Below are 68,903 nucleotides of genomic sequence, written 5' to 3' on the forward strand. Positions count from 1 at the left end.
AGGTCTTCTGCGTCGGCTGTCGACTACATCTTAGCAAAAAGCATTTCCACTAGGTCTTGCATGGAGAAACTGTATCAGTACAGAAAACATCGCCATTTGTGTTCTAGAGGTTGCACGGTGGTCTGCAGAGTGTTTTGGAAGAAGTAAAAGAAAGTTGTCCAAAACAGCTCCTCTTCCAAGGGAATGTGAAGGGAGAAGGCAGGAGAGTGAAACGCGACTGTTTTCCACAAGTTTGCAAGCTGCGCACACAATCCCAGTGGAGTTGGGCTTCATTCTTCGCCTTTCGGAAGATTCAGCTTTCCCTGGCTCCCGGAGGGGAACAATCGGCTTCTCCGCGCAGAGAGCATTGTGCCGGGGGTGGTGCGTTCCGGAGAGCGGCTTCTGCCGAAAGACGCCCGGGACCGGTGATCTGCTTCGGAGAGCTCCGTATCTAGGTCTTCTGCGTCGGCTGTCGACTACATCTTAGCAAAAAGCATTTCCACTAGGTCTTGCATGGAGAAACTGTGCCAATGCAGAAAACACCCACAATTGTGTTCTAGAGGTTGCACGGTGGTCTGCAGAGTGTTTTGCAAGAAGTAAAAGAACGTTGTCCAAAACAGCTCCTCTTCCAAGGGAATGTGAATGGAGAAGGCAGGAGAGTGGAAGGCGACTGTTTTCCACAAGTTTGCAAGCTGCGCACACAATCCCAGTGGAGTGCGGCTTCGTTCCTCGCCTTTCGGAAGATGCAGCTTTGCCCGGCTCCGGGAGGCGAAGAAGGGGCTTCTTGGCGCACAGAGCATTGTGCCGGTGGTGGTGCGTTCCGGAGAGCGCCTTCTGCCGAAAGACGCCCGGGACCGGTGCTCTGCTTCGGAGAGCTCCGTATCTAGGTCTTCTGCGTCTGCTGTCGACTACATCTTAGCAAAAAGCATTTTCACGAGGTCTCGCAAAAAGAAACTGCGCCAGTGTAGAAAACATCGCCATTTGTGTTCTAGAGGTTGCACGGTGGTCTGCAGAGTGTTTTGGAAGAAGTAAAAGAACGTTGTCCAAAACAGCTCCTCTTGGAAGGGAATGTGAATGGAGAAGGCAGGAGAGTGGAAGGCGACTGTTTTCCACAAGTTTGCAAGGTGCGCACACAATCCCAGTGGAGTGCGGCTTCGTTCCTCGCCTTTCGGAAGATGCAGCTTTGCCCGGCTCCCAGAGGGGAAGAAACGGCTTCTTCACGCTCAGGGTATTGTGGCGGTCGTGGTGCGTTCCAGAGAGCGGCTTCTGCCAAAAGACGCCCGGGACCGGTGCTCTGCTTCGGAGAGCTCCGTATCTAGGTCTTCTGCGTCGGCTGTCGACTACATCTTAGCAAAAAGCATTTCCACTTGGTCTTGCATGGAGAAACTGTGCCAATGCAGAAAACACCCACAATTGTGTTCTAGAGGTTGCACGGAGGTCTGAAGAGTGTTTTGCAAGATGTAAAAGAAAGTTGTCCAAAACAGCTCCGTTAGGAGGGGAATGTGAAGGGAGAAGGCAGGAGAGTGGAAGGCGACTGTTTTCCACAAGTTTGCAAGCTGCGGACACAATCTCAGTGGAGTGCGGCTTCGTTCCTCGCCTTTCGGAAGATGCAGCTTTGCCCGGCTCTCGGAGGCAAAGAAGAGGCTTCTTCGCCATCAGAGCATTTTGACGGTCTGGGTGCGTTCCGGAGAGCGGCTTCTGCCAAAAGACGCCCGGGACCGGTGCTCTGCTTCGGAGAGCTCCGTATCTAGGTCTTCTGCGTCGGCTGTCGACTACATCTTAGCAAAAAGCATTTTCACGAGGTCTCGCAAAACGAAACTGCGCCAGTGTAGAAAACATCGCCATTTGTGTTCTAGAGGTTGCACGGTGGTCTGCAGAGTGTTTTGGAAGAAGTAAAAGAACGTTGTCCAAAACAGCTCCTCTTCCAAGGGAATGTGAAGGGAGAAGGCAGGAGAGTGAAACGCGACTGTTTTCCACAAGTTTGCAAGCTGCGCACACAATCCCAGTGGAGTTGGGCTTCATTCTTCGCCTTTCGGAAGATTCAGCTTTCCCTGGCTCCCGGAGGGGAACAATCGGCTTCTCCGCGCAGAGAGCATTGTGCCGGTGGTGGTGCGTTCCGGAGAGCGGCTTCTGCCGAAAGACGCCCGGGACCGGTGCTCTGCTTCGGAGAGCTCCGTATCTAGGTCTTCTGCGTCGGCTGTCGACTACATCTTAGCAAAAAGCATTTCCACTAGGTCTTGCATGGAGAAACTGTGCCAATGCAGAAAACACCCACAATTGTGTTCTAGAGGTTGCACGGTGGTCTGCAGAGTGTTTTGGAAGAAGTAAAAGAACGTTGTCCAAAACAGCTCCTCTTCCAAGGGAATGTGAATGGAGAAGGCAGGAGAGTGGAAGGCGACTGTTTTCCACAAGTTTGCAAGCTGCGCACACAATCCCAGTGGAGTGCGGCTTCGTTCCTCGCCTTTCGGAAGATGCAGCTTTGCCCGGCTCCGGGAGGCGAAGAAGGGGCTTCTTGGCAAACTGAGCATTGTGCCGGTGGTGGTGCGTTCCGGAGAGCGGCTTCTGCCGAAAGACGCCCGGGACCGGTGCTCTGCTTCGGAGAGCTCCGTATCTAGGTCTTCTGCGTCGGCTGTCGACTACATCTTAGCAAAAAGCATTTTCACGAGGTCTCGCAAAAAGAAACTGCGCCAGTGTAGAAAACATCGCCATTTGTGTTCTAGAGGTTGCACGGTGGTCTGCAGAGTGTTTTGGAAGAAGTAAAAGAACGTTGTCCAAAACAGCTCCTCTTGGAAGGGAATGTGAATGGAGAAGGCAGGAGAGTGGAAGGCGACTGTTTTCCACAAGTTTGCAAGCTGCGCACACAATCCCAGTGGAGTGCGGCTTCGTTCCTCGCCTTTCGGAAGATGCAGCTTTGCCCGGCTCTCGGAGGCAAAGAGGCTTCTTCGCCATCAGAGCATTTTGACGGTCTGGGTTCGTTCCGGAGAGCGGCTTCTGCCAAAAGACGCCCGGGACCGGTGCTCTGCTTCGGAGAGCTCCGTATCTAGGTCTTCTGCGTCTGCTGTCGCCTACATCTTAGCAAAAAGTATTTCCACCAGGTCTTGCATGGAGAAACTGTATCAGTACAGAAAACATCGCCATTTGTGTTCTAGAGGTTGCACGGAGGTCTGCAGAGTGTTTTGCAAGAAGTAAAAGAAAGTTGTCCAAAACAGCTCCTCTTGGAAGTTAATGTGAATGGAGAAAGCAGGAGAGTGGAAGGCGACTGTTTTCCACAAGTTTGCAAGGTGCGCACACAATCCCAGTGGAGTACGGCTTCATTCCTCGCCTTTCGGAAGATGCAGCTTTGCCCGGCTCCCAGAGGGGAAGAAACGGCTTCTTCGCGCTCAGGGTATTGTGGCGGTCGTGGTGCGTTCCAGAGAGCGGCTTCTGCCAAAAGACGCCCGGGACCGGTGCTCTGCTTCGGAGAGCTCCGTATCTAGGTCTTCTGCGTCTGCTGTCGCCTACATCTTAGCAAAAAGCATTTTCACGAGGTCTCGCAAAAAGAAACTGCGCCAGTGTAGAAAACATCGCCATTTGTGTTCTAGAGGTTGCACGGTGGTCTGCAGAGTGTTTTGGAAGAAGTAAAAGAACGTTGTCCAAAACAGCTCCTCTTCCAAGGGAATGTGAATGGAGAAGGCAGGAGAGTGGAAGGCGACTGTTTTCCACAAGTTTGCAAGCTGCGCACACAATCCCAGTGGAGTGCGGCTTCGTTCATCGCCTTTCGGAAGATGCAGCTTTGCCCGGCTCTCGGAGGCAAAGAAGAGGCTTCTTCGCCATCAGAGCATTTTTACGGTCTGGGTGCGTTCCAGAGAGCGCCTTCTGCCAAAAGACGCCCGGGACCGGTGCTCTGCTTCGGAGAGCTCCGTATCTAGGTCTTCTGCGTCTGCTGTCGCCTACATCTTAGCAAAAAGCATTTCCACTAGGTCTTGCATGGAGAAACTGTATCAGTACAGAAAACATCGCCATTTGTGTTCTAGAGGTTGCACGGAGGTCTGCAGAGTGTTTTGCAAGAAGTAAAAGAAAGTTGTCCAAAACAGCTCCTCTTGGAAGTTAATGTGAATGGAGAAAGCAGGAGAGTGGAAGGCGACTGTTTTCCACAAGTTTGCAAGGTGCGCACACAATCCCAGTGGAGTGCGGCTTCGTTCATCGCCTTTCGGAAGATGCAGCTTTGCCCGGCTCTCGGAGGCAAAGAGGCTTCTTCGCCATCAGAGCATTTTGACGGTCTGGGTGCGTTCCGGAGAGCGGCTTCTGCCAAAAGACGCCCGGGACCGGTGCTCTGCTTCGGTGAGCTCCGTATCTAGGTCTTCTGCGTCTGCTGTCGCCTACATCTTAGCAAAAAGTATTTCCACTAGGTCTTGCATGGAGAAACTGTATCAGTACAGAAAACATCGCCATTTGTGTTCTAGAGGTTGCACGGAGGTCTGCAGAGTGTTTTGCAAGATGTAAAAGAAAGTTGTCCAAAACAGCTCCTTTAGGAGGGGAATGTGAAGGGAGAAGGCAGGAGAGTGGAAGGCGACTGTTTTCCACAAGTTTGCAAGCTGCGCACACAATCCCAGTGGAGTGCGGCTTCGTTCCTCGCCTTTCGGAAGATGCAGCTTTGCCCGGCTCTCGGAGGCAAAGAAGAGGCTTCTTCGCCATCAGAGCATTTTGACGGTCTGGGTGCGTTCCGGAGAGCGGCTTCTGCCAAAAGACGCCCGGGACCGGTGCTCTGCTTCGGAGAGCTCCGTATCTAGGTCTTCTGCGTCTGCTGTCGACTACATCTTAGCAGAAAGCATTTCCACTAGGTCTCGAAAAAAGAAACTGAGCCAGTGCAGAAAACACCCACAATAGTGTTCTTTAGTTGCACGGAGGTCTGCAGACTGTTTTGCAAGAAGTAAAAGAACGTTGTCCAAAACAGCTCCTCTTCGAAAGGAATGTGAAGGGAGAAGGCAGGAGAGTGAAAGGCGACTGTTTTCCACAAGTTTGTAAGCTGCGCACACAATCCCAGTGGAGTGCGGCTTCATTCTTCGCCTTTCGGAAGATTCAGCTTTCCCCGGCTCCCGGAAGGGAACAATCGGCTTCTCCGCGCACAGAGCATTGTGCCGGTGGTGGTGCGTTCCGGAGAGCGGCTTCTGGCAAAAGACGCCCGGGACCGGTGCTCTGCTACGGAGAGCTCCGTATCTAGGTCTTCTGCGTCTGCTGTCGCCTACATCTTAGCAAAAAGCATGTCCACTAGGTCTCGCAATAAGAAGCTGTGCTTGTGCAGACAACACCAACAATAGTGTTCTAGAGGTTGCACGGAGGTCTGCAGACTCTTTTGCAAGAAGTAAAAGAACGTTTTCTAAAACAGCTCCTCTTGGAAGGGAATGTGAATGGAGAAGGCAGGAGAGTGAAAGGCGACTGTTTTCCACAAGTTTGCAAGCTGCGCACACAATCCCAGTGTAGTGGGGCTTCGTTCATCGCCTTTCGGAAGATGCAGCTTTCCCCGGCTCCCGGAGGTGAAGACGCGGCTTCTTCGCCATCAGAGCATTTTGACGGTCTGGGTGCGTTCCAGAGAGCGGCTTCTGCCAAAAGACGCCCGGGACCGGTGCTCTGCTTCGGAGAGCTCCGTATCTAGGTCTTCTGTGTCTGCTGTCGCCTACATCTTAGCAAAAAGCATTTCCACTAGGTCTTGCATGGAGAAACTGTATCAGTACAGAAAACATCGCCATTTGTGTTCTAGAGGTTGCACGGAGGTCTGCAGAGTGTTTTGCAAGATGTAAAAGAAAGTTGTCCAAAACAGCTCCTTTAGGAGGGGAATGTGAAGGGAGAAGGCAGGAGAGTGGAAGGCGACTGTTTTCCACAAGTTTGCAAGCTGCGGACACAATCCCAGTGGAGTGCGGCTTCGTTCCTCGCCTTTCGGAAGATGCAGCTTTGCCCGGCTCTCGGAGGCAAAGAGGCTTCTTCGCCATCAGAGCATTTTGACGGTCTGGGTTCGTTCCGGAGAGCGGCTTCTGCCAAAAGACGCCCGGGACCGGTGCTCTGCTTCGGAGAGCTCCGTATCTAGGTCTTCTGCGTCGGCTGTCGACTACATCTTAGCAAAAAGCATTTTCACGAGGTCTCGCAAAAAGAAACTGCGCCAGTGTAGAAAACATCGCCATTTGTGTTCTAGAGGTTGCACGGAGGTCTGCAGAGTGTTTTGCAAGAAGTAAAAGAACGTTGTCCAAAACAGCTCCACTTCCAAGGGAATGTGAACGGAGAAGGCAGGAGAGTGAAAGGCGACTGTTTTCCACAAGTTTGCAAGCTGCGCACACAATCCCAGAGGAGTGCGGCTTCGTTCCTCGCCTTTCGGAAGATGCAGCTTTGCCCGGCTCTCGGAGGCAAAGAAGAGGCTTCTTCGCCATCAGAGCATTTTGACGGTCTGGGTGCGTTCCAGAGAGCGCCTTCTGCCAAAAGACGCCCGGGACCGGTGCTCTGCTTCGGAGAGCTCCGTATCTAGGTCTTCTGCGTCTGCTGTAGCCTACATCTTAGCAAAAAGTATTTCCACTAGGTCTTGCATGGAGAAACTGTATCAGTACAGAAAACATCGCCATTTGTGTTCTAGAGGTTGCACGGAGGTGTGCAGAGTGTTTTGCAAGATGTAAAAGAAAGTTGTCCAAAACAGCTCCTTTAGGAGGGGAATGTGAAGGGAGAAGGCAGGAGAGTGGAAGGCGACTGTTTTCCACAAGTTTGCAAGGTGCGCACACAATCCCAGTGGAGTGCGGCTTCGTTCATCCCCTTTCGGAAGATGCAGCTTTGCCCGGCTCTCGGAGGCAAAGAGGCTTCTTCGCCATCAGAGCATTTTGACGGTCTGGGTGCGTTCCGGAGAGCGGCTTCTGCCAAAAGACGCCCGGGACCGGTGCTCTGCTTCGGAGAGCTCCGTATCTAGGTCTTCTGCGTCTGCTGTCGCCTACATCTTAGCAAAAAGTATTTCCACTAGGTCTTGCATGGAGAAACTGTATCAGTACAGAAAAAATCGCCATTTGTGTTCTAGAGGTTGCACGGAGGTCTGCAGAGTGTTTTGCAAGAAGTAAAAGAACGTTGTCCAAAACACCTCCTCTTCCAAGGGAATGTGAAGGGAGAAGGCAGGAGAGTGAAACGCGACTGTTTTCCACAAGTTTGCAAGCTGCGCACACAATCCCAGTGGAGTGCGGCTTCTTTCCTCGCCTTTCGGAAGATGCAGCTTTGCCCGGCTCTCGGAGGCAAAGAAGAGGCTTCTTCGCCATCAGAGCATTTTGACGGTCTGGGTGCGTTCCAGAGAGCGCCTTCTGCCAAAAGACGCCCGGGACCGGTGCTCTGCTTCGGAGAGCTCCGTATCTAGGTCTTCTGCGTCTGCTGTCGCCTACATCTTAGCAAAAAGCATGTCCACTAGGTCTCGCAATAAGAAGCTGTGCTTGTGCAGACAACACCAACAATAGTGTTCTAGAGGTTGCACCGAGGTCTGCAGACTCTTTTGTAAGAAGTAAAAGAACGTTTTCTAAAACAGCTCCTCTTGGAAGGGAATGTGAATGGAGAAGGCAGGAGAGTGAAACGCGACTGTTTTCCACAAGTTTGCAAGCTGCGCACACAATCCCAGTGCAGTGGGGCTTCGTTCATCGCCTTTCGGAAGATGCAGCTATCCCCGGCTCCCGGAGGTGAAGACGCGGCTTCTTTGCCATCAGAGCATTTTGACGGTCTGGGTGCGTTCCAGAGAGCGCCTTCTGCCAAAAGACGCCCGGGACCGGTGCTCTGCTTCGGAGAGCTCCGTATCTAGGTCTTCTGCGTCTGCTGTCGCCTACATCTTAGCAAAAAGTATTTCCACTAGGTCTTGCATGGAGAAACTGTATCAGTACAGAAAAAATCGCCATTTGTGTTCTAGAGGTTGCACGGAGGTCTGCAGAGTGTTTTGCAAGATGTAAAAGAAAGTTGTCCAAAACAGCTCCGTTAGGAGGGGAATGTGAATGGAGAAGGCAGGAGAGTGGAAGGCGACTGTTTTCCACAAGTTTGCAAGCTGCGGACACAATCCCAGTGTAGTGGGGCTTCGTTCCTCGCCTTTCGGAAGATGCAGCTTTCCCCGGCTCCGGGAGGCGAAGAAGCTGCTTCTTGGCGCACAGAGCATTGTGCCGGTGGTGGTGCGTTCCAGAGAGCGGCTTCTGCCGAAAGACGCCCGGGACCGGTGCTCTGCTTCGGAGAGCTCCGTATCTAGGTCTTCTGCGTCGGCTGTCGACTACATCTTAGCAAAAAGCATTTTCACGAGGTCTCGCAAAAAGAAACTGCGCCAGTGTAGAAAACATCGCCTATTGTGTTCTAGAAGTTGCACGGAGGTCTGCAGAGTGTTTTGCAAGAAGTAAAAGAACGTTGTCCAAAACAGCTCCTCTTCGAAAGGAATGTGAAGGGAGAAGGCAGGAGAGTGAAAGGCGACTGTTTTCCACAAGTTTGCAAGGTGCGCACACAATCCCAGTGGAGTGCGGCTTCATTCTTCGCCTTTCGGAAGATGCAGCTTTCCCCGGCTCCCGGAAGGGAACAATCGGCTTCTCCGCGCACAGAGCATTGTGCCGGGGGTGGTGCGTTCCGGAGAGCGGCTTCTGCCGAAAGACGCCCGGGACCGGTGCTCTGCTTCGGAGAGCTCCGTATCTAGGTCTTCTGCGTCTGCTGTCGCCTACATCTTAGCAAAAAGTATTTCCACTAGGTCTTGCATGGAGAAACTGTATCAGTACACAAAACATCGCCATTTGTGTTCTAGAGGTTGCACGGAGGTCTGCAGAGTGTTTTGCAAGAAGTAAAAGAAAGTTGTCCAAAACAGCTCCTCTTGGAAGTTAATGTGAATGGAGAAAGCAGGAGAGTGGAAGGCGACTGTTTTCCACAAGTTTGCAAGGTGCGCACACAATCCCAGTGGAGTGCGGCTTCGTTCATCGCCTTTCGGAAGATGCAGCTTTGCCCGGCTCTCGGAGGCAAAGAGGCTTCTTCGCCATCAGAGCATTTTGACGGTCTGGGTGCGTTCCGGAGAGCGGCTTCTGCCAAAAGACGCCCGGGACCGGTGCTCTGCTTCGGTGAGCTCCGTATCTAGGTCTTCTGCGTCTGCTGTCGCCTACATCTTTGCAAAAAGTATTTCCACTAGGTCTTGCATGGAGAAACTGTATCAGTACAGAAAACATCGCCATTTGTGTTCTAGAGGTTGCACGGAGGTCTGCAGAGTGTTTTGCAAGATGTAAAAGAAAGTTGTCCAAAACAGCTCCTTTAGGAGGGGAATGTGAAGGGAGAAGGCAGGAGAGTGGAAGGCGACTGTTTTCCACAAGTTTGCAAGCTGCGGACACAATCCCAGTGGAGTGCGGCTTCGTTCCTCGCCTTTCGGAAGATGCAGCTTTGCCCGGCTCCCAGAGGGGAAGAAACGGCTTCTTCGCGCTCAGGGTATTGTGGCGGTCGTGGTGCGTTCCAGAGAGCGGCTTCTGCCAAAAGACGCCCGGGACCGGTGCTCTGCTACGGAGAGCTCCGTATCTAGGTCTTCTGCGTCGGCTGTCGACTACATCTTAGCAAAAAGCATTTTCACGAGGTCTCGCAAAAAGAAACTGCGCCAGTGTAGAAAACATCGCCATTTGTGTTCTAGAGGTTGCACGGTGGTCTGCAGAGTGTTTTGGAAGAAGTAAAAGAACGTTGTCCAAAACAGCTCCTCTTCCAAGGGAATGTGAATCGAGAAGGCAGGAGAGTGAAACGCGACTGTTTTCCACAAGTTTGCAAGGTGCGCACACAATCCCAGTGGAGTGCGGCTTCGTTCCTCGCCTTTCGGAAGATGCAGCTTTGCCCGGCTCTCGGAGGCAAAGAAGAGGCTTCCTCGCCATCAGAGCATTTTGACGGTCTGGGTGCGTTCCAGAGAGCGCCTTCTGCCAAAAGACGCCCGGGACCGGTGCTCTGCTTCGGAGAGCTCCGTATCTAGGTCTTCTGCGTCTGCTGTCGACTACATCTTAGCAGAAAGTATTTCCACTAGGTCTTGCATGGAGAAACTGTATCAGTACAGAAAACATCGCCATTTGTGTTCTAGAGGTTGCACGGAGGTCTGCAGAGTGTTTTGCAAGATGTAAAAGAATGTTGTCCAAAACAGCTCCTTTAGGAGGGGAATGTGAAGGGAGAAGGCAGGAGAGTGGAAGGCGACTGTTTTCCACAAGTTTGCAAGCTGCGGACACAATCCCAGTGGAGTGCGGCTTCGTTCCTCGCCTTTCGGAAGATGCAGCTTTGCCCGGCTCTCGGAGGCAAAGAAGAGGCTTCTTCGCCATCAGAGCATTTTGACGGTCTGGGTGCGTTCCAGAGAGCGCCTTCTGCCAAAAGACGCCCGGGACCGGTGCTCTGCTTCGGAGAGCTCCGTATCTAGGTCTTCTGCGTCTGCTGTAGCCTACATCTTAGCAAAAAGTATTTCCACTAGGTCTTGCATGGAGAAACTGTATCAGTACAGAAAACATCGCCATTTGTGTTCTAGAGGTTGCACGGAGGTGTGCAGAGTGTTTTGCAAGATGTAAAAGAAAGTTGTCCAAAACAGCTCCTTTAGGAGGGGAATGTGAAGGGAGAAGGCAGGAGAGTGGAAGGCGACTGTTTTCCACAAGTTTGCAAGGTGCGCACACAATCCCAGTGGAGTGCGGCTTCGTTCATCCCCTTTCGGAAGATGCAGCTTTGCCCGGCTCTCGGAGGCAAAGAGGCTTCTTCGCCATCAGAGCATTTTGACGGTCTGGGTGCGTTCCGGAGAGCGGCTTCTGCCAAAAGACGCCCGGGACCGGTGCTCTGCTTCGGAGAGCTCCGTATCTAGGTCTTCTGCGTCTGCTGTCGCCTACATCTTAGCAAAAAGTATTTCCACTAGGTCTTGCATGGAGAAACTGTATCAGTACAGAAAAAATCGCCATTTGTGTTCTAGAGGTTGCACGGAGGTCTGCAGAGTGTTTTGCAAGAAGTAAAAGAACGTTGTCCAAAACACCTCCTCTTCCAAGGGAATGTGAAGGGAGAAGGCAGGAGAGTGAAACGCGACTGTTTTCCACAAGTTTGCAAGCTGCGCACACAATCCCAGTGGAGTGCGGCTTCTTTCCTCGCCTTTCGGAAGATGCAGCTTTGCCCGGCTCTCGGAGGCAAAGAAGAGGCTTCTTCGCCATCAGAGCATTTTGACGGTCTGGGTGCGTTCCAGAGAGCGCCTTCTGCCAAAAGACGCCCGGGACCGGTGCTCTGCTTCGGAGAGCTCCGTATCTAGGTCTTCTGCGTCTGCTGTCGCCTACATCTTAGCAAAAAGCATGTCCACTAGGTCTCGCAATAAGAAGCTGTGCTTGTGCAGACAACACCAACAATAGTGTTCTAGAGGTTGCACCGAGGTCTGCAGACTCTTTTGTAAGAAGTAAAAGAACGTTTTCTAAAACAGCTCCTCTTGGAAGGGAATGTGAATGGAGAAGGCAGGAGAGTGAAACGCGACTGTTTTCCACAAGTTTGCAAGCTGCGCACACAATCCCAGTGCAGTGGGGCTTCGTTCATCGCCTTTCGGAAGATGCAGCTATCCCCGGCTCCCGGAGGTGAAGACGCGGCTTCTTTGCCATCAGAGCATTTTGACGGTCTGGGTGCGTTCCAGAGAGCGCCTTCTGCCAAAAGACGCCCGGGACCGGTGCTCTGCTTCGGAGAGCTCCGTATCTAGGTCTTCTGCGTCTGCTGTCGCCTACATCTTAGCAAAAAGTATTTCCACTAGGTCTTGCATGGAGAAACTGTATCAGTACAGAAAAAATCGCCATTTGTGTTCTAGAGGTTGCACGGAGGTCTGCAGAGTGTTTTGCAAGATGTAAAAGAAAGTTGTCCAAAACAGCTCCGTTAGGAGGGGAATGTGAATGGAGAAGGCAGGAGAGTGGAAGGCGACTGTTTTCCACAAGTTTGCAAGCTGCGGACACAATCCCAGTGTAGTGGGGCTTCGTTCCTCGCCTTTCGGAAGATGCAGCTTTCCCCGGCTCCGGGAGGCGAAGAAGCTGCTTCTTGGCGCACAGAGCATTGTGCCGGTGGTGGTGCGTTCCAGAGAGCGGCTTCTGCCGAAAGACGCCCGGGACCGGTGCTCTGCTTCGGAGAGCTCCGTATCTAGGTCTTCTGCGTCGGCTGTCGACTACATCTTAGCAAAAAGCATTTTCACGAGGTCTCGCAAAAAGAAACTGCGCCAGTGTAGAAAACATCGCCTATTGTGTTCTAGAAGTTGCACGGAGGTCTGCAGAGTGTTTTGCAAGAAGTAAAAGAACGTTGTCCAAAACAGCTCCTCTTCGAAAGGAATGTGAAGGGAGAAGGCAGGAGAGTGAAAGGCGACTGTTTTCCACAAGTTTGCAAGGTGCGCACACAATCCCAGTGGAGTGCGGCTTCATTCTTCGCCTTTCGGAAGATGCAGCTTTCCCCGGCTCCCGGAAGGGAACAATCGGCTTCTCCGCGCACAGAGCATTGTGCCGGGGGTGGTGCGTTCCGGAGAGCGGCTTCTGCCGAAAGACGCCCGGGACCGGTGCTCTGCTTCGGAGAGCTCCGTATCTAGGTCTTCTGCGTCTGCTGTCGCCTACATCTTAGCAAAAAGTATTTCCACTAGGTCTTGCATGGAGAAACTGTATCAGTACACAAAACATCGCCATTTGTGTTCTAGAGGTTGCACGGAGGTCTGCAGAGTGTTTTGCAAGAAGTAAAAGAAAGTTGTCCAAAACAGCTCCTCTTGGAAGTTAATGTGAATGGAGAAAGCAGGAGAGTGGAAGGCGACTGTTTTCCACAAGTTTGCAAGGTGCGCACACAATCCCAGTGGAGTGCGGCTTCGTTCATCGCCTTTCGGAAGATGCAGCTTTGCCCGGCTCTCGGAGGCAAAGAGGCTTCTTCGCCATCAGAGCATTTTGACGGTCTGGGTGCGTTCCGGAGAGCGGCTTCTGCCAAAAGACGCCCGGGACCGGTGCTCTGCTTCGGTGAGCTCCGTATCTAGGTCTTCTGCGTCTGCTGTCGCCTACATCTTTGCAAAAAGTATTTCCACTAGGTCTTGCATGGAGAAACTGTATCAGTACAGAAAACATCGCCATTTGTGTTCTAGAGGTTGCACGGAGGTCTGCAGAGTGTTTTGCAAGATGTAAAAGAAAGTTGTCCAAAACAGCTCCTTTAGGAGGGGAATGTGAAGGGAGAAGGCAGGAGAGTGGAAGGCGACTGTTTTCCACAAGTTTGCAAGCTGCGGACACAATCCCAGTGGAGTGCGGCTTCGTTCCTCGCCTTTCGGAAGATGCAGCTTTGCCCGGCTCCCAGAGGGGAAGAAACGGCTTCTTCGCGCTCAGGGTATTGTGGCGGTCGTGGTGCGTTCCAGAGAGCGGCTTCTGCCAAAAGACGCCCGGGACCGGTGCTCTGCTACGGAGAGCTCCGTATCTAGGTCTTCTGCGTCGGCTGTCGACTACATCTTAGCAAAAAGCATTTTCACGAGGTCTCGCAAAAAGAAACTGCGCCAGTGTAGAAAACATCGCCATTTGTGTTCTAGAGGTTGCACGGTGGTCTGCAGAGTGTTTTGGAAGAAGTAAAAGAACGTTGTCCAAAACAGCTCCTCTTCCAAGGGAATGTGAATCGAGAAGGCAGGAGAGTGAAACGCGACTGTTTTCCACAAGTTTGCAAGGTGCGCACACAATCCCAGTGGAGTGCGGCTTCGTTCCTCGCCTTTCGGAAGATGCAGCTTTGCCCGGCTCTCGGAGGCAAAGAAGAGGCTTCCTCGCCATCAGAGCATTTTGACGGTCTGGGTGCGTTCCAGAGAGCGCCTTCTGCCAAAAGACGCCCGGGACCGGTGCTCTGCTTCGGAGAGCTCCGTATCTAGGTCTTCTGCGTCTGCTGTCGACTACATCTTAGCAGAAAGTATTTCCACTAGGTCTTGCATGGAGAAACTGTATCAGTACAGAAAACATCGCCATTTGTGTTCTAGAGGTTGCACGGAGGTCTGCAGAGTGTTTTGCAAGATGTAAAAGAATGTTGTCCAAAACAGCTCCTTTAGGAGGGGAATGTGAAGGGAGAAGGCAGGAGAGTGGAAGGCGACTGTTTTCCACAAGTTTGCAAGCTGCGGACACAATCCCAGTGGAGTGCGGCTTCGTTCCTCGCCTTTCGGAAGATGCAGCTTTGCCCGGCTCTCGGAGGCAAAGAAGAGGCTTCTTCGCCATCAGAGCATTTTGACGGTCTGGGTGCGTTCCGGAGAGCGGCTTCTGCCAAAAGACGCCCGGGACCGGTGCTCTGCTTCGGAGAGCTCCGTATCTAGGTCTTCTGCGTCTGCTGTCGACTACATCTTAGCAAAAAGCATTTCCACTAGGTCTCGAAAAAAGAAACTGCGCCAGTGCAGAAAACACCCACAATAGTGTTCTTTAGTTGCACGGAGGTCTGCAGACTGTTTTGCAAGAAGTAAAAGAAAGTTGTCCAAAACAGCTCCTCTTCGAAAGGAATGTGAAGGGAGAAGGCAGGAGAGTGAAAGGCGACTGTTTTCCACAAGTTTGCAAGGTGCGCACACAATCCCAGTGGAGTGCGGCTTCATTCTTCGCCTTTCGGAAGATTCAGCTTTCCCCGGCTCCCGGAAGGGAACAATCGGCTTCTCCGCGCACAGAGCATTGTGCCGGTGGTGGTGCGTTCCGGAGAGCGGCTTCTGCCGAAAGACGCCCGGGACCGGTGCTCTGCTACGGAGAGCTCCGTATCTAGGTCTTCTGCGTCTGCTGTCGCCTACATCTTAGCAAAAAGCATGTCCACTAGGTCTCGCAATAAGAAGCTGTGCTTGTGCAGACAACACCAACAATAGTGTTCTAGAGGTTGCACGGTGGTCTGCAGAGTGTTTTGGAAGAAGTAAAAGAACGTTGTCCAAAACAGCTCCTCTTGGAAGGGAATGTGAATGGAGAAGGCAGGAGAGTGAAACGCGACTGTTTTCCACAAGTTTGCAAGCTGCGCACACAATCCCAGTGTAGTGGGGCTTCGTTCATCGCCTTTCGGAAGATGCAGCTTTCCCCGGCTCCCGGAGGTGAAGACTCGGCTTCTTCGCCATCAGAGCATTTTGACGGTCTGGGTGCGTTCCGGAGAGCGCCTTCTGCCAAAAGACGCCCGGGACCGGTGCTCTGCTTCGGAGAGCTCCGTATCTAGGTCTTCTGCGTCTGCTGTCGCCTACATCTTAGCAAAAAGCATTTCCACTAGGTCTTGCATGGAGAAACTGTATCAGTACAGAAAACATCGCCATTTGTGTTCTAGAGGTTGCACGGAGGTCTGCAGAGTGTTTTGCAAGATGTAAAAGAACGTTGTCCAAAACAGCTCCTCTTCCAAGGGAATGTGAATGGAGAAGGCAGGAGAGTGAAAGGCGACTGTTTTCCACAAGTTTGCAAGCTGCGCACACAATCCAAGTGGAGTTGGGCTTCGTTCTTCGCCTTTCGGAAGATTCAGCTTTCCCCGGCTCCTGGAGGGGAACAATCGGCTTCTCCGCGCACAGAGCATTGTGCCGGGGGTGGTGCGTTCCGGAGAGCGGCTTCTGCCGAAAGACGCCCGGGACCGGTGCTCTGCTTCGGAGAGCTCCGTATCTAGGTCTTCTGCGTCTGCTGTCGCCTACATCTTAGCAAAAAGTATTTCCACCAGGTCTTGCATGGAGAAACTGTATCAGTACAGAAAACATCGCCATTTGTGTTCTAGAGGTTGCACGGAGGTCTGCAGAGTGTTTTGCAAGATGTAAAAGAAAGTTGTCCAAAACAGCTCCTCTTGGAAGTTAATGTGAATGGAGAAAGCAGGAGAGTGGAAGGCGACTGTTTTCCACAAGTTTGCAAGGTGCGCACACAATCCCAGTGGAGTGCGGCTTCATTCCTCGCCTTTCGGAAGATGCAGCTTTGCCCGGCTCCCAGAGGGGAAGAAACGGCTTCTTCGCGCTCAGGGTATTGTGGCGGTCGTGGTGCGTTCCAGAGAGCGGCTTCTGCCAAAAGACGCCCGGGACCGGTGCTCTGCTTCGGAGAGCTCCGTATCTAGGTCTTCTGCGTCGGCTGTCGACTACATCTTAGCAAAAAGCATTTTCACGAGGTCTCGCAAAAAGAAACTGCGCCAGTGTAGAAAACATCGCCATTTGTGTTCTAGAGGTTGCACGGTGGTCTGCAGAGTGTTTTGGAAGAAGTAAAAGAACGTTGTCCAAAACAGCTCCTCTTCCAAGGGAATGTGAATGGAGAAGGCAGGAGAGTGGAAGGCGACTGTTTTCCACAAGTTTGCAAGCTGCGCACACAATCCCAGTGGAGTGCGGCTTCGTTCATCGCCTTTCGGAAGATGCAGCTTTGCCCGGCTCTCGGAGGCAAAGAAGAGGCTTCTTCGCCATCAGAGCATTTTGACGGTCTGGGTGCGTTCCAGAGAGCGCCTTCTGCCAAAAGACGCCCGGGACCGGTGCTCTGCTTCGGAGAGCTCCGTATCTAGGTCTTCTGCGTCTGCTGTCGCCTACATCTTAGCAAAAAGCATTTCCACTAGGTCTTGCATGGAGAAACTGTATCAGTACAGAAAACATCGCCATTTGTGTTCTAGAGGTTGCACGGAGGTCTGCAGAGTGTTTTGCAAGAAGTAAAAGAAAGTTGTCCAAAACAGCTCCTCTTGGAGGTTAATGTGAATGGAGAAAGCAGGAGAGTGGAAGGCGACTGTTTTCCACAAGTTTGCAAGGTGCGCACACAATCCCAGTGGAGTGCGGCTTCGTTCATCCCCTTTCGGAAGATGCAGCTTTGCCCGGCTCTCGGAGGCAAAGAGGCTTCTTCGCCATCAGAGCATTTTGACGGTCTGGGTGCGTTCCGGAGAGCGGCTTCTGCCAAAAGACGCCCGGGACCGGTGCTCTGCTTCGGTGAGCTCCGTATCTAGGTCTTCTGCGTCTGCTGTCGCCTACATCTTAGCAAAAAGTATTTCCACTAGGTCTTGCATGGAGAAACTGTATCAGTACAGAAAACATCGCCATTTGTGTTCTAGAGGTTGCACGGAGGTCTGCAGAGTGTTTTGCAAGATGTAAAAGAAAGTTGTCCAAAACAGCTCCTTTAGGAGGGGAATGTGAAGGGAGAAGGCAGGAGAGTGGAAGGCGACTGTTTTCCACAAGTTTGCAAGCTGCGCACACAATCCCAGTGGAGTGCGGCTTCGTTCCTCGCCTTTCGGAAGATGCAGCTTTGCCCGGCTCTCGGAGGCAAAGAAGAGGCTTCTTCGCCATCAGAGCATTTTGACGGTCTGGGTGCGTTCCAGAGAGCGGCTTCTGCCAAAAGACGCCCGGGACCGGTGCTCTGCTTCGGAGAGCTCCGTATCTAGGTCTTCTGCGTCTGCTGTCGACTACATCTTAGCAGAAAGCATTTCCACTAGGTCTCGAAAAAAGAAACTGAGCCAGTGCAGAAAACACCCACAATAGTGTTCTTTAGTTGCACGGAGGTCTGCAGACTGTTTTGCAAGAAGTAAAAGAACGTTGTCCAAAACAGCTCCTCTTCGAAAGGAATGTGAAGGGAGAAGGCAGGAGAGTGAAAGGCGACTGTTTTCCACAAGTTTGCAAGCTGCGCACACAATCCCAGTGGAGTGCGGCTTCATTCTTCGCCTTTCGGAAGATTCAGCTTTCCCCGGCTCCCGGAAGGGAACAATCGGCTTCTCCGCGCACAGAGCATTGTGCCGGTGGTGGTGCGTTCCGGAGAGCGGCTTCTGGCAAAAGACGCCCGGGACCGGTGCTCTGCTACGGAGAGCTCCGTATCTAGGTCTTCTGCGTCTGCTGTCGCCTACATCTTAGCAAAAAGCATGTCCACTAGGTCTCGCAATAAGAAGCTGTGCTTGTGCAGACAACACCAACAATAGTGTTCTAGAGGTTGCACGGAGGTCTGCAGACTCTTTTGCAAGAAGTAAAAGAACGTTTTCTAAAACAGCTCCTCTTGGAAGGGAATGTGAATGGAGAAGGCAGGAGAGTGAAAGGCGACTGTTTTCCACAAGTTTGCAAGCTGCGCACACAATCCCAGTGTAGTGGGGCTTCGTTCATCGCCTTTCGGAAGATGCAGCTTTCCCCGGCTCCCGGAGGTGAAGACGCGGCTTCTTCGCCATCAGAGCATTTTGACGGTCTGGGTGCGTTCCAGAGAGCGGCTTCTGCCAAAAGACGCCCGGGACCGGTGCTCTGCTTCGGAGAGCTCCGTATCTAGGTCTTCTGCGTCTGCTGTCGCCTACATCTTAGCAAAAAGCATTTCCACTAGGTCTTGCATGGAGAAACTGTATCAGTACAGAAAACATCGCCATTTGTGTTCTAGAGGTTGCACGGAGGTCTGCAGAGTGTTTTGCAAGATGTAAAAGAAAGTTGTCCAAAACAGCTCCTTTAGGAGGGGAATGTGAAGGGAGAAGGCAGGAGAGTGGAAGGCGACTGTTTTCCACAAGTTTGCAAGCTGCGGACACAATCCCAGTGGAGTGCGGCTTCGTTCCTCGCCTTTCGGAAGATGCAGCTTTGCCCGGCTCTCGGAGGCAAAGAGGCTTCTTCGCCATCAGAGCATTTTGACGGTCTGGGTTCGTTCCGGAGAGCGGCTTCTGCCAAAAGACGCCCGGGACCGGTGCTCTGCTTCGGAGAGCTCCGTATCTAGGTCTTCTGCGTCGGCTGTCGACTACATCTTAGCAAAAAGCATTTTCACGAGGTCTCGCAAAAAGAAACTGCGCCAGTGTAGAAAACATCGCCATTTGTGTTCTAGAGGTTGCACGGAGGTCTGCAGAGTGTTTTGCAAGAAGTAAAAGAACGTTGTCCAAAACAGCTCCACTTCCAAGGGAATGTGAATGGAGAAGGCAGGAGAGTGAAAGGCGACTGTTTTCCACAAGTTTGCAAGCTGCGCACACAATCCCAGAGGAGTGCGGCTTCGTTCCTCGCCTTTCGGAAGATGCAGCTTTGCCCGGCTCTCGGAGGCAAAGAAGAGGCTTCTTCGCCATCAGAGCATTTTGACGGTCTGGGTGCGTTCCAGAGAGCGCCTTCTGCCAAAAGACGCCCGGGACCGGTGCTCTGCTTCGGAGAGCTCCGTATCTAGGTCTTCTGCGTCTGCTGTCGCCTACATCTTAGCAAAAAGTATTTCCACTAGGTCTTGCATGGAGAAACTGTATCAGTACAGAAAACATCGCCATTTGTGTTCTAGAGGTTGCACGGAGGTGTGCAGAGTGTTTTGCAAGATGTAAAAGAAAGTTGTCCAAAACAGCTCCTTTAGGAGGGGAATGTGAAGGGAGAAGGCAGGAGAGTGGAAGGCGACTGTTTTCCACAAGTTTGCAAGGTGCGCACACAATCCCAGTGGAGTGCGGCTTCGTTCCTCGCCTTTCGGAAGATGCAGCTTTGCCCGGCTCTCGGAGGCAAAGAGGCTTCTTCGCCATCAGAGCATTTTGACGGTCTGGGTGCGTTCCGGAGAGCGGCTTCTGCCAAAAGACGCCCGGGACCGGTGCTCTGCTTCGGAGAGCTCCGTATCTAGGTCTTCTGCGTCTGCTGTCGCCTACATCTTAGCAAAAAGTATTTCCACTAGGTCTTGCATGGAGAAACTGTATCAGTACAGAAAAAATCGCCATTTGTGTTCTAGAGGTTGCACGGTGGTCTGCAGAGTGTTTTGCAAGAAGTAAAAGAACGTTGTCCAAAACACCTCCTCTTCCAAGGGAATGTGAAGGGAGAAGGCAGGAGAGTGAAACGCGACTGTTTTCCACAAGTTTGCAAGCTGCGCACACAATCCCAGTGGAGTGCGGCTTCTTTCCTCGCCTTTCGGAAGATGCAGCTTTGCCCGGCTCTCGGAGGCAAAGAAGAGGCTTCTTCGCCATCAGAGCATTTTGACGGTCTGGGTGCGTTCCAGAGAGCGCATTCTGCCAAAAGACGCCCGGGACCGGTGCTCTGCTTCGGAGAGCTCCGTATCTAGGTCTTCTGCGTCTGCTGTCGCCTACATCTTAGCAAAAAGCATGTCCACTAGGTCTCGCAATAAGAAGCTGTGCTTGTGCAGACAACACCAACAATAGTGTTCTAGAGGTTGCACCGAGGTCTGCAGACTCTTTTGTAAGAAGTAAAAGAACGTTTTCTAAAACAGCTCCTCTTGGAAGGGAATGTGAATGGAGAAGGCAGGAGAGTGAAACGCGACTGTTTTCCACAAGTTTGCAAGCTGCGCACACAATCCCAGTGCAGTGGGGCTTCGTTCATCGCCTTTCGGAAGATGCAGCTTTCCCCGGCTCCCGGAGGTGAAGACGCGGCTTCTTTGCCATCAGAGCATTTTGACGGTCTGGGTGCGTTCCAGAGAGCGCCTTCTGCCAAAAGACGCCCGGGACCGGTGCTCTGCTTCGGAGAGCTCCGTATCTAGGTCTTCTGCGTCTGCTGTCGCCTACATCTTAGCAAAAAGTATTTCCACTAGGTCTTGCATGGAGAAACTGTATCAGTACAGAAAAAATCGCCATTTGTGTTCTAGAGGTTGCACGGAGGTCTGCAGAGTGTTTTGCAAGATGTAAAAGAAAGTTGTCCAAAACAGCTCCGTTAGGAGGGGAATGTGAATGGAGAAGGCAGGAGAGTGGAAGGCGACTGTTTTCCACAAGTTTGCAAGCTGCGGACACAATCCCAGTGTAGTGGGGCTTCGTTCCTCGCCTTTCGGAAGATGCAGCTTTCCCCGGCTCCGGGAGGCGAAGAAGCTGCTTCTTGGCGCACAGAGCATTGTGCCGGTGGTGGTGCGTTCCAGAGAGCGGCTTCTGCCGAAAGACGCCCGGGACCGGTGCTCTGCTTCGGAGAGCTCCGTATCTAGGTCTTCTGCGTCGGCTGTCGACTACATCTTAGCAAAAAGCATTTTCACGAGGTCTCGCAAAAAGAAACTGCGCCAGTGTAGAAAACATCGCCTATTGTGTTCTAGAAGTTGCACGGAGGTCTGCAGAGTGTTTTGCAAGAAGTAAAAGAACGTTGTCCAAAACAGCTCCTCTTCGAAAGGAATGTGAAGGGAGAAGGCAGGAGAGTGAAAGGCGACTGTTTTCCACAAGTTTGCAAGGTGCGCACACAATCCCAGTGGAGTGCGGCTTCATTCTTCGCCTTTCGGAAGATTCAGCTTTCCCCGGCTCCCGGAAGGGAACAATCGGCTTCTCCGCGCACAGAGCATTGTGCCGGGGGTGGTGCGTTCCGGAGAGCGGCTTCTGCCGAAAGACGCCCGGGACCGGTGCTCTGCTTCGGAGAGCTCCGTATCTAGGTCTTCTGCGTCTGCTGTCGCCTACATCTTAGCAAAAAGTATTTCCACTAGGTCTTGCATGGAGAAACTGTATCAGTACACAAAACATCGCCATTTGTGTTCTAGAGGTTGCACGGAGGTCTGCAGAGTGTTTTGCAAGAAGTAAAAGAAAGTTGTCCAAAACAGCTCCTCTTGGAAGTTAATGTGAATGGAGAAAGCAGGAGAGTGGAAGGCGACTGTTTTCCACAAGTTTGCAAGGTGCGCACACAATCCCAGTGGAGTGCGGCTTCGTTCCTCGCCTTTCGGAAGATGCAGCTTTGCCCGGCTCTCGGAGGCAAAGAGGCTTCTTCGCCATCAGAGCATTTTGACGGTCTGGGTGCGTTCCGGAGAGCGGCTTCTGCCAAAAGACGCCCGGGACCGGTGCTCTGCTTCGGTGAGCTCCGTATCTAGGTCTTCTGCGTCTGCTGTCGCCTACATCTTTGCAAAAAGTATTTCCACTAGGTCTTGCATGGAGAAACTGTATCAGTACAGAAAACATCGCCATTTGTGTTCTAGAGGTTGCACGGAGGTCTGCAGAGTGTTTTGCAAGATGTAAAAGAAAGTTGTCCAAAACAGCTCCTTTAGGAGGGGAATGTGAAGGGAGAAGGCAGGAGAGTGGAAGGCGACTGTTTTCCACAAGTTTGCAAGCTGCGGACACAATCCCAGTGGAGTGCGGCTTCGTTCCTCGCCTTTCGGAAGATGCAGCTTTGCCCGGCTCCCAGAGGGGAAGAAACGGCTTCTTCGCGCTCAGGGTATTGTGGCGGTCGTGGTGCGTTCCAGAGAGCGGCTTCTGCCAAAAGACGCCCGGGACCGGTGCTCTGCTACGGAGAGCTCCGTATCTAGGTCTTCTGCGTCGGCTGTCGACTACATCTTAGCAAAAAGCATTTTCACGAGGTCTCGCAAAAAGAAACTGCGCCAGTGTAGAAAACATCGCCATTTGTGTTCTAGAGGTTGCACGGTGGTCTGCAGAGTGTTTTGGAAGAAGTAAAAGAACGTTGTCCAAAACAGCTCCTCTTCCAAGGGAATGTGAATCGAGAAGGCAGGAGAGTGAAACGCGACTGTTTTCCACAAGTTTGCAAGCTGCGCACACAATCCCAGTGGAGTGCGGCTTCGTTCCTCGCCTTTCGGAAGATGCAGCTTTGCCCGGCTCTCGGAGGCAAAGAAGAGGCTTCCTCGCCATCAGAGCATTTTGACGGTCTGGGTGCGTTCCAGAGAGCGCCTTCTGCCAAAAGACGCCCGGGACCGGTGCTCTGCTTCGGAGAGCTCCGTATCTAGGTCTTCTGCGTCTGCTGTAGCCTACATCTTAGCAGAAAGTATTTCCACTAGGTCTTGCATGGAGAAACTGTATCAGTACAGAAAACATCGCCATTTGTGTTCTAGAGGTTGCACGGAGGTCTGCAGAGTGTTTTGCAAGATGTAAAAGAATGTTGTCCAAAACAGCTCCTTTAGGAGGGGAATGTGAAGGGAGAAGGCAGGAGAGTGGAAGGCGACTGTTTTCCACAAGTTTGCAAGCTGCGGACACAATCCCAGTGGAGTGCGGCTTCGTTCATCGCCTTTCGGAAGATGCAGCTTTGCCCGGCTCTCGGAGGCAAAGAAGAGGCTTCTTCGCCATCAGAGCATTTTGACGGTCTGGGTGCGTTCCGGAGAGCGGCTTCTGCCAAAAGACGCCCGGGACCGGTGCTCTGCTTCGGAGAGCTCCGTATCTAGGTCTTCTGCGTCTGCTGTCGACTACATCTTAGCAAAAAGCATTTCCACTAGGTCTCGAAAAAAGAAACTGCGCCAGTGCAGAAAACACCCACAATAGTGTTCTTTAGTTGCACGGAGGTCTGCAGACTGTTTTGCAAGAAGTAAAAGAACGTTGTCCAAAACAGCTCCTCTTCAAAGGGAATGTGAAGGGAGAAGGCAGGAGAGTGAAAGGCGACTGTTTTCCACAAGTTTGCAAGGTGCGCACACAATTCCAGTGGAGTGCGGCTTCATTCTTCGCCTTTCGGAAGATTCAGCTTTCCCTGGCTCCCGGAGGGGAACTATCGGCCTCTCCGCCCACAGAGCATTGTGCCGGGGGTGGTGCGTTCCGGAGAGCGGCTTCTGCCGAAAGACGCCCGGGACCGGTGCTCTGCTTCGGAGAGCTCCGTATCTAGGTCTTCTGCGTCGGCTGTCGACTACATCTTAGCAAAAAGCATTTCCACTAGGTCTTGCATGGAGAAACTGTGCCAATGCAGAAAACACCCACAATTGTGTTCTAGAGGTTGCACGGAGGTCTGCAGAGTGTTTTGCAAGGAGGAAAAGAAAGTTGTCCAAAACAGCTCCTCTTCGAAAGGAATGTGAAGGGAGAAGGCAGGAGAGTGAAAGGCGACTGTTTTCCACAAGTTTGCAAGCTGCGCACACAATCCCAGTGGAGTGCGGCTTCGTTCATCGCCTTTCGGAAGATGCAGCTTTGCCCGGCTCTCGGAGGCAAAGAGGCTTCTTCGCCATCAGAGCATTTTGACGGTCTGGGTGCGTTCCGGAGAGCGGCTTCTGCCAAAAGACGCCCGGGACCGGTGCTCTGCTTCGGAGAGCTCCGTATCTAGGTCTTCTGCGTCTGCTGTCGCCTACATCTTAGCAAAAAGCATGTCCACTAGGTCTCGCAATAAGAAGCTGTGCTTGTGCAGACAACACCAACAATAGTGTTCTAGAGGTTGCACGGTGGTCTGCAGAGTGTTTCGGAAGAAGTAAAAGAACGTTGTCCAAAACAGCTCCTCTTCCAAGGGAATGTGAATCGAGAAGGCAGGAGAGTGAAACGCGACTGTTTTCCACAAGTTTGCAAGCTGCGCACACAATCCCAGTGCAATGGGGCTTCGTTCATCGCCTTTCGGAAGATGCAGCTTTCCCCGGCTCCCGGAGGTGAAGACGCGGCTTCTTCGCCATCAGAGCATTTTGACGGTCTGGGTGCGTTCCAGAGAGCGCCTTCTGCCAAAAGACGCCCGGGACCGGTGCTCTGCTTCGGAGAGCTCCGTATCTAGGTCTTCTGCGTCTGCTGTCGACTACATCTTAGCAAAAAGCATTTCCACTAGGTCTTGCATGGAGAAACTGTATCAGTACAGAAAACATCGCCATTTGTGTTCTAGAGGTTGCACGGAGGTCTGCAGAGTGTTTTGCAAGATGTAAAAGAAAGTTGTCCAAAACAGCTCCGTTAGGAGGGGAATGTGAATGGAGAAGGCAGGAGAGTGGAAGGCGACTGTTTTCCACAAGTTTGCAAGCTGCGCACACAATCCCAGTGGAGTGCGGCTTCGTTCCTCGCCTTTCGGAAGATGCAGCTTTCCCCGGCTCCGGGAGGCGAAGAAGCTGCTTCTTGGCGCACAGAGCATTGTGCCGGTGGTGGTGCGTTCCAGAGAGCGGCTTCTGCCGAAAGACGCCCGGGACCGGTGCTCTGCTTCGGAGAGCTCCGTATCTAGGTCTTCTGCGTCGGCTGTCGACTACATCTTAGCAAAAAGCATTTTCACGAGGTCTCGCAAAAAGAAACTGCGCCTGTGTAGAAAACATCGCCTATTGTGTTCTAGAAGTTGCACGGAGGTCTGCAGAGTGTTTTGCAAGAAGTAAAAGAACGTTGTCCAAAACAGCTCCTCTTCGAAAGGAATGTGAAGGGAGAAGGCAGGAGAGTGAAAGGCGACTGTTTTCCACAAGTTTGCAAGGTGCGCACACAATCCCAGTGGAGTGCGGCTTCATTCTTCGCCTTTCGGAAGATTCAGCTTTCCCCGGCTCCCGGAAGGGAACAATCGGCTTCTCCGCGCACAGAGCATTGTGCCGGTGGTGGTGCGTTCCGGAGAGCGGCTTCTGCCGAAAGACGCCCGGGACCGGTGCTCTGCTACGGAGAGCTCCGTATCTAGGTCTTCTGCGTCTGCTGTCGCCTACATCTTAGCAAAAAGCATGTCCACTAGGTCTCGCAATAAGAAGCTGTGCTTGTGCAGACAACACCAACAATAGTGTTCTAGAGGTTGCACGGAGGTCTGCAGACTCTTTTGCAAGAAGTAAAAGAACGTTTTCTAAAACAGCTCCTCTTGGAAGGGAATGTGAATGGAGAAGGCAGGAGAGTGAAACGCGACTGTTTTCCACAAGTTTGCAAGCTGCGCACACAATCCCAGTGTAGTGGGGCTTCGTTCATCGCCTTTCGGAAGATGCAGCTTTCCCCGGCTCCCGGAGGTGAAGACGCGGCTTCTTCGCCATCAGAGCATTTTGACGGTCTGGGTGCGTTCCGGAGAGCGCCTTCTGCCAAAAGACGCCCGGGACCGGTGCTCTGCTTCGGAGAGCTCCGTATCTAGGTCTTCTGCGTCTGCTGTCGACTACATCTTAGCAAAAAGCATTTCCACTAGGTCTTGCATGGAGAAACTGTATCAGTACAGAAAACATCGCCATTTGTGTTCTAGAGGTTGCACGGAGGTCTGCAGAGTGTTTTGCAAGATGTAAAAGAACGTTGTCCAAAACAGCTCCTCTTCCAAGGGAATGTGAATGGAGAAGGCAGGAGAGTGAAAGGCGACTGTTTTCCACAAGTTTGCAAGCTGCGCACACAATCCAAGTGGAGTTGGGCTTCGTTCTTCGCCTTTCGGAAGATTCAGCTTTCCCCGGCTCCCGGAAGGGAACAATCGGCTTCTCCGCGCACAGAGCATTGTGCCGGGGGTGGTGCGTTCCGGAGAGCGGCTTCTGCCGAAAGACGCCCGGGACCGGTGCTCTGCTTCGGAGAGCTCCGTATCTAGGTCTTCTGCGTCTGCTGTCGCCTACATCTTAGCAAAAAGTATTTCCACCAGGTCTTGCATGGAGAAACTGTATCAGTACAGAAAACATCGCCATTTGTGTTCTAGAGGTTGCACGGTGGTCTGCAGAGTGTTTTGCAAGAAGTAAAAGAAAGTTGTCCAAAACAGCTCCTTTAGGAGGGGAATGTGAATGGAGAAGGCAGGAGAGTGAAAGGCGACTGTTTTCCACAAGTTTGCAAGCTGCGCACACAATCCCAGAGGAGTGCGGCTTCGTTCATCGCCTTTCGGAAGATTCAGCTTTCCCCGGCTCCGGGAGGCGAAGAAGCGGCTTCTTGGTGCACAGAGAATTGTGACGGTCGTGGTGCGTTCCAGAGAGCGGCTTCTGCCGAAAGACGCCCGGGACCGGTGCTCTGCTTCGGAGAGCTCCGTATCTAGGTCTTCTGCGTCGGCTGTCGACTACATCTTAGCAAAAAGTATTTCCACTAGGTCTTGCATGGAGAAACTGTATCAGTACAGAAAACATCGCCATTTGTGTTCTAGAGGTTGCACGGAGGTCTGCAGAGTGTTTTGCAAGAAGTAAAAGAAAGTTGTCCAAAACAGCTCCTCTTGGAAGTTAATGTGAATGGAGAAAGCAGGAGAGTGGAAGGCGACTGTTTTCCACAAGTTTGCAAGGTGCGCACACAATCCCAGTGGAGTGCGGCTTCGTTCATCGCCTTTCGGAAGATGCAGCTTTGCCCGGCTCCCAGAGGGGAAGAAACGGCTTCTTCGCGCTCAGGGTATTGTGGCGGTCGTGGTGCGTTCCAGAGAGCGGCTTCTGCCAAAAGACGCCCGGGACCGGTGCTCTGCTTCGGAGAGCTCCGTATCTATGTCTTCTGCGTTGGCTGTCGACTACATCTTAGCAAAAAGTATTTTCACGAGGTCTCGCAAAAAGAAACTGCGCCAGTGTAGAAAACATCGCCATTTGTGTTCTAGAGGTTGCACGGAGGTCTGCAGAGTGTTTTGCAAGAAGTAAAAGAACGTTGTCCAAAACAGCTCCTCTTCCAAGGGAATGTGAACGGAGAAGGCAGGAGAGTGGAAGGCGACTGTTTTCCACAAGTTTGCAAGGTGCGCACACAATCCCAGTGGAGTGCGGCTTCGTTCATCGCCTTTCGGAAGATGCAGCTTTGCCCGGCTCTCGGAGGCAAAGAAGAGGCTTCTTCGCCATCAGAGCATTTTGACGGTCTGGGTGCGTTCCGGAGAGCGGCTTCTGCCAAAAGACGCCCGGGACCGGTGCTCTGCTTCGGAGAGCTCCGTATCTAGGTCTTCTGCGTCTGCTGTCGCCTACATCTTAGCAAAAAGTATTTCCACTAGGTCTTGCATGGAGAAACTGTATCAGTACAGAAAACATCGCCATTTGTGTTCTAGAGGTTGCACGGAGGTCTGCAGAGTGTTTTGCAAGATGTAAAAGAAAGTTGTCCAAAACAGCTCCTTTAGGAGTAAAATGTGAAGGGAGAAGGCAGGAGAGTGGAAGGCGACTGTTTTCCACAAGTTTGCAAGCTGCGCACACAATCCCAGTGGAGTGCGGCTTCGTTCCTCGCCTTTCGGAAGATGCAGCTTTCCCCGGCTCCGGGAGGCGAAGAAGCTGCTTCTTGGCGCACAGAGCATTTTGCCGGTGGTGGTGCGTTCCAGAGAGCGGCTTCTGCCGAAAGACGCCCGGGACCGGTGCTCTGCTTCGGAGAGCTCCGTATCTAGGTCTTCTGCGTCGGCTGTCGACTACATCTTAGCAAAAAGCATTTCCACTAGGTCTTGCATGGAGAAACTGTATCAGTACAGAAAACATCGCCATTTGTGTTCTAGAGGTTGCACGGTGGTCTGCAGAGTGTTTTGGAAGAAGTAAAAGAACGTTGTCCAAAACAGCTCCTCTTCCAAGGGAATGTGAAGGGAGAAGGCAGGAGAGTGAAAGGCGACTCTTTTCCACAAGTTTGCAAGCTGCGCACACAATCCCAGTGGAGTTGGGCTTCATTCTTCGCCTTTCGGAAGATTCAGCTTTCCCTGGCTCCCGGAGGGGAACAATCGGCTTCTCCGCGCAGAGAGCATTGTGCCGGGGGTGGTGCGTTCCGGAGAGCGGCTTCTGCCGAAAGACGCCCGGGACCGGTGCTCTGCTTCGGAGAGCTCCGTATCTAGGTCTTCTGCGTCGGCTGTCGACTACATCTTAGCAAAAAGCATTTCCACTAGGTCTTGCATGGAGAAACTGTGCCAATGCAGAAAACACCCACAATTGTGTTCTAGAGGTTGCACGGTGGTCTGCAGAGTGTTTTGGAAGAAGTAAAAGAACGTTGTCCAAAACAGCTCCTCTTCCAAGGGAATGTGAATGGAGAAGGCAGGAGAGTGGAAGGCGACTGTTTTCCACAAGTTTGCAAGCTGCGCACACAATCCCAGTGGAGTGCGGCTTCGTTCCTCGCCTTTCGGAAGATGCAGCTTTGCCCGGCTCCGGGAGGCGAAGAAGGGGCTTCTTGGCGCACAGAGCATTGTGCCGGTGGTGGTGCGTTCCGGAGAGCGCCTTCTGCCGAAAGACGCCCGGGACCGGTGCTCTGCTTCGGAGAGCTCCGTATCTAGGTCTTCTGCGTCTGCTGTCGACTACATCTTAGCAAAAAGCATTTTCACGAGGTCTCGCAAAAAGAAACTGCGCCAGTGTAGAAAACATCGCCATTTGTGTTCTAGAGGTTGCACGGAGGTCTGCAGAGTGTTTTGCAAGATGTAAAAGAAAGTTGTCCAAAACAGCTCCTCTTGGAAGTTAATGTGAATGGAGAAAGCAGGAGAGTGGAAGGCGACTGTTTTCCACAAGTTTGCAAGGTGCGCACACAATCCCAGTGGAGTGCGGCTTCATTCCTCGCCTTTCGGAAGATGCAGCTTTGCCCGGCTCCCAGAGGGGAAGAAACGGCTTCTTCGCGCTCAGGGTATTGTGGCGGTCGTGGTGCGTTCCAGAGAGCGGCTTCTGCCAAAAGACGCCCGGGACCGGTGCTCTGCTTCGGAGAGCTCCGTATCTAGGTCTTCTGCGTCGGCTGTCGACTACATCTTAGCAAAAAGCATTTTCACGAGGTCTCGCAAAAAGAAACTGCGCCAGTGTAGAAAACATCGCCATTTGTGTTCTAGAGGTTGCACGGTGGTCTGCAGAGTGTTTTGGAAGAAGTAAAAGAACGTTGTCCAAAACAGCTCCTCTTCCAAGGGAATGTGAATGGAGAAGGCAGGAGAGTGGAAGGCGACTGTTTTCCACAAGTTTGCAAGCTGCGCACACAATCCCAGTGGAGTGCGGCTTCGTTCCTCGCCTTTCGGAAGATGCAGCTTTGCCCGGCTCTCGGAGGCAAAGAAGAGGCTTCTTCGCCATCAGAGCATTTTGACCGTCTGGGTGCGTTCCAGAGAGCGCCTTCTGCCAAAAGACGCCCGGGACCGGTGCTCTGCTTCGGAGAGCTCCGTATCTAGGTCTTCTGCGTCTGCTGTCGCCTACATCTTAGCAAAAAGCATTTCCACTAGGTCTTGCATGGAGAAACTGTATCAGTACAGAAAACATCGCCATTTGTGTTCTAGAGGTTGCACGGAGGTCTGCAGAGTGTTTTGCAAGATGTAAAAGAACGTTGTCCAAAACAGCTCCTCTTCCAAGGGAATGTGAATGGAGAAGGCAGGAGAGTGAAAGGCGACTGTTTTCCACAAGTTTGCAAGCTGCGCACACAATCCAAGTGGAGTTGGGCTTCGTTCTTCGCCTTTCGGAAGATTCAGCTTTCCCCGGCTCCCGGAGGGGAACAATCGGCTTCTCCGCGCAGAGAGCATTGTGCCGGTGGTGGTGCGTTCCGGAGAGCGGCTTCTGCCGAAAGACGCCCGGGACCGGTGCTCTGCTTCGGAGAGCTCCGTATCTAGGTCTTCTGCGTCGGCTGTCGCCTACATCTTAGCAAAAAGTATTTCCACTAGGTCTTGCATGGAGAAACTGTATCAGTACAGAAAACATCGCCATTTGTGTTCTAGAGGTTGCACGGAGGTCTGCAGAGTGTTTTGCAAGAAGTAAAAGAAAGTTGTCCAAAACAGCTCCTCTTGGAAGTTAATGTGAATGGAGAAAGCAGGAGAGTGGAAGGCGACTGTTTTCCACAAGTTTGCAAGGTGCGCACACAATCCCAGTGGAGTGCGGCTTCGTTCATCGCCTTTCGGAAGATGCAGCTTTGCCCGGCTCTCGGAGGCAAAGAGGCTTCTTCGCCATCAGAGCATTTTGACGGTCTGGGTGCGTTCCGGAGAGCGGCTTCTGCCAAAAGACGCCCGGGACCGGTGCTCTGCTTCGGAGAGCTCCGTATCTAGGTCTTCTGCGTCTGCTGTCGCCTACATCTTAGCAAAAAGTATTTCCACCAGGTCTTGCATGGAGAAACTGTATCAGTACAGAAAACATCGCCATTTGTGTTCTAGAGGTTGCACGGAGGTCTGCAGAGTGTTTTGCAAGATGTAAAAGAAAGTTGTCCAAAACAGCTCCTTTAGGAGGGGAATGTGAAGGGAGAAGGCAGGAGAGTGGAAGGCGACTGTTTTCTACAAGTTTGCAAGCTGCGCACACAATCCCAGTGGAGTGCGGCTTCGTTCCTCGCCTTTCGGAAGATGCAGCTTTGCCCGGCTCTCGGAGGCAAAGAAGAGGCTTCTTCGCCATCAGAGCATTTTGACGGTCTGGGTGCGTTCCAGAGAGCGGCTTCTGCCAAAAGACGCCCGGGACCGGTGCTCTGCTTCGGAGAGCTCCGTATCTAGGTCTTCTGCGTCTGCTGTCGACTACATCTTAGCAAAAAGCATTTCCACTAGGTCTCGAAAAAAGAAACTGAGCCAGTGCAGAAAACACCCACAATAGTGTTCTTTAGTTGCACGGAGGTCTGCAGACTGTTTTGCAAGAAGTAAAAGAACGTTGTCCAAAACAGCTCCTCTTCCAAGGGAATGTGAAGGGAGAAGGCAGGAGAGTGAAAGGCGACTGTTTTCCACAAGTTTGCAAGCTGCGCACACAATCCCAGTGGAGTTGGGCTTCATTCATCGCCTTTCGGAAGATTCAGCTTTCCCTGGCTCCCGGAGGGGAACTATCGGCTTCTCCGCGCACAGAGCATTGTGCCGGGGGTGGTGCGTTCCGGAGAGCGGCTTCTGCCGAAAGACGCCCGGGACCGGTGCTCTGCTTCGGAGAGCTCCGTATCTAGGTCTTCTGCGTCGGCTGTCGACTACATCTTAGCAAAAAGCATTTCCACTAGGTCTTGCATGGAGAAACTGTGCCAATGCAGAAAACACCCACAATTGTGTTCTAGAGGTTGCACGGAGGTCTGCAGAGTGTTTTGCAAGAAGTAAAAGAAAGTTGTCCAAAACAGCTCCTTTAGGAGGGGAATGTGAATGGAGAAGGCAGGAGAGTGAAAGGCGACTGTTTTCCACAAGTTTGCAAGCTGCGCACACAATCCCAGAGGAGTGCGGCTTCGTTCATCGCCTTTCGGAAGATTCAGCTTTCCCCGGCTCCGGGAGGCGAAGAAGCGGCTTCTTGGTGCACAGAGAATTGTGACGGTCGTGGTGCGTTCCAGAGAGCGGCTTCTGCCGAAAGACGCCCGGGACCGGTGCTCTGCTTCGGAGAGCTCCGTATCTAGGTCTTCTGCGTCGGCTGTCGACTACATCTTAGCAAAAAGTATTTCCACTAGGTCTTGCATGGAGAAACTGTATCAGTACAGAAAACATCGCCATTTGTGTTCTAGAGGTTGCACGGAGGTCTGCAGAGTGTTTTGCAAGAAGTAAAAGAAAGTTGTCCAAAACAGCTCCTCTTGGAAGTTAATGTGAATGGAGAAAGCAGGAGAGTGGAAGGCGACTGTTTTCCACAAGTTTGCAAGGTGCGCACACAATCCCAGTGGAGTGCGGCTTCGTTCATCGCCTTTCGGAAGATGCAGCTTTGCCCGGCTCCCAGAGGGGAAGAAACGGCTTCTTCGCGCTCAGGGTATTGTGGCGGTCGTGGTGCGTTCCAGAGAGCGGCTTCTGCCAAAAGACGCCCGGGACCGGTGCTCTGCTTCGGAGAGCTCCGTATCTATGTCTTCTGCGTTGGCTGTCGACTACATCTTAGCAAAAAGTATTTTCACGAGGTCTCGCAAAAAGAAACTGCGCCAGTGTAGAAAACATCGCCATTTGTGTTCTAGAGGTTGCACGGAGGTCTGCAGAGTGTTTTGCAAGAAGTAAAAGAACGTTGTCCAAAACAGCTCCTCTTCCAAGGGAATGTGAATGGAGAAGGCAGGAGAGTGGAAGGCGACTGTTTTCCACAAGTTTGCAAGGTGCGCACACAATCCCAGTGGAGTGCGGCTTCGTTCATCGCCTTTCGGAAGATGCAGCTTTGCCCGGCTCTCGGAGGCAAAGAAGAGGCTTCTTCGCCATCAGAGCATTTTGACGGTCTGGGTGCGTTCCGGAGAGCGGCTTCTGCCAAAAGACGCCCGGGACCGGTGCTCTGCTTCGGAGAGCTCCGTATCTAGGTCTTCTGCGTCTGCTGTCGCCTACATCTTAGCAAAAAGTATTTCCACTAGGTCTTGCATGGAGAAACTGTATCAGTACAGAAAACATCGCCATTTGTCTTCTAGAGGTTGCACGGAGGTCTGCAGAGTGTTTTGCAAGATGTAAAAGAAAGTTGTCCAAAACAGCTCCTTTAGGAGTAAAATGTGAAGGGAGAAGGCAGGAGAGTGGAAGGCGACTGTTTTCCACAAGTTTGCAAGCTGCGCACACAATCCCAGTGGAGTGCGGCTTCGTTCCTCGCCTTTCGGAAGATGCAGCTTTCCCCGGCTCCGGGAGGCGAAGAAGCTGCTTCTTGGCGCACAGAGCATTTTGCCGGTGGTGGTGCGTTCCAGAGAGCGGCTTCTGCCGAAAGACGCCCGGGACCGGTGCTCTGCTTCGGAGAGCTCCGTATCTAGGTCTTCTGCGTCGGCTGTCGACTACATCTTAGCAAAAAGCATTTCCACTAGGTCTTGCATGGAGAAACTGTATCAGTACAGAAAACATCGCCATTTGTGTTCTAGAGGTTGCACGGTGGTCTGCAGAGTGTTTTGGAAGAAGTAAAAGAAAGTTGTCCAAAACAGCTCCTCTTCCAAGGGAATGTGAAGGGAGAAGGCAGGAGAGTGAAACGCGACTGTTTTCCACAAGTTTGCAAGCTGCGCACACAATCCCAGTGGAGTTGGGCTTCATTCTTCGCCTTTCGGAAGATTCAGCTTTCCCTGGCTCCCGGAGGGGAACAATCGGCTTCTCCGCGCAGAGAGCATTGTGCCGGGGGTGGTGCGTTCCGGAGAGCGGCTTCTGCCGAAAGACGCCCGGGACCGGTGCTCTGCTTCGGAGAGCTCCGTATCTAGGTCTTCTGCGTCGGCTGTCGACTACATCTTAGCAAAAAGCATTTCCACTAGGTCTTGCATGGAGAAACTGTGCCAATGCAGAAAACACCCACAATTGTGTTCTAGAGGTTGCACGGTGGTCTGCAGAGTGTTTTGCAAGAAGTAAAAGAACGTTGTCCAAAACAGCTCCTCTTCCAAGGGAATGTGAATGGAGAAGGCAGGAGAGTGGAAGGCGACTGTTTTCCACAAGTTTGCAAGCTGCGCACACAATCCCAGTGGAGTGCGGCTTCGTTCCTCGCCTTTCGGAAGATGCAGCTTTGCCCGGCTCCGGGAGGCGAAGAAGGGGCTTCTTGGCGCACAGAGCATTGTGCCGGTGGTGGTGCGTTCCGGAGAGCGCCTTCTGCCGAAAGACGCCCGGGACCGGTGCTCTGCTTCGGAGAGCTCCGTATCTAGGTCTTCTGCGTCTGCTGTCGACTACATCTTAGCAAAAAGCATTTTCACGAGGTCTCGCAAAAAGAAACTGCGCCAGTGTAGAAAACATCGCCATTTGTGTTCTAGAGGTTGCACGGTGGTCTGCAGAGTGTTTTGGAAGAAGTAAAAGAACGTTGTCCAAAACAGCTCCTCTTGGAAGGGAATGTGAATGGAGAAGGCAGGAGAGTGGAAGGCGACTGTTTTCCACAAGTTTGCAAGGTGCGCACACAATCCCAGTGGAGTGCGGCTTCGTTCCTCGCCTTTCGGAAGATGCAGCTTTGCCCGGCTCTCGGAGGCAAAGAGGCTTCTTCGCCATCAGAGCATTTTGACGGTCTGGGTGCGTTCCGGAGAGCGGCTTCTGCCAAAAGACGCCCGGGACCGGTGCTCTGCTTCGGAGAGCTCCGTATCTAGGTCTTCTGCGTCTGCTGTCGCCTACATCTTAGCAAAAAGTATTTCCACTAGGTCTTGCATGGAGAAACTGTATCAGTACAGAAAACATCGCCATTTGTGTTCTAGAGGTTGCACGGAGGTCTGCAGAGTGTTTTGCAAGATGTAAAAGAAAGTTGTCCAAAACAGCTCCTTTAGGAGGGGAATGTGAAGGGAGAAGGCAGGAGAGTGGAAGGCGACTGTTTTCCACAAGTTTGCAAGCTGCGCACACAATCCCAGTGGAGTGCGGCTTCGTTCCTCGCCTTTCGGAAGATGCAGCTTTGCCCGGCTCCCAGAGGGGAAGAAACGGCTTCTTCACGCTCAGGGTATTGTGGCGGTCGTGGTGCGTTCCAGAGAGCGGCTTCTGCCAAAAGACGCCCGGGACCGGTGCTCTGCTTCGGAGAGCTCCGTATCTAGGTCTTCTGCGTCGGCTGTCGACTACATCTTAGCAAAAAGTATTTCCACTAGGTCTTGCATGGAGAAACTGTATCAGTACAGAAAACATCGCCATTTGTGTTCTAGAGGTTGCACGGAGGTCTGCAGAGTGTTTTGCAAGAAGTAAAAGAAAGTTGTCCAAAACAGCTCCTCTTGGAAGTTAATGTGAATGGAGAAAGCAGGAGAGTGGAAGGCGACTGTTTTCCACAAGTTTGCAAGGTGCGCACACAATCCCAGTGGAGTGCGGCTTCGTTCATCGCCTTTCGGAAGATGCAGCTTTGCCCGGCTCCCAGAGGGGAAGAAACGGCTTCTTCGCGCTCAGGGTATTGTGGCGGTCGTGGTGCGTTCCAGAGAGCGGCTTCTGCCAAAAGACGCCCGGGACCGGTGCTCTGCTTCGGAGAGCTCCGTATCTATGTCTTCTGCGTTGGCTGTCGACTACATCTTAGCAAAAAGTATTTTCACGAGGTCTCGCAAAAAGAAACTGCGCCAGTGTAGAAAACATCGCCATTTGTGTTCTAGAGGTTGCACGGAGGTCTGCAGAGTGTTTTGCAAGAAGTAAAAGAACGTTGTCCAAAACAGCTCCTCTTCCAAGGGAATGTGAATGGAGAAGGCAGGAGAGTGGAAGGCGACTGTTTTCCACAAGTTTGCAAGGTGCGCACACAATCCCAGTGGAGTGCGGCTTCGTTCATCGCCTTTCGGAAGATGCAGCTTTGCCCGGCTCTCGGAGGCAAAGAAGAGGCTTCTTCGCCATCAGAGCATTTTGACGGTCTGGGTGCGTTCCGGAGAGCGGCTTCTGCCAAAAGACGCCCGGGACCGGTGCTCTGCTTCGGAGAGCTCCGTATCTAGGTCTTCTGCGTCTGCTGTCGCCTACATCTTAGCAAAAAGTATTTCCACTAGGTCTTGCATGGAGAAACTGTATCAGTACAGAAAACATCGCCATTTGTGTTCTAGAGGTTGCACGGAGGTCTGCAGAGTGTTTTGCAAGATGTAAAAGAAAGTTGTCCAAAACAGCTCCTTTAGGAGTAAAATGTGAAGGGAGAAGGCAGGAGAGTGGAAGGCGACTGTTTTCCACAAGTTTGCAAGCTGCGCACACAATCCCAGTGGAGTGCGGCTTCGTTCCTCGCCTTTCGGAAGATGCAGCTTTCCCCGGCTCCGGGAGGCGAAGAAGCTGCTTCTTGGCGCACAGAGCATTTTGCCGGTGGTGGTGCGTTCCAGAGAGCGGCTTCTGCCGAAAGACGCCCGGGACCGGTGCTCTGCTTCGGAGAGCTCCGTATCTAGGTCTTCTGCGTCGGCTGTCGACTACATCTTAGCAAAAAGCATTTCCACTAGGTCTTGCATGGAGAAACTGTATCAGTACAGAAAACATCGCCATTTGTGTTCTAGAGGTTGCACGGTGGTCTGCAGAGTGTTTTGGAAGAAGTAAAAGAAAGTTGTCCAAAACAGCTCCTCTTCCAAGGGAATGTGAAGGGAGAAGGCAGGAGAGTGAAACGCGACTGTTTTCCACAAGTTTGCAAGCTGCGCACACAATCCCAGTGGAGTTGGGCTTCATTCTTCGCCTTTCGGAAGATTCAGCTTTCCCTGGCTCCCGGAGGGGAACAATCGGCTTCTCCGCGCAGAGAGCATTGTGCCGGGGGTGGTGCGTTCCGGAGAGCGGCTTCTGCCGAAAGACGCCCGGGACCGGTGCTCTGCTTCGGAGAGCTCCGTATCTAGGTCTTCTGCGTCGGCTGTCGACTACATCTTAGCAAAAAGCATTTCCACTAGGTCTTGCATGGAGAAACTGTGCCAATGCAGAAAACACCCACAATTGTGTTCTAGAGGTTGCACGGTGGTCTGCAGAGTGTTTTGCAAGAAGTAAAAGAACGTTGTCCAAAACAGCTCCTCTTCCAAGGGAATGTGAATGGAGAAGGCAGGAGAGTGGAAGGCGACTGTTTTCCACAAGTTTGCAAGCTGCGCACACAATCCCAGTGGAGTGCGGCTTCGTTCCTCGCCTTTCGGAAGATGCAGCTTTGCCCGGCTCCGGGAGGCGAAGAAGGGGCTTCTTGGCGCACAGAGCATTGTGCCGGTGGTGGTGCGTTCCGGAGAGCGCCTTCTGCCGAAAGACGCCCGGGACCGGTGCTCTGCTTCGGAGAGCTCCGTATCTAGGTCTTCTGCGTCTGCTGTCGACTACATCTTAGCAAAAAGCATTTTCACGAGGTCTCGCAAAAAGAAACTGCGCCAGTGTAGAAAACATCGCCATTTGTGTTCTAGAGGTTGCACGGTGGTCTGCAGAGTGTTTTGCAAGATGTAAAAGAACGTTGTCCAAAACAGCTCCTCTTGGAAGGGAATGTGAATGGAGAAGGCAGGAGAGTGGAAGGCGACTGTTTTCCACAAGTTTGCAAGGTGCGCACACAATCCCAGTGGAGTGCGGCTTCGTTCCTCGCCTTTCGGAAGATGCAGCTTTGCCCGGCTCCCAGAGGGGAAGAAACGGCTTCTTCACGCTCAGGGTATTGTGGCGGTCGTGGTGCGTTCCAGAGAGCGGCTTCTGCCAAAAGACGCCCGGGACCGGTGCTCTGCTTCGGAGAGCTCCGTATCTAGGTCTTCTGCGTCGGCTGTCGACTACATCTTAGCAAAAAGTATTTCCACTAGGTCTTGCATGGAGAAACTGTATCAGTACAGAAAACATCGCCATTTGTGTTCTAGAGGTTGCACGGAGGTCTGCAGAGTGTTTTGCAAGATGTAAAAGAAAGTTGTCCAAAACAGCTCCTTTAGGAGGGGAATGTGAAGGGAGAAGGCAGGAGAGTGGAAGGCGACTGTTTTCCACAAGTTTGCAAGGTGCGCACACAATCCCAGTGGAGTGCGGCTTCGTTCCTCGCCTTTCGGAAGATGCAGCTTTGCCCGGCTCCCAGAGGGGAAGAAACGGCTTCTTCACGCTCAGGGTATTGTGGCGGTCGTGGTGCGTTCCAGAGAGCGGCTTCTGCCAAAAGACGCCCGGGACCGGTGCTCTGCTTCGGAGAGCTCCGTATCTAGGTCTTCTGCGTCGGCTGTCGACTACATCTTAGCAAAAAGCATTTCCACTTGGTCTTGCATGGAGAAACTGTGCCAATGCAGAAAACACCCACAATTGTGTTCTAGAGGTTGCACGGAGGTCTGAAGAGTGTTTTGCAAGATGTAAAAGAAAGTTGTCCAAAACAGCTCCGTTAGGAGGGGAATGTGAAGGGAGAAGGCAGGAGAGTGGAAGGCGACTGTTTTCCACAAGTTTGCAAGCTGCGGACACAATCTCAGTGGAGTGCGGCTTCGTTCCTCGCCTTTCGGAAGATGCAGCTTTGCCCGGCTCTCGGAGGCAAAGAAGAGGCTTCTTCGGCATCAGAGCATTTTGACGGTCTGGGTGCGTTCCGGAGAGCGGCTTCTGCCAAAAGACGCCCGGGACCGGTGCTCTGCTTCGGAGAGCTCCGTATCTAGGTCTTCTGCGTCGGCTGTCGACTACATCTTAGCAAAAAGCATTTTCACGAGGTCTCGCAAAACGAAACTGCGCCAGTGTAGAAAACATCGCCATTTGTGTTCTAGAGGTTGCACGGTGGTCTGCAGAGTGTTTTGGAAGAAGTAAAAGAACGTTGTCCAAAACAGCTCCTCTTCCAAGGGAATGTGAAGGGAGAAGGCAGGAGAGTGAAACGCGACTGTTTTCCACAAGTTTGCAAGCTGCGCACACAATCCCAGTGGAGTTGGGCTTCATTCTTCGCCTTTCGGAAGATTCAGCTTTCCCTGGCTCCCGGAGGGGAACAATCGGCTTCTCCGCGCAGAGAGCATTGTGCCGGTGGTGGTGCGTTCCGGAGAGCGGCTTCTGCCGAAAGACGCCCGGGACCGGTGCTCTGCTTCGGAGAGCTCCGTATCTAGGTCTTCTGCGTCGGCTGTCGACTACATCTTAGCAAAAAGCATTTCCACTAGGTCTTGCATGGAGAAACTGTGCCAATGCAGAAAACACCCACAATTGTGTTCTAGAGGTTGCACGGTGGTCTGCAGAGTGTTTTGGAAGAAGTAAAAGAACGTTGTCCAAAACAGCTCCTCTTGGAAGGGAATGTGAATGGAGAAGGCAGGAGAGTGGAAGGCGACTGTTTTCCACAAGTTTGCAAGCTGCGCACACAATCCCAGTGGAGTGCGGCTTCGTTCCTCGCCTTTCGGAAGATGCAGCTTTGCCCGGCTCCGGGAGGCGAAGAAGGGGCTTCTTGGCAAACTGAGCATTGTGCCGGTGGTGGTGCGTTCCGGAGATCGGCTTCTGCCGAAAGACGCCCGGGACCGGTGCTCTGCTTCGGAGAGCTCCGTATCTAGGTCTTCTGCGTCGGCTGTCGACTACATCTTAGCAAAAAGCATTTTCACGAGGTCTCGCAAAAAGAAACTGCGCCAGTGTAGAAAACATCGCCATTTGTGTTCTAGAGGTTGCACGGTGGTCTGCAGAGTGTTTTGGAAGAAGTAAAAGAACGTTGTCCAAAACAGCTTTTCTTGGAAGGGAATGTGAATGGAGAAGGCAGGAGAGTGGAAGGCGACTGTTTTCCACAAGTTTGCAAGCTGCGCACACAATCCCAGTGGAGTGCGGCTTCGTTCCTCGCCTTTCGGAAGATGCAGCTTTGCCCGGCTCTCGGAGGCAAAGAGGCTTCTTCGCCATCAGAGCATTTTGACGGTCTGGGTTCGTTCCGGAGAGCGGCTTCTGCCAAAAGACGCCCGGGACCGGTGCTCTGCTTCGGAGAGCTCCGTATCTAGGTCTTCTGCGTCGGCTGTCGACTACATCTTAGCAAAAAGTATTTCCACTAGGTCTTGCATGGAGAAACTGTATCAGTACAGAAAACATCGCCATTTGTGTTCTAGAGGTTGCACGGAGGTCTGCAGAGTGTTTTGCAAGATGTAAAAGAAAGTTGTCCAAAACAGCTCCTTTAGGAGGGGAATGTGAAGGGAGAAGGCAGTAGAGTGGAAGGCGACTGTTTTCCACAAGTTTGCAAGGTGCGCACACAATCCCAGTGGAGTGCGGCTTCGTTCCTCGCCTTTCGGAAGATGCAGCTTTGCCCGGCTCCCAGAGGGGAAGAAACGGCTTCTTCACGCTCAGGGTATTGTGGCGGTCGTGGTGCGTTCCAGAGAGCGGCTTCTGCCAAAAGACGCCCGGGACCGGTGCTCTGCTTCGGAGAGCTCCGTATCTAGGTCTTCTGCGTCGGCTGTCGACTACATCTTAGCAAAAAGTATTTCCACTAGGTCTTGCATGGAGAAACTGTATCAGTACAGAAAACATCGCCATTTGTGTTCTAGAGGTTGCACGGAGGTCTGCAGAGTGTTTTGCAAGATGTAAAAGAAAGTTGTCCAAAACAGCTCCTTTAGGAGGGGAATGTGAAGGGAGAAGGCAGGAGAGTGGAAGGCGACTGTTTTCCACAAGTTTGCAAGGTGCGCACACAATCCCAGTGGAGTGCGGCTTCGTTCCTCGCCTTTCGGAAGATGCAGCTTTGCCCGGCTCCCAGAGGGGAAGAAACGGCTTCTTCACGCTCAGGGTATTGTGGCGGTCGTGGTGCGTTCCAGAGAGCGGCTTCTGCCAAAAGACGCCCGGGACCGGTGCTCTGCTTCGGAGAGCTCCGTATCTAGGTCTTCTGCGTCGGCTGTCGACTACATCTTAGCAAAAAGCATTTCCACTTGGTCTTGCATGGAGAAACTGTGCCAATGCAGAAAACACCCACAATTGTGTTCTAGAGGTTGCACGGAGGTCTGAAGAGTGTTTTGCAAGATGTAAAAGAAAGTTGTCCAAAACAGCTCCGTTAGGAGGGGAATGTGAAGGGAGAAGGCAGGAGAGTGGAAGGCGACTGTTTTCCACAAGTTTGCAAGCTGCGCACACAATCCCAGTGGAGTGCGGCTTCGTTCCTCGCCTTTCGGAAGATGCAGCTTTGCCCGGCTCTCGGAGGCAAAGAAGAGGCTTCTTCGGCATCAGAGCATTTTGACGGTCTGGGTGCGTTCCGGAGAGCGGCTTCTGCCAAAAGACGCCCGGGACCGGTGCTCTGCTTCGGAGAGCTCCGTATCTAGGTCTTCTGCGTCGGCTGTCGACTACATCTTAGCAAAAAGCATTTTCACGAGGTCTCGCAAAAAGAAACTGCGCCAGTGTAGAAAACATCGCCATTTGTGTTCTAGAGGTTGCACGGTGGTCTGCAGAGTGTTTTGGAAGAAGTAAAAGAACGTTGTCCAAAACAGCTCCTCTTCCAAGGGAATGTGAATGGAGAAGGCAGGAGAGTGAAAGGCGACTGTTTTCCACAAGTTTGCAAGCTGCGCACACAATCCCAGTGGAGTGCGGCTTCGTTCCTCGCCTTTCGGAAGATGCAGCTTTGCCCGGCTCTCGGAGGCAAAGAAGAGGCTTCTTCGGCATCAGAGCATTTTGACGGTCTGGGTGCGTTCCAGAGAGCGGCTTCTGCCAAAAGACGCCCGGGACCGGTGCTCTGCTTCGGAGAGCTCCGTATCTAGGTCTTCTGCGTCTGCTGTCGCCTACATCTTAGCAAAAAGTATTTCCACTAGGTCTTGCATGGAGAAACTGTATCAGTACAGAAAACATCGCCATTTGTGTTCTAGAGGTTGCACGGAGGTCTGCAGAGTGTTTTGCAAGATGTAAAAGAAAGTTGTCCAAAACAGCTCCTCTTGGAAGTTAATGTGAATGGAGAAAGCAGGAGAGTGGAAGGCGACTGTTTTCCACAAGTTTGCAAGCTGCGGACACAATCCCAGTGGAGTGCGGCTTCGTTCCTCGCCTTTCGGAAGATGCAGCTTTCCCCGGCTCCGGGAGGCGAAGAAGCTGCTTCTTGGCGCACAGAGCATTTTGCCGGTGGTGGTGCGTTCCAGAGAGCGGCTTCTGCCGAAAGACGCCCGGGACCGGTGCTCTGCTTCGGAGAGCTCCGTATCTAGGTCTTCTGCGTCTGCTGTCGACTACATCTTAGCAAAAAGCATTTCCACTAGGTCTTGCATGGAGAAACTGTATCAGTACAGAAAACATCGCCATTTGTGTTCTAGAGGTAGCACGGTGGTCTGCAGATTGTTTTGGAAGAAGTAAAAGAACGTTGTCCAAAACAGCTCCTCTTCAAAGGGAATGTGAAGGGAGAAGGCAGGAGAGTGAAACGCGACTGTTTTCCACAAGTTTGCAAGCTGCGCACACAATCCCAGTGGAGTGCGGCTTCGTTCTTCGCCTTTCGGAAGATTCAGCTTTCCCTGGCTCCCGGAGGGGAACAATCGGCTTCTCCGCGCATAGAGCATTGTGCCGGGGGTGGTGCGTTCCGGAGAGCGGCTTCTGCCGAAAGACGCCCGGGACCGGTGCTCTGCTTCGGAGAGCTCCGTATCTAGGTCTTCTGCGTCGGCTGTCGACTACATCTTAGCAAAAAGCATTTCCACTAGGTCTTGCATGGAGAAACTGTGCCAATGCAGAAAACACCCACAATTGTGTTCTAGAGGTTGCACGGTGGTCTGCAGAGTGTTTTGGAAGAAGTAAAAGAACGTTGTCCAAAACAGCTCCTCTTGGAAGGGAATGTGAATGGAGAAGGCAGGAGAGTGAAAGGCGACTGTTTTCCAAAAATTTGCAAGCTGCGCACACAATCCCAGAGGAGTGGGGCTTCGTTCATCGCCTTTCGGAAGATGCAGCTTTCCCCGGCTCCGGGAGGCGAAGAAGCGGCTTCTTGGTGCGCAGAGAATTGTGACGGTCGTGGTGCGTTCCAGAGAGCGGCTTCTGCTGAAAGACGCCCGGCACCGGTGCTCTGCTTCGGAGAGCTCCGTATCTTGGTCTTCTGCGTCTGCTGTAGCCTACATCTTAGCAAAAAGCATGTCCACTAGGTCTCGCAAAAAGAAACTGAGCCAGTGCAGAAAACACCAACAATAGTGTTCTTTTGTTGCACGGAGGTCTGCAGAGTGTTTTGCAAGAAGTAAAAGAACGTTGTCCAAAACAGCTCCTCTTGGAAGTTAATGTGAATGGAGAAGGCAGGAGAGTGGAAGGCGACTGTTTTCCACAAGTTTGCAAGCTGCGGACACAATCCCAGTGGAGTGCGGCTTCGTTCCTCGCCTTTCGGAAGATGCAGCTTTCCCCGGCTCTCGGAGGCAAAGAAGAGGCTTCTTCGCCATCAGAGAATTTTGACGGTCTGGGTGCGTTCCGGAGAGCGGCTTCTGCCAAAAGACGCCCGGGACCGGTGCTCTGCTTCGGAGAGCTCCGTATCTAGGTCTTCTGCGTCTGCTGTCGCCTACATCTTAGCAAAAAGTATTTCCACTAGGTCTTGCATGGAGAAACTGTATCAGTACAGAAAACATCGCCATTTGTCTTCTAGAGGTTGCACGGAGGTCTGCAGAGTGTTTTGCAAGATGTAAAAGAAAGTCGTCCAAAACAGCTCCGTTAGGAGGGGAATGTGAAGGGAGAAGGCAGGAGAGTGGAAGGCGACTGTTTTCCACAAGTTTGCAAGGTGCGCACACAATCCCAGTGGAGTGGGGCTTCGTTCCTCGCCTTTCGGAAGATGCAGCATTCCCCGGCTCCGGGAGGGGAAGAAGCTGCTTCTTGGCGCACAGAGCATTGTGCCGGTGGTGGTGCGTTCCAGAGAGCGGCTTCTGCCGAAAGACGCCCGGGACCGGTGCTCTGCTTCGGAGAGCTCCGTATCTAGGTCTTCTGCGTCGGCTGTCGACTACATCTTAGCAAAAAGCATTTTCACGAGGTCTCGCAAAAAGAAACTGCGCCAGTGTAGAAAACATCGCCATTTGTGTTCTAGAAGTTGCACGGAGGTCTGCAGAGTGTTTTGCAAGAAGTAAAAGAACGTTGTCCAAAACAGCTCCTCTTCGAAAGGAATGTGAAGGGAGAAGGCAGGAGAGTGAAAGGCGACTGTTTTCCACAAGTTTGCAAGCTGCGCACACAATCCCAGTGGAGTGCGGCTTCATTCTTCGCCTTTCGGAAGATTCAGCTTTCCCCGGCTCCCGGAAGGGAACAATCGGCTTCTCCGCGCACAGAGCATTGTGCCGGTGGTGGTGCGTTCCGGAGAGCGGCTTCTGGCAAAAGACTCCCGGGACCGGTGCTCTGCTACGGAGAGCTCCGTATCTAGGTCTTCTGCGTCTGCTGTCGACTACATCTTAGCAAAAAGCATGTCCACTAGGTCTCGCAATAAGAAGCTGTGCTTGTGCAGACAACACCAACAATAGTGTTCTAGAGGTTGCACGGAGGTCTGCAGACTCTTTTGCAAGAAGTAAAAGAACGTTTTCTAAAACAGCTCCTCTTGGAAGGGAATGTGAATGGAGAAGGCAGGAGAGTGAAACGCGACTGTTTTCCACAAGTTTGCAAGCTGCGGACACAATCCCAGTGTAGTGGGGCTTCGTTCATCGCCTTTCGGAAGATGCAGCTTTCCCCGGCTCCCGGAGGTTGAAGACGCGGCTTCTTCGCCATCAGAGCATTTTGACGGTCTGGGTGCGTTCCGGAGAGCGGCTTCTGCCAAAAGACGCCCGGGACCGGTGCTCTGCTTCGGAGAGCTCCGTATCTAGGTCTTCTGCGTCTGCTGTCAACTACATCTTAGCAAAAAGCATTTCCACTAGGTCTTGCATGGAGAAACTGTATCAGTACAGAAAACATCGCCATTTGTGTTCTAGAGGTTGCACGGAGGTCTGCAGAGTGTTTTGCAAGATGTAAAAGAAAGTTGTCCAAAACAGCTCCTTTAGGAGGGGAATGTGAAGGGAGAAGGCAGGAGAGTGGAAGGCGACTGTTTTCCAAAAGTTTGCAAGCTGCGCACACAATCCCAGTGGAGTGGGGCTTCGTTCTTCGCCTTTCGGAAGATGCAGCTTTGCCCGGCTCTCGGAGGCAAAGAAGAGGCTTCTTCGCCATCAGAGCATTTTGACGGTCTGGGTGCGTTCCGGAGAGCGGCTTCTGCCAAAAGACGCCCGGGACAGCCTCTCTGATTCGGAGAGCTCCGTATCTAGGTCTTCTGCGTCGGCTGTCGACTACATCTTAGCAAAAAGCATTTTCACGAGGTCTCGCAGAAAGAAACTGCGCCAGTGTAGAAAACATCGCCATTTGTGTTCTAGAGGTTGCACGGTGGTCTGCAGAGTGTTTTGGAAGAAGTAAAAGAACGTTGTCCAAAACAGCTCCTCTTCCAAGGGAATGTGAATGGAGAAGGCAGGAGAGTGAAAGGCGACTGTTTTCCACAAGTTTGCAAGGTGCGCACACAATCCCAGTGGAGTGCGGATTCATTCTTCGCCTTTCGGAAGATGCAGCTTTCCCCGGCTCCCGGAAGGGAACAATCGGCTTCTCCGCGCACAGAGCATTGTGCCGGTGGTGGTGCGTTCCGGAGAGCGGCTTCTGGTAAAAGACGCCCGGGACCGGTGCTCTGCTACGGAGAGCTCCGTATCTAGGTCTTTTGCGTCTGCTGTCGCCTACATCTTAGCAAAAAGCATGTCCACTAGGTCTCGCAATAAGAAGCTGTGCCAGTGCAGACAACACCAACAATAGTGTTCTAGAGGTTGCACGGAGGTCTGCAGACTCTTTTGCAAGAAGTAAAAGAACGTTTTCTAAAACAGCTCCTCTTGGAAGGGAATGTGAATGGAGAAGGCAGGAGAGTGAAACGCGACTGTTTTCCACAAGTTTGCAAGCTGCGCACACAATCCCAGTGTAGTGGGGCTTCGTTCCTCGCCTTTCGGAAGATGCAGCTTTCCCCGGCTCCCGGAGGTGAAGACGCGGCTTCTTCGCCATCAGAGCATTTTGACGGTCTGGGTGCGTTCCGGAGAGCGGCTTCTGCCAAAAGACGCCCGGGACCGGTGCTCTGCTTCGGAGAGCTCCGTATCTAGGTCTTCTGCGTCGGCTGTCGACTACATCTTAGCAAAAAGCATTTTCACGAGGTCTCGCAAAAAGAAACTGCGCCAGTGTAGAAAACATCGCCATTTGTGTTCTAGAGGTTGCACGGAGGTCTGCAGAGTGTTTCGGAAGAAGTAAAAGAAAGTTGTCCAAAACAGCTCCTCTTGGAAGTTAATGTGAATGGAGAAAGCAGGAGAGTGGAAGGCGACTGTTTTCCACAAGTTTGCAAGGTGCGCACACAATCCCAGTGGAGTGCGGCTTCGTTCCTCGCCTTTCGGAAGATGCAGCTTTGCCCGGCTCTCGGAGGCAAAGAAGAGGCTTCTTCGCCATCAGAGCATTTTGACGGTCTGGGTGCGTTCCGGAGAGCGGCTTCTGCCAAAAGACGCCCGGGACCGGTGCTCTGCTTCGGAGAGCTCCGTATCTAGGTCTTCTGCGTCTGCTGTAGCCTATATCTTAGCAAAAAGTATTTCCACTAGGTCTTGCATGGAGAAACTGTATCAGTACAGAAAACATCGCCATTTGTGTTCTAGAGGTTGCACGGAGGTCTGCAGAGTGTTTTGCAAGATGTAAAAGAAAGTTGTCCAAAACAGCTCCTTTAGGAGGGGAATGTGAAGGGAGAAGGCAGGAGAGTGGAAGGCGACTGTTTTCCACAAGTTTGCAAGGTGCGCACACAATCCCAGTGGAGTGGGGCTTCGTTCCTCGCCTTTCGGAAGATGCAGCTTTGCCCGGCTCCCAGAGGGGAAGAAACGGCTTCTTCGCGCTCAGGGTATTGTGGCGGTTGTGGTGCGTTCCAGAGAGCGGCTTCTGCCAAAAGACGCCCGGGACCGGTACTCTGCTTCGGAGAGCTCCGTATCTAGGTCTTCTGCGTCTGCTGTCGCCTACATCTTAGCAAAAAGCATTTCCACTAGGTCTTGCATGGAAAAACTGTGCCAATGCAGAAAACACCCACAATTGTGTTCTAGAGGTTGCACGGAGGTCTGCAGAGTGTTTTGCAAGATGTAAAAGAAAGTTGTCCAAAACAGCTCCTCTTCCAAGGGAATGTGAAGGGAGAAGGCAGGAGAGTGAAACGCGACTGTTTTCCACAAGTTTGCAAGGTGCGCACACAATCCCAGTGTAGTGGGGCTTCGTTCCTCGCCTTTCGGAAGATGCAGCTTTCCCCGGCTCCGGGAGGCGAAGAAGCTGCTTCTTGGCGCACAGAGCATTGTGCAGGTGGTGGTGCGTTCCAGACAGCGGCTTCTGCCGAAAGACGCCCGGGACCGGTGCTCTGCTTCGGCGAGCTCCGTATCTAGGTCTTCTGCGTCGGCTGTCGACTACATCTTAGCAAAAAGCATTTTCACGAGGTCTCGCAAAAAGAAACTGCGCCAGTGCAGAAAACATCGCCTATTGTGTTCTAGAAGTTGCACGGAGGTCTGCAGAGTGTTTTGGAAGAAGTAAAAGAACGTTTTCTAAAACAGCTCCTCTTGGAAGGGAATGTGAATGGAGAAGGCAGGAGAGTGAAAGGCGACTTTTTTCCACAAGTTTGCAAGGTGCGCACACAATCCCAGTGGAGTGGGGCTTCGTTCCTCGCCTTTCGGAAGATGCAGCTTTGCCCGGCTCTCGGAGGCAAAGAAGAGGCTTCTTCGCCATCAGAGCATTTTGACGGTCTGGGTGCGTTCCGGAGAGCGGCTTCTGCCAAAAGACGCCCGGGACCGGTGCTCTGCTTCGGAGAGCTCCGTATCTAGGTCTTCTGCGTCTGCTGTCGCCTACATCTTAGCAAAAAGTATTTCCACTAGGTCTTGCATGGAGAAACTGTATCAGTACAGAAAACATCGCCATTTGTGTTCTAGAGGTTGCACGGAGGTCTGCAGAGTGTTTTGCAAGATGTAAAAGAAAGTTGTCCAAAACAGCTCCTTTAGGAGGGGAATGTGAAGGGAGAAGGCAGGAGAGTGAAAGGCGACTGTTTTCCACAAGTTTGCAAGCTGCGCACACAATCCCAGTGGAGTGCGGCTTCGTTCCTCGCCTTTCGGAAGATGCAGCTTTGCCCGGCTCCCAGAGGGGAAGAAACGGCTTCTTCGCGCTCAGGGTATTGTGGCGGTCGTGGTGCGTTCCAGAGAGTGGCTTCTGCCAAAAGACGCCCGGGACCGGTGCTCTGCTTCGGAGAGCTCCGTATCTAGGTCTTCTGCGTCTGCTGTCGACTACATCTTAGCAAAAAGCATTTCCACTAGGTCTTGCATGGAGAAACTGTGCCAATGCAGAAAACACCCACAATTGTGTTCTAGAGGTTGCACGGAGGTCTGCAGAGTGTTTTGCAAGAAGTAAAAGAACGTTGTCCAAAACAGCTCCTCTTGGAAGTTAATGTGAAGGGAGAAAGCAGGAGAGTGGAAGGCGACTGTTTTCCACAAGTTTGCAAGCTGCGCACACAATCCCAGTGGAGTGCGGCTTCGTTCCTCGCCTTTCGGAAGATGCAGCTTTGCCCGGCTCTCGGAGGCAAAGAGGCTTCTTCGCCATCAGAGCATTTTGACGGTCTGGGTGCGTTCCGGAGAGCGGCTTCTGCCAAAAGACGCCCGGGACCGGTGCTCTGCTTCGGAGAGCTCCGTATCTAGGTCTTCTGCGTCTGCTGTCGCCTACATCTTAGCAAAAAGTATTTCCACTAGGTCTTGCATGGAGAAACTGTATCAGTACAGAAAACATCGCCATTTGTCTTCTAGAGGTTGCACGGAGGTCTGCAGAGTGTTTTGCAAGAAGTAAAAGAAAGTTGTCCAAAACAGCTCCGTTAGGAGGGGAATGTGAAGGGAGAAGGCAGGAGAGTGGAAGGCGACTGTTTTCCACAAGTTTGCAAGCTGCGCACACAATCCCAGTGGAGTGCGGCTTCGTTCCTCGCCTTTCGGAAGATGCAGCTTTCCCCGGCTCTCGGAGGCAAAGAAGAGGCTTCTTCGCGCTCAGGGTATTGTGGCGGTCGTGGTGCGTTCCAGAGAGCGGCTTCTGCCAAAAGACGCCCGGGACCGGTGCTCTGCTTCGGAGAGCTCCGTATCTAGGTCTTCTGCGTCGGCTGTCGACTACATCTTAGCAAAAAGCATTTCCACTCGGTCTTGCATGGAGAAACTGTATCAGTACAGAAAACATCGCCATTTGTGTTCTAGAGGTTGCACGGAGGTGTGCAGAGTGTTTTGCAAGATGTAAAAGAAAGTTGTCCAAAACAGCTCCTCTTCGAAAGGAATGTGAATGGAGAAGGCAGGAGAGTGAAAGGCGACTGTTTTCCACAAGTTTGCAAGCTGCGCACACAATCCCAGTGGAGTGCGGCTTCGTTCTTCGGCTTTCGGAAAATTCAGCTTTCCCTGGCTCCCGGAGGGGAGCAATCGGTTCTCCGCGCACAGAGCATTGTGACGGTCGTGGTGCATTGAGGCGAGCGGCTTCTGTCGAAAGACGCCCGGGACCGGTGCTCTGCTTCGGAGAGCTCCGTATCTAGGTCTTCTGCGTCTGCTGTCGCCTTCATCTTAGCAAAAAGCATTTCCACTAGGTCTTGCATGGAGAAACTGTATCAGTACAGAAAACACCCACCATTGTGTTCTAGAGGTTGCACGGAAGTCTGCAGAGTGTGTTGAAAGAAGTAAAAGAACGTTGTCCAAAACAGCTCCTCTTGGAAGTTAATGTGAATGGAGAAGGCAGGAGAGTGAAAGGCGATTGTTTTCCAAAAATTTGCAAGCTGCGCACACAATCCCAGTGGAGTGCGGCTTCGTTCCTCGCCTTTCGGAAGATTCAGCTTTCCCTGGCTCCCAGAGGCGAAGAACGGGCTTCTTGGCGCACAGAGCATTGTGACGGTCTGGGTGCGTTCCAGAGAGCGGCTTCTGCCGAAAGACGCCCAGGACAGCCTCTCTGATTCGGAGAGCTCCGTATCTAGGTCTTCTGCGTCTCCTGTCGCCTACATCTTAGCAAAAAGCATTTCCACTAGGTCTTGCATGGAGAAACTCTGCCAATGCAGAAAACACCCACAATTGTGCTCTAGAGGTTGCACGGAGGTCTGTAGAGCCGTTTGCAAGAAGTAAAACAACGTTTTCCAAAACAGCTCCTCTTCGAAAGGAATGTGAATGGAGAAGGCAGGAGAGTGGAAGGCGACTGTTTTCCACAAGTTTGCAAGCTGCGCACACAATGCCAGTGTAGTGCGTCTTCGTTCGTCGCCTTTCGGAAGATGCAGCTTTCCCCGGCTCCGGGAGGCGAAGAAGCGGCTTCTCCGCGCAAAGAGCATTGTGGCGGTCGTGGTGCGTTCCAGAGAGCGGCTTCTGCCAAAAGACGCCCGGGACCGGTGCTCTGCTTCGGAGAGCTCGGTATCTAGGTCTTCTGCGTCTGCTGTCGACTACATCTTAGCAAAAAGCATGTGCACTAGGTCTTGCTTGGAGGAAACTGTATCAGTACAGAAAACATCGCCATTTGTGTTCTATTCTGCAGACTGTTTTGGAAGAAGTAAAAGAACGTTTTCCAAAACAGCTCCTCTTCGAAATGAATGTGAAGGGAGAAAGCAGGAGAGTGGAAGGCGACTGTTTTCCACAAGTTTGCAAGCTGCGCACACAAACCCAGTGTGCGCAGGGTTCCTTCCCCCTTTCGGAAGATGCAGCTTTCTCCCGCTCCCTCAGGCGAAGAAGCGGCTTCATCGCGCACAGAGGATTGTGACGGTCTGGGTGCGTTCCAGAGAGCGGCTTCTGCCAAAAGACGCCCGGGACAGCCTCTCTGATTCGGAGAGCTCCGTATCTTGGTCTTCTGCGTCGGCTGTCGACTACATCTTAGCAAAAAGCATTTTCACTAGGTCTCGCAAAAAGAAACTGCGCCAGTGCAGAAAACATCGCCTATTGTGTTCTAGAGGTTGCACGGTGGTCTGCAGAGTGTTTTGGAAGAAGTAAAAGAACGTTGTCCAAAAAGCTCCTCTTCGAAAGGAATGTGATGGGAGAAGGCAGGAGAGTGGAAGGCGACTCTTTTCCACAAGTTTGCAAGCTGCGCCCACAAACCCAGTGGAGTGCGGCTTCGTTCGTCGCCTTTCGGAAGATGCAGCTTTGCCCGGCTCTCGGAGGCAAAGAAGAGGCTTCTTCGCCATCAGAGCATTATGACGGTCTGGGTGCGTTCTGGTGAGCGGCTTCTGCCAAAAGACGCCCGGGACCGGTGCTCTGCTACGGAGAGCTCCGTATCTTGGTCTTCTGCGTCTGCTGTCGACTATATCTTAGCAAAAAGCATTTACACTAGGTCTCGCAAAAAGAAACTGCGCCAGTGCAGAAAACATCGCCTATTGTGTTCTAGAGGTTGCACGGAGGTCTGCAGATTCTTTTGCAAGAAGTAAAAGAAAGTTGTCCAAAACAGCTCCTTTAGGAGGGGAATGTGAATGGAGAAGGCAGGAGAGTGAAAGGCGACTCTTTTCCACAAGTTTGCAAGCTGCGCACACAATCCCAGTGGAGTGCGGCTTCGTTCGTTGCCTTTCGGAAGATGCAGCTTTCCCTGGCTCCCAGAGGCGAAGAAAAGGCTCCTTTGCGCACCGAGCATTGTGACGGTCTGGGTGCGTTCCGGAGAGCGGCTTCTGCCAAAAGACGCCCGGGACCGGTGCTCTGCTTCGGAGAGCTCCGTATCTAGGTCTTCTGCGTCTGCTGTCGCCTACATCTTAGCAAAAAGCATGTCCACTAGGTCTCGCCAAAAGAAACTGTGCTTGTGCAGACAACACCAACAATAGTGTTCTTTAGTTGCACGGAGGTCTGCAGACTGTTTTGGAAGAAGTAAAAGAACGTTGTCCAAAACAGCTCCTCTTCGAAAGGAATGTGAAGGGAGAAGGCAGGGGAGTGAAAGGCGACTCTTTTCCACAAGTTTGCAAGCTGCGGACACAATCCCAGTGGAGTGCGGCTTCGTTCGTCGCCTTTCGGAAGATGCAGCTTTCCCCGGCTCCCAGAGGCGAAGAAGCGGCTTCTTGGCGCACAGAGCATTGTGACGGTCGTGGTGCGTTCCAGAGAGCGGCTTCTGCTGAAAGACGCCCGGGACCGGTGCTCTGCTTCGGAGAGCTCCGTATCTTGGTCTTCTGCGTCGGCTGTCGACTACATCTTAGCAAAGAGCATTTTCACTAGGTCTCGCAAAAAGAAACTGCGCCAGTGCAGAAAACATCCACAATAGTGTTCTAGAGGTTGCACGGTGGTCTGTAGACTGTTTTGCAAGAAGTAAAAGAATGTTGTCCAAAATAGCTCCTTTTCGAGGGGAATGTGAATGGAGAAGGCAGGAGAGTGGAAGGCGACTGTTTTCCAAGAGTTTGCAAGCTGCGCACACAATCCCCGTGGAGTGCGGCTTCGTTCTTCGCCTTTCGGAAGATGCAGCTTTCCCTGGCTCCCGGAGGCGAAGAAAAGGCTCCTTCGCCCACAGAGCATTGTGACGGTCTGGGTGCGTTCCAGAGAGCGGCTTCTGCCAAAAGACGCCCGGGACCGGTGCTCTGCGACGGAGAGCTCCGTATCTTGGTCTTCTGCGTCGGCTGTCGACTACATCTTAGCAAAAAGCATTTACACTAGGTCTCGCAAAAAGAAACTGCGCCAGTGCAGAAAACATCGCTTATTGTGTTCTCGAGGTTGCACGGTGGTCTGCAGAGTGTTTTGGAAGAAGTAAAAGAACGTTGTCCAAAACAGCTCCTCTTCGAAAGGAATGTGAAGGGAGAAGGCAGGAGAGTGGAAGGCGACTGTTTTCCACAAGTTTGCAAGCTGCGCACACAATCCCAGTGTAGTGCGGCGTCGTTCTTCGCCTTTCGGAAGATGCAGCTTTCTCTGGCTCCCAGAGGGGAAGAAAAGGCTCCTTCGCGCACAGAGCATTGTGACGGTCTGGGTGCGTTCTGGAGAGCGGCTTCTGCCGAAAGACGCCCGGGACCGGTGCTCTGCTACGGAGAGCTCCGTATCTAGGTCTTCTGCGTCTGCTGTCGACTACATCTTAGCAAAAAGCATGTCCACTACGTCTCGCAATAAGAAACTGTGCCAGTGCAGAAAACACCAACAATAGTGTTCTTTAGTTGCACGGAGGTCTGCAGAGTGTTTTGCAAGATGTAAAAGAAAGTTGTCCAAAACAGCTTCTTTAGGAGGGGAATGTGAATGGAGAAGGCAGGAGAGTGAAAGGCGACTGTTTTCCACAAGTTTGCATGCTGCGCACACAAACCCAGTGTGCGCAGGGTTCCTTCACCCTTTCGGAAGATGCAGCTTTCTCCGGCTCCGGGAGGCGAAGAAGCGGCTTCTCCGCGCACAGAGCATTGTGCCGGTGGTGGTGCGTTCCGGAGAGCGGCTTCTGCCAAAAGACGCCCGGCACCAGTGCTCTGCTTCGGAGAGCTCCGTATCTTGGTCTTCTGCGTCTGCTGTCGACTACATCTTAGCAAAAAGCATTTACACTAGGTCTCGCAAAAAGAAACTGCGCCAGTGCAGAAAACATCGCCTATTGTGTTCTAGAGGTTGCACGGAGGTCTGCAGAGTCTTTTGCAAGAAGTAAAAGAAAGTTGTCCAAAATAGCTCCTTTTCGAGGGGAATGTGAATGGAGAAGGCAGGAGAGTGGAAGGCGACTGTTTTCCACAAGTTTCAAGCTGCGCACACAATGCCAGTGGAGTGCTGCTTCGTTCGTCGCCTTTCGGAAGATGCAGCTTTCCCCGGCTCCCAGAGGCGAAGAAAAGGCTCCTTCGCGCACAGAGCATTGTGACGGTCTGGGTGCGTTCCAGAGAGCGGCTTCTGCCAAAAGACGCCCGGGACCGGTGCTCTGCTTCGGAGAGCTCCGTATCTTGGTCTTCTGCGTCAGCTGTCGACTACATCTTAGCAAAGAGCATTTACACTAGGTCTCGCAAAAAGAAACTGCGCCAGTGCAGAAAACATCCACAATAGTGTTCTAGAGGTTGCACGGTGGTCTGTAGACTGTTTTGCAAGAAGTAAAAGAATGTTGTCCAAAATAGCTCCTTTTCGAGGGGAATGTGAATGGAGAAGGCAGGAGAGTGGAAGGCGACTGTTTTCCACAAGTTTCAAGATGCGCACACAATCCCAGTGGAGTGCGGCGTCGTTCTTCGCCTTTCGGAAGATGCAGCTTTCCCTGGCTCCCGGAGGCGAAGAAAAGGCTCCTTCGCCCACAGAGCATTGTGACGGTCTGGGTGCGTTCCTGAGAGCGGCTTCTGCCAAAAGACGCCCGGGACCGGTGCTCTGCGACGGAGAGCTCCGTATCTTGGTCTTCTGCGTCGGCTGTCGACTATATCTTAGCAAAAAGCATTTACACTAGGTCTCGCAAAAAGAAACTGCGCCAGTGCAGAAAACATCGCTTATTGTGTTCTCGAGGTTGCACGGTGGTCTGCAGAGTGTTTTGGAAGAAGTAAAAGAACGTTGTCCAAAAGAGCTCCTCTTCGAAAGGAATGTGAAGGGAGAAGGCAGGAGAGTGGAAGGCGACTGTTTTCCACAAGTTTGCAAGCTGCGCACACAATCCCAGTGGAGTGCGGCGTCGTTCTTCGCCTTTCGGAAGATGCAGCTTTCTCTGGCTCCCAGAGGGGAAGAAAAGGCTCCTTCGCGCACAGAGCATTGTGACGGTCTGGGTGCGTTCCGGAGAGCGGCTTCTGCCGAAAGACGCCCGGGACCGGTGCTCTGCTTCGGAGAGCTCCGTATCTAGGTCTTCTGCGTCTGCTGTCGACTACATCTTAGCAAAAAGCATGTGCACTAGGTCTTGCTTGGAGGAAACTGTATCAGTACAGAAAACATCGCCATTTGTGTTCTATTCTGCAGACTGTTTTGGAAGAAGTAAAAGAACGTTTTCCAAAACAGCTCCTCTTCGAAATGAATGTGAAGGGAGAAAGCAGGAGAGTGGAAGGCGACTGTTTTCCACAAGTTTGCAAGCTGCGCACACAAACCCAGTGTGCGCAGGGTTCCTTCCCCCTTTCGGAAGATGCAGCTTTCTCCCGCTCCCTCAGGCGAAGAAGCGGCTTCATCGCGCACAGAGGATTGTGACGGTCTGGGTGCGTTCCAGAGAGCGGCTTCTGCCAAAAGACGCCCGGGACAGCCTCTCTGATTCGGAGAGCTCCGTATCTTGGTCTTCTGCGTCGGCTGTCGACTACATCTTAGCAAAAAGCATTTTCACTAGGTCTCGCAAAAAGAAACTGCGCCAGTGCAGAAAACATCGCCTATTGTGTTCTAGAGGTTGCACGGTGGTCTGCAGAGTGTTTTGGAAGAAGTAAAAGAACGTTGTCCAAAAAGCTCCTCTTCGAAAGGAATGTGATGGGAGAAGGCAGGAGAGTGGAAGGCGACTCTTTTCCACAAGTTTGCAAGCTGCGCCCACAAACCCAGTGGAGTGCGGCTTCGTTCGTCGCCTTTCGGAAGATGGAGCTTTCCCTGGCTCCCAGAGGCGAAGAAGCGGCTTCTTGGCGCACAGAGGATTGTGACGGTCTGGGTGCGTTCTGGTGAGCGGCTTCTGCCGAAAGACGCCCGGGACCGGTGCTCTGCTTCGGAGAGCTCCGTATCTTGGTCTTCTGCGTCTGCTGTCGACTATATCTTAGCAAAAAGCATTTACACTAGGTCTCGCAAAAAGAAACTGCGCCAGTGCAGAAAACATCGCTTATTGTGTTCTCGAGGTTGCACGGTGGTCTGCAGAGTGTTTTGGAAGAAGTAAAAGAACGTTGTCCAAAACAGCTCCTCTTCGAAAGGAATGTGAAGGGAGAAGGCAGGAGAGTGGAAGGCGACTGTTTTCCACAAGTTTGCAAGCTGCGCACACAATCCCAGTGGAGTGCGGCGTCGTTCTTCGCCTTTCGGAAGATGCAGCTTTCTCTGGCTCCCAGAGGCGAAGAAAAGGCTCCTTCGCGCACAGAGCATTGTGACGGTCTGGGTGCGTTCCGGAGAGCGGCTTCTGCCGAAAGACGCCCGGGACCGGTGCTCTGCTTCGGAGAGCTCGGTATCTAGGTCTTCTGCGTCTGCTGTCGACTACATCTTAGCAAAAAACATGTGCACTAGGTCTTGCTTGGAGGAAACTGTATCAGTACAGAAAACATCGCCATTTGTGTTCTATTCTGCAGACTGTTTTGGAAGAAGTAAAAGAACGTTTTCCAAAACAGCTCCTCTTCGAAATGAATGTGAAGGGAGAAAGCAGGAGAGTGGAAGGCGACTGTTTTCCACAAGTTTGCAAGCTGCGCACACAAACCCAGTGTGCGCAGGGTTCCTTCCCCCTTTCGGAAGATGCAGCTTTCTCCCGCTCCCTCAGGCGAAGAAGCGGCTTCATCGCGCACAGAGGATTGTGACGGTCTGGGTGCGTTCCAGAGAGCGGCTTCTGCCAAAAGACGCCCGGGACAGCCTCTCTGATTCGGAGAGCTCCGTATCTTGGTCTTCTGCGTCGGCTGTCGACTAAATCTTAGCAAAAAGCATTTACACTAGGTCTCGCAAAAAGAAACTGCGCCAGTGCAGAAAACATCGCCTATTGTGTTCTAGAGGTTGCACGGAGGTCTGCAGAGTCTTTTGCAAGAAGTAAAAGAAAGTTGTCCAAAATAGCTCCTTTTCGAGGGGAATGTGAATGGAGAAGGCAGGAGAGTGGAAGGCGAATGTTTTCCACAAGTTTGCATGCTGCGCACACAATGCCAGTGGAGTGCTGCTTCGTTCCTCGCCTTTCGGAAGATGCAGCTTTCCCTGGCTCCCAGAGGCGAAGAAAAGGCTCCTTCGCGCACAGAGCATTGTGACGGTCTGGGTGCGTTCCAGAGAGCGGCTTCTGCCAAAAGACGCCCGGGACCGGTGCTCTGCTTCGGAGAGCTCCGTATCTTGGTCTTCTGCGTCGGCTGTCGACTATATCTTAGCAAAGAGCATTTTCACTAGGTCTCGCAAAAAGAAACTGCGCCAGTGCAGAAAACATCGCCTATTGTGTTCTCGAGGTTGCACGGTGGTCTGCAGAGTGTTTGGGAAGAAGTAAAAGAACGTTGTCCAAAACAGCTCCTCTTCGAAAGGAATGTGAAGGGAGAAGGCAGGAGAGTGAAAGGCGACTCTTTTCCACAAGTTTGCAAGCTGCGGACACAATCCCAGTGGAGTGCGGCTTCGTTCGTCTCCTTTCGGAAGATGCAGCTTTCCCCGGCTCCCAGAGGCGAAGAAGCGGCTTCTTGGCGCACAGAGCATTGTGACGGTCGTGGTGCGTTCCAGAGAGCGGCTTCTGCTGAAAGACGCCCGGGACCGGTGCTCTGCTTCGGAGAGCTCCGTATCTTGGTCTTCTGCGTCGGCTGTCGACTACATCTTAGTAAAAAACATGTGCACTAGGTCTTGCTTGGAGGAAACTGTATCAGTACAGAAAACATCGCCATTTGTGTTCTATTCTGCAGACTGTTTTGGAAGAAGTAAAAGAACGTTTTCCAAAACAGCTCCTCTTCGAAATGAATGTGAAGGGAGAAAGCAGGAGAGTGGAAGGCGACTGTTTTCCACAAGTTTGCAAGCTGCGCACACAAACCCAGTGTGCGCAGGGTTCCTTCCCCCTTTCGGAAGATGCAGCTTTCTCCCGCTCCCTCAGGCGAAGAAGCGGCTTCATCGCGCACAGAGGATTGTGACGGTCTGGGTGCGTTCCAGAGAGCGGCTTCTGCCAAAAGACGCCCGGGACAGCCTCTCTGATTCGGAGAGCTCCGTATCTTGGTCTTCTGCGTCGGCTGTCGACTACATCTTAGCAAAAAGCATTTACACTAGGTCTCGCAAAAAGAAACTGCGCCAGTGCAGAAAACATCGCCTATTGTGTTCTAGAGGTTGCACGGAGGTCTGCAGAGTCTTTTGCAAGAAGTAAAAGAAAGTTGTCCAAAATAGCTCCTTTTCGAGGGGAATGTGAATGGAGAAGGCAGGAGAGTGGAAGGCGACTGTTTTCCACAAGTTTGCATGCTGCGCACACAATGCCAGTGGAGTGCTGCTTCGTTCCTCGCCTTTCGGAAGATGCAGCTTTCCCTGGCTCCCAGAGGCGAAGAAAAGGCTCCTTCGCGCACAGAGCATTGTGACGGTCTGGGTGCGTTCCGGAGAGCGGCTTCTGCCGAAAGACGCCCGGGACCGGTGCTCTGCTTCGGAGAGCTCCGTATCTAGGTCTTCTGCGTCTGCTGTCGACTACATCTTAGCAAAAAACATGTGCACTAGGTCTTGCTTGGAGGAAACTGTATCAGTACAGAAAATATCGCCATTTGTGTTCTATTCTGCAGACTGTTTTGGAAGAAGTAAAAGAACGTTTTCCAAAACAGCTCCTCTTCGAAATGAATGTGAAGGGAGAAAGCAGGAGAGTGGAAGGCGACTGTTTTCCACAAGTTTGCAAGCTGCGCACACAAACCCAGTGTGCGCAGGGTTCCTTCCCCCTTTCGGAAGATGCAGCTTTCTCCCGCTCCCTCAGGCGAAGAAGCGGCTTCATCGCGCACAGAGGATTGTGACGGTCTGGGTGCGTTCCAGAGAGCGGCTTCTGCCAAAAGACGCCCGGGACAGCCTCTCTGATTCGGAGAGCTCCGTATCTTGGTCTTCTGCGTCGGCTGTCGACTACATCTTAGCAAAAAGCATTTACACTAGGTCTCGCAAAAAGAAACTGCGCCAGTGCAGAAAACATCGCCTATTGTGTTCTAGAGGTTGCACGGAGGTCTGCAGAGTCTTTTGCAAGAAGTAAAAGAAAGTTGTCCAAAATAGCTCCTTTTCGAGGGGAATGTGAATGGAGAAGGCAGGAGAGTGGAAGGCGACTGTTTTCCACAAGTTTGCATGCTGCGCACACAATGCCAGTGGAGTGCTGCTTCGTTCCTCGCCTTTCGGAAGATGCAGCTTTCCCTGGCTCCCAGAGGCGAAGAAAAGGCTCCTTCGCGCACAGAGCATTGTGACGGTCTGGGTGCGTTCCAGAGAGCGGCTTCTGCCAAAAGACGCCCGGGACCGGTGCTCTGCTTCGGAGAGCTCCGTATCTTGGTCTTCTGCGTCGGCTGTCGACTACATCTTAGCAAAAAGCATTTACACTAGGTCTCGCAAAAAGAAACTGCGCCAGTGCAGAAAACATCGCCTATTGTGTTCTCGAGGTTGCACGGTGGTCTGCAGAGTGTTTGGGAAGAAGTAAAAGAACGTTGTCCAAAACAGCTCCTCTTCGAAAGGAATGTGAAGGGAGAAGGCAGGGGAGTGAAAGGCGACTCTTTTCCACAAGTTTGCAAGCTGCGGACACAATCCCAGTGGAGTGCGGCTTCGTTCGTCGCCTTTCGGAAGATGCAGCTTTCCCCGGCTCCCAGAGGCGAAGAAGCGGCTTCTTGGCGCACAGAGCATTGTGACGGTCGTGGTGCGTTCCAGAGAGCGGCTTCTGCTGAAAGACGCCCGGGACCGGTGCTCTGCTTCGGAGAGCTCCGTATCTTGGTCTTCTGCGTCGGCTGTCGACTACATCTTAGCAAAGAGCATTTTCACTAGGTCTCGCAAAAAGAAACTGCGCCAGTGCAGAAAACATCCACAATAGTGTTCTAGAGGTTGCACGGTGGTCTGTAGACTGTTTTGCAAGAAGTAAAAGAATGTTGTCCAAAATAGCTCCTTTTCGAGGGGAATGTGAATGGAGAAGGCAGGAGAGTGGAAGGCGACTGTTTTCCACAAGTTTGCAAGCTGCGCACACAATGCCAGTGTAGTGCGGCTTCGTTCGTCGCCTTTCGGAAGATGCAGCTTTCCCTGGCTCCCGGAGGCGAAGAAAAGGCTCCTTCGCGCACAGAGCATTGTGACTGTCTGGGTGCGTTCTGGTGAGCGGCTTCTGCCAAAAGACGCCCGGGACCGGTGCTCTGCTACGGAGAGCTCCGTATCTAGGTCTTCTGCGTCGGCTGTCGACTACATCTTAGCAAAAAGCATTTACACTAGGTCTCGCAAAAAGAAACTGCGCCACTGCAGAAAACATCGCCTATTGTGTTCTAGAGTTTGCACGGTGGTCTGCACAGTGTTTTGGAAGAAGTAAAAGAACGTTGTCCAAAACAGCTCCTCTTCGAAAGGAATGTGAAGGGAGAAGGCAGGAGAGTGGAAGGCGACTCTTTTCCACAAGTTTGCAAGCTGCTCACACAATCCCAGTGTAGTGCGGCGTCGTTCTTCGCCTTTCGGAAGATGCAGCTTTCTCTGGCTCCCAGAGGCGAAGAAAAGGCTCCTTCGCGCACAGAGCATTGTGACGGTCTGGGTGCGTTCCGGAGAGCGGCTTCTGCCGAAAGACGCCCGGGACCGGTGCTCTGCTTCGGAGAGCTCCGTATCTAGGTCTTCTGCGTCTGCTGTCGACTACATCTTAGCAAAAAGTATTTCCACTAGGTCTTGCATGGAGAAACTGTATCAGTACAGAAAACATCGCCATTTGTCTTCTAGAGGTTGCACGGAGGTCTGCAGAGTGTTTTGCAAGGAGGAAAAGAAAGTTGTCCAAAACAGCTCCTTTAGGAGGGGAATGTGAATGGAGAAGGCAGGAGAGTGAAAGGCGACTCTTTTCCACAAGTTTGCAAGCTGCGCCCACAAACCCAGTGGAGTGCGGCTTCGTTCGTCGCCTTTCGGACGATGCAGCTTTCCCTGGCTCCCAGAGGCGAAGAAAAGGCTCCTTCGCGCACAGAGCATTGTGACGGTGGTGGTGCGTTCTGGAGAGCGGCTTCTGCCGAAAGACACCCGGGACCGGTGCTCTGCTACGGAGAGCTCCGTATCTAGGTCTTCTGCGTCTGCTGTCGACTACATCTTAGCAAAAACCATGTCCACCCGGTCTCGCAAAAAGAAACTGAGCCAGTGCAGAAAACACCAACAATAGTGTTCTTTAGTTGCACGGAGGTCTGCAGACTGTTTTGCAAGATGTAAAAGAAAGTTGTCCAAAACAGCTTCTTTAGGAGGGGAATGTGAATGGAGAAGGCAGGAGAGTGAAAGGCGACTGTTTTCCACAAGTTTGCAAGCTGCGCACACAAACCCAGTGTGCGCAGGGTTCCTTCACCCTTTCGGAAGATGCAGCTTTCTCCGGCTCCGGGAAGCGGAGAAGCGGCTTCTCCGCGCACAGAGCATTGTGCCGGTGGTGGTGCGTTCCGGAGAGCGGCTTCTGCCAAAAGACGCCCGGGACCGGTGCTCTGCTTCGGAGAGCTCCGTATCTTGGTCTTCTGCGTCTGCTGTCGACTACATCTTAGCAAAAAGCATTTACACTAGGTCTCGCAAAAAGAAACTGCGCCAGTGCAGAAAACATCGCCTATTGTGTTCTAGAGGTTGCACGGAGGTCTGCAGAGTCTTTTGCAAGAAGTAAAAGAAAGTTGTCCAAAACAGCTCCTTTAGGAGGGGAATGTGAATGGAGAAGGCAGGAGAGTGAAAGGCGACTCTTTTCCACAAGTTTGCAAGCTGCGCACACAATCCCAGTGGAGTGCGGCTTCGTTCGTCGCCTTTCGGAAGATGCAGCTTTCCCCGGCTCCCAGAGGCGAAGAAGCGGCTTCTTGGCGCACAGAGCATTGTGACGGTCGTGGTGCGTTCCAGAGAGCGGCTTCTGCTGAAAGACGCCCGGCACCGGTGCTCTGCTTCGGAGAGCTCCGTATCTTGGTCTTCTGCGTCGGCTGTCGACTACATCTTAGCAAAGAGCATTTACACTAGGTCTCGCAAAAAGAAACTACGCCAGTGCAGAAAACATCCACAATAGTGTTCTAGAGGTTGCACGGAGGTCTGCAGAGTGTTTTGCAAGGAGGAAAAGAAAGTTGTCCAAAACAGCTCCTTTAGGAGGGGAATGTGAATGGAGAAGGCAGGAGAGTGAAAGGCGACTCTTTTCCACAAGTTTGCAAGCTGCGCCCACAAACCCAGTGGAGTGCGGCTTCGTTCGTCGCCTTTCGGACGATGCAGCTTTCCCTGGCTCCCAGAGGCGAAGAAAAGGCTCCTTCGCGCACAGAGCATTGTGACGGTGGTGGTGCGTTCTGGAGAGCGGCTTCTGCCGAAAGACACCCGGGACCGGTGCTCTGCTACGGAGAGCTCCGTATCTAGGTCTTCTGCGTCTGCTGTCGACTACATCTTAGCAAAAAGCATGTCCACCAGGTCTCGCAATAAGAAACTGAGCCAGTGCAGAAAACACCAACAATAGTGTTCTTTAGTTGCACGGAGGTCTGCAGACTGTTTTGCAAGATGTAAAAGAAAGTTGTCCAAAACAGCTTCTTTAGGAGGGGAATGTGAATGGAGAAGGCAGGAGAGTGAAAGGCGACTGTTTTCCACAAGTTTGCAAGCTGCGCACACAAACCCAGTGTGCGCAGGGTTCCTTCACCCTTTCGGAAGATGCAGCTTTCTCCGGCTCCGGGAGGCGGAGAAGCGGCTTCTCCGCGCACAGAGCATTGTGCCGGTGGTGGTGCGTTCCGGAGAGCGGCTTCTGCCAAAAGACGCCCGGGACCGGTGCTCTGCTTCGGAGAGCTCCGTATCTTGGTCTTCTGCGTCTGCTGTCGACTACATCTTAGCAAAAAGCATTTACACTAGGTCTCGCAAAAAGAAACTGCGCCAGTGCAGAAAACATCGCCTATTGTGTTCTAGAGGTTGCACGGAGGTCTGCAGAGTCTTTTGCAAGAAGTAAAAGAAAGTTGTCCAAAACAGCTCCTTTAGGAGGGGAATGTGAATGGAGAAGGCAGGAGAGTGAAAGGCGACTCTTTTCCACAAGTTTGCAAGCTGCGCACACAATCCCAGTGGAGTGCGGCTTCGTTCGTCGCCTTTCGGAAGATGCAGCTTTCCCCGGCTCCCAGAGGCGAAGAAGCGGCTTCTTGGCGCACAGAGCATTGTGACGGTCGTGGTGCGTTCCAGAGAGCGGCTTCTGCTGAAAGACGCCCGGCACCGGTGCTCTGCTTCGGAGAGCTCCGTATCTTGGTCTTCTGCGTCGGCTGTCGACTACATCTTAGCAAAGAGCATTTACACTAGGTCTCGCAAAAAGAAACTACGCCAGTGCAGAAAACATCCACAATAGTGTTCTAGAGGTTGCACGGTGGTCTGTAGACTGTTTTGCAAGAAGTAAAAGAATGTTGTCCAAAATAGCTCCTTTTCGAGGGGAATGTGAATGGAGAAGGCAGGAGAGTGGAAGGCGACTGTTTTCCACAAGTTTCAAGCTGCGCACACAATCCCAGTGGAGTGCGGCGTCGTTCTTCGCCTTTCGGAAGATGCAGCTTTCTCCGGCTCCGGGAGGCGAAGAAGCGGCTTCTCCGCGCACAGAGCATTGTGCCGGTGGTGGTGCGTTCCGGAGAGCGGCTTCTGCCGAAAGACGCCCGGGACCGGTGCTCTGCTTCGGAGAGCTCCGTATCTTGGTCTTCTGCGTCGGCTGTCGACTACATCTTAGCAAAAAGCATTTACACTAGGTCTCGCAAAAAGAAACTGCGCCAGTGCAGAAAACATCGCTTATTGTGTTCTCGAGGTTGCACGGTGGTCTGCAGAGTGTTTTGGAAGAAGTAAAAGAACGTTGTCCAAAAGAGCTCCTCTTCGAAAGGAATGTGAAGGGAGAAGGCAGGAGAGTGGAAGGCGACTCTTTTCCACAAGTTTGCAAGCTGCGCACACAATCCCAGTGTAGTGCGGCGTCGTTCTTCGCCTTTCGGAAGATGCAGCTTTCTCTGGCTCCCAGAGGGGAAGAAAAGGCTCCTTCGCGCACAGAGCATTGTGACGGTCTGGGTGCGTTCCGGAGAGCGGCTTCTGCCGAAAGACGCCCGGGACCGGTGCTCTGCTTCGGAGAGCTCCGTATCTAGGTCTTCTGCTTCTGCTGTCGACTACATCTTAGCAAAAAGCATGTGCACTAGGTCTTGCTTGGAGGAAACTGTATCAGTACAGAAAACATCGCCATTTGTGTTCTATTCTGCAGACTGTTTTGGAAGAAGTAAAAGAACGTTTTCCAAAACAGCTCCTCTTCGAAATGAATGTGAAGGGAGAAAGCAGGAGAGTGGAAGGCGACTGTTTTCCACAAGTTTGCAAGCTGCGCACACAAACCCAGTGTGCGCAGGGTTCCTTCCCCCTTTCGGAAGATGCAGCTTTCTCCCGCTCCCTCAGGCGAAGAAGCGGCTTCATCGCGCACAGAGGATTGTGACGGTCTGGGTGCGTTCCAGAGAGCGGCTTCTGCCAAAAGACGCCCGGGACAGCCTCTCTGATTCGGAGAGCTCCGTATCTTGGTCTTCTGCGTCGGCTGTCGACTACATCTTAGCAAAAAGCATTTTCACTAGGTCTCGCAAAAAGAAACTGCGCCAGTGCAGAAAACATCGCCTATTGTGTTCTAGAGGTTGCACGGTGGTCTGCAGAGTGTTTTGGAAGAAGTAAAAGAACGTTGTCCAAAAAGCTCCTCTTCGAAAGGAATGTGATGGGAGAAGGCAGGAGAGTGGAAGGCGACTCTTTTCCACAAGTTTGCAAGCTGCGCCCACAAACCCAGTGGAGTGCGGCTTCGTTCGTCGCCTTTCGGAAGATGCAGCTTTGCCCGGCTCTCGGAGGCAAAGAAGAGGCTTCTTCGCCATCAGAGCATTATGACGGTCTGGGTGCGTTCTGGTGAGCGGCTTCTGCCAAAAGACGCCCGGGACCGGTGCTCTGCTTCGGAGAGCTCCGTATCTTGGTCTTCTGCGTCTGCTGTCGACTACATCTTAGCAAAAAGCATTTACACTAGGTCTCGCAAAAAGAAACTGCGCCAGTGCAGAAAACATCGCCTATTGTGTTCTAGAGGTTGCACGGAGGTCTGCAGAGTCTTTTGCAAGAAGTAAAAGAAAGTTGTCCAAAACAGCTCCTTTAGGAGGGGAATGTGAATGGAGAAGGCAGGAGAGTGAAAGGCGACTCTTTTCCACAAGTTTGCAAGCTGCGCACACAATCCCAGTGGAGTGTGGCTTCGTTCGTTGCCTTTCGGAAGATGCAGCTTTCCCTGGTTCCCAGAGGCGAAGAAAAGGCTCCTTTGCGCACCGAGCATTGTGACGGTCTGGGTGCGTTCCGGAGAGCGGCTTCTGCCAAAAGACGCCCGGGACCGGTGCTCTGCTTCGGAGAGCTCCGTATCTAGGTCTTCTGCGTCTGCTGTCGCCTACATCTTAGCAAAAAGCATGTCCACTAGGTCTCGCAATAAGAAACTGTGCTTGTGCAGACAACACCAACAATAGTGTTCTTTAGTTGCACGGAGGTCTGCAGACTGTTTTGGAAGAAGTAAAAGAAAGTTGTCCAAAACAGCTCCTTTAGGAGGGGAATGTGAATGGAGAAGGCAGGAGAGTGAAAGGCGACTCTTTTCCACAAGTTTGCAAGCTGCGCACACAATCCCAGTGGAGTGCGGCTTCGTTCGTCGCCTTTCGGAAGATGCAGCTTTCCCCGGCTCCCAGAGGCGAAGAAGCGGCTTCTTGGCGCACAGAGCATTGTGACGGTCGTGGTGCGTTCCAGAGAGCGGCTTCTGCTGAAAGACGCCCGGCACCGGTGCTCTGCTTCGGAGAGCTCCGTATCTTGGTCTTCTGCGTCGGCTGTCGACTACATCTTAGCAAAGAGCATTTACACTAGGTCTCGCAAAAAGAAACTACGCCAGTGCAGAAAACATCCACAATAGTGTTCTAGAGGTTGCACGGTGGTCTGTAGACTGTTTTGCAAGAAGTAAAAGAATGTTGTCCAAAATAGCTCCTTTTCGAGGGGAATGTGAATGGAGAAGGCAGGAGAGTGGAAGGCGACTGTTTTCCACAAGTTTCAAGCTGCGCACACAATCCCAGTGGAGTGCGGCGTCGTTCTTCGCCTTTCGGAAGATGCAGCTTTCTCCGGCTCCGGGAGGCGAAGAAGCGGCTTCTCCGCGCACAGAGCATTGTGCCGGTGGTGGTGCGTTCCGGAGAGCGGCTTCTGCCAAAAGACGCCCGGGACCGGTGCTCTGCTTCGGAGAGCTCCGTATCTTGGTCTTCTGCGTCGGCTGTCGACTACATCTTAGCAAAAAGCATTTACACTAGGTCTCGCAAAAAGAAACTGCGCCAGTGCAGAAAACATCGCTTATTGTGTTCTCGAGGTTGCACGGTGGTCTGCAGAGTGTTTTGGAAGAAGTAAAAGAACGTTGTCCAAAAGAGCTCCTCTTCGAAAGGAATGTGAAGGGAGAAGGCAGGAGAGTGGAAGGCGACTCTTTTCCACAAGTTTGCAAGCTGCGCACACAATCCCAGTGTAGTGCGGCGTCGTTCTTCGCCTTTCGGAAGATGCAGCTTTCTCTGGCTCCCAGAGGGGAAGAAAAGGCTCCTTCGCGGACAGAGCATTGTGACGGTCTGGGTGCGTTCCGGAGAGCGGCTTCTGCCGAAAGACGCCCGGGACCGGTGCTCTGCTTCGGAGAGCTCCGTATCTAGGTCTTCTGCTTCTGCTGTCGACTACATCTTAGCAAAAAGCATGTGCACTAGGTCTTGCTTGGAGGAAACTGTATCAGTACAGAAAACATCGCCATTTGTGTTCTATTCTGCAGACTGTTTTGGAAGAAGTAAAAGAACGTTTTCCAAAACAGCTCCTCTTCGAAATGAATGTGAAGGGAGAAAGCAGGAGAGTGGAAGGCGACTGTTTTCCACAAGTTTGCAAGCTGCGCACACAAACCCAGTGTGCGCAGGGTTCCTTCCCCCTTTCGGAAGATGCAGCTTTCTCCCGCTCCCTCAGGCGAAGAAGCGGCTTCATCGCGCACAGAGGATTGTGACGGTCTGGGTGCGTTCCAGAGAGCGGCTTCTGCCAAAAGACGCCCGGGACAGCCTCTCTGATTCGGAGAGCTCCGTATCTTGGTCTTCTGCGTCGGCTGTCGACTACATCTTAGCAAAAAGCATTTTCACTAGGTCTCGCAAAAAGAAACTGCGCCAGTGCAGAAAACATCGCCTATTGTGTTCTAGAGGTTGCACGGTGGTCTGCAGAGTGTTTTGGAAGAAGTAAAAGAACGTTGTCCAAAAAGCTCCTCTTCGAAAGGAATGTGATGGGAGAAGGCAGGAGAGTGGAAGGCGACTCTTTTCCACAAGTTTGCAAGCTGCGCCCACAAACCCAGTGGAGTGCGGCTTCGTTCGTCGCCTTTCGGAAGATGCAGCTTTGCCCGGCTCTCGGAGGCAAAGAAGAGGCTTCTTCGCCATCAGAGCATTATGACGGTCTGGGTGCGTTCTGGTGAGCGGCTTCTGCCAAAAGACGCCCGGGACCGGTGCTCTGCTTCGGAGAGCTCCGTATCTTGGTCTTCTGCGTCTGCTGTCGACTACATCTTAGCAAAAAGCATTTACACTAGGTCTCGCAAAAAGAAACTGCGCCAGTGCAGAAAACATCGCCTATTGTGTTCTAGAGGTTGCACGGAGGTCTGCAGAGTCTTTTGCAAGAAGTAAAAGAAAGTTGTCCAAAACAGCTCCTTTAGGAGGGGAATGTGAATGGAGAAGGCAGGAGAGTGAAAGGCGACTCTTTTCCACAAGTTTGCAAGCTGCGCACACAATCCCAGTGGAGTGTGGCTTCGTTCGTTGCCTTTCGGAAGATGCAGCTTTCCCTGGTTCCCAGAGGCGAAGAAAAGGCTCCTTTGCGCACCGAGCATTGTGACGGTCTGGGTGCGTTCCGGAGAGCGGCTTCTGCCAAAAGACGCCCGGGACCGGTGCTCTGCTTCGGAGAGCTCCGTATCTAGGTCTTCTGCGTCTGCTGTCGCCTACATCTTAGCAAAAAGCATGTCCACTAGGTCTCGCAATAAGAAACTGTGCTTGTGCAGACAACACCAACAATAGTGTTCTTTAGTTGCACGGAGGTCTGCAGACTGTTTTGGAAGAAGTAAAAGAAAGTTGTCCAAAACAGCTCCTCTTCGAAGGGAATGTGAAGGGAGAAGGCAGGAGAGTGGAAGGCGACTCTTTTCCACAAGTTTGCAAGCTGCGCACACAATCCCAGTGGAGTGCGGCGTCGTTCTTCGCCTTTCGGAAGATGCAGCTCTCTCTGGCTCCCAGAGGGGAAGAAAAGGCTCCTTCGCGCACAGAGCATTGTGACGGTCTGGGTGCGTTCCAGAGAGCGCCTTCTGCCAAAAGACGCCCGGGACCGGTGCTCTGCTTCGGAGAGCTCCGTATCTAGGTCTTCTGTGTCTGCTGTCGACTACATCTTAGCAAAAAGCATGTGCACTAGGTCTTGCTTGGAGGAAACTGTATCAGTACAGAAAACATCGCCATTTGTGTTCTATTCTGCAGACTGTTTTGGAAGAAGTAAAAGAACGTTTTCCAAAACAGCTCCTCTTCGAAAGGAATGTGAAGGGAGAAGGCAGGAGAGTGGAAGGCGACTCTTTTCCACAAGTTTGCAAGCTGCGCACACAAACCCAGTGTGCGCAGGGTTCCTTCCCCCTTTCGGAAGATGCAGCTTTCTCCCGCTCCCTCAGGCGAAGAAGCGGCTTCATCGCGCACAGAGGATTGTGACGGTCTGGGTGCGTTCCTGAGAGCGGCTTCTGCCAAAAGACGCCCGGGACAGCCTCTCTGATTCGGAGAGCTCCGTATCTTGGTCTTCTGCGTCTGCTGTCGCCTTCACCTTAGCAAAAAGTATTTCCACTAGGTCTTGCATGGAGAAACTGTATCAGTACAGAAAACATCGCCATTTGTCTTCTAGAGGTTGCACGGAGGTCTGCAGAGTCTTTTGCAAGAAGTAAAAGAAAGTGTTCCAAAACAGCTCCTTTAGGAGGGGAATGTGAATGGAGAAGGCAGGAGAGTGAAAGGCGACTCTTTTCCACAAGTTTGCAAGCTGCGCCCACAAACCCAGTGGAGTGCTGCTTCATTCCTCGCCTTTCGGACGATGCAGCTTTCCCTGGCTCCCAGAGGCGAAGAAAAGGCTCCTTCGCGCACAGAGCATTGTGACGGTCTGGGTGCGTTCTGGAGAGCGGCTTCTGCCGAAAGACGCCCGGGACCGGTGCTCTGCTACGGAGAGCTCCGTATCTAGGTCTTCTGCGTCTGCTGTCGACTACATCTTAGCAAAAAGCATTTACACTAGGTCTCGCAAAAAGAAACTGCGCCAGTGCAGAAAACATCGCCTATTGTGTTCTAGAGGTTGCACGGAGGTCTGCAGAGTCTTTTGCAAGAAGTAAAAGAAAGTTGTCCAAAATAGCTCCTTTTCGAGGGGAATGTGAATGGAGAAGGCAGGAGAGTGGAAGGCGACTCTTTTCCACAAGTTTCAAGCTGCGCACACAATGCCAGTGGAGTGCTGCTTCGTTCGTCGCCTTTCGGAAGATGCAGCTTTCCCCGGCTCCCAGAGGCGAAGAAGCGGCTTCTTGGCGCACAGAGCATTGTGACGGTCGTGGTGCGTTCCAGAGAGCGGCTTCTGCTGAAAGACGCCCGGGACCGGTGCTCTGCTTCGGAGAGCTCCGTATCTTGGTCTTCTGCGTCGGCTGTCGACTACATCTTAGCAAAAAGCATTTACACTAGGTCTCGCAAAAAGAAACTGCGCCAGTGCAGAAAACATCGCCTATTGTGTTCTCGAGGTTGCACGGTGGTCTGCAGAGTGTTTTGGAAGAAGTAAAAGAACGTTGTCCAAAATAGCTCCTTTTCGAGGGGAATGTGAATGGAGAAGGCAGGAGAGTGGAAGGCGACTGTTTTCCACAAGTTTGCAAGCTGCGCACACAATCCCAGTGTAGTGCGGCGTCGTTCTTCGCCTTTCGGAAGATGCAGCTTTGCCCGGCTCCGGGAGGCAAAGAAGAGGCTTCTTCGCCATCAGAGCATTGTGACGGTCTGGGTGCGTTCCGGAGAGCAGCTTCTGCCAAAAGACGCCCGGGACTGGTGCTC

The sequence above is a fragment of the Agelaius tricolor genome, unplaced genomic scaffold (genome assembly GCF_023055355.1).
Source record: "Agelaius tricolor isolate 1412-34295 unplaced genomic scaffold, bAgeTri1.0.p SCAF_39, whole genome shotgun sequence".
NCBI classification, from domain to species: Eukaryota; Metazoa; Chordata; class Aves; order Passeriformes; family Icteridae; genus Agelaius; species Agelaius tricolor.